This window comes from Periplaneta americana, chromosome 2 (assembly GCF_040183065.1).
Source record: "Periplaneta americana isolate PAMFEO1 chromosome 2, P.americana_PAMFEO1_priV1, whole genome shotgun sequence".
In the NCBI taxonomy this organism is placed as follows: Eukaryota; Metazoa; Arthropoda; class Insecta; order Blattodea; family Blattidae; genus Periplaneta; species Periplaneta americana.
This window is the reverse complement of record NC_091118.1, coordinates 2,528,961-2,601,049: the sequence shown is the minus strand read 5'-3', so window position 1 is coordinate 2,601,049 and position 72,089 is coordinate 2,528,961.

Here is a 72,089-nt window from a genome sequence, read left to right as displayed (position 1 = left end):
TTCACCCAAATTGCAATGTTAATTATTGTTTTTAAATATTTGCAAAAATTAAGTAAACTCTACAACTCCACTAAAGTTACTGCATTCGTGATGCAAGTAACATTAAGGAAGCCGTGAAAAAATCAACAATATTCCAGACTCATCATAGACTGGGGGGGGGAAAAACAGACGTATATCACGGCCTGCTGGAGTACAGTAAACACAGAAAACATTTTAAAGCAACAATGTTGAAGATAGATATTTTTCTTTTCCAAATTTGCCGTCATTGAACAGAAACCAAGATGAGAAGAGACTATTGGCAGGCCGGGAACAGGATTTTATTTTGAAACATCTTTCTTCGAGAACAAAGTGATCGTTAATAAATACACTACGCCAATCAAAATACTTCACTTCTGTATACGAATGAAATTCTTAATTTTAAATTACATTTGTACATGTGCATTATTCTTTTCTTAAAACACTTTAGATATCTGAAAAGAATTATTTATGTAAACTGGTGTATGGTATCCAAAACGTATGTAAAACATCCTTTTAACTAACGCATCTTAATGTTTAAGAGTGTATTTTAACTTGCAAGGATCTCTTTCGCCTCAGGTGTTCACAAAATAGTTCTATGCATCTTGGCGAAAGGTTGCTATGGTGATAGAGTTTGCAGTGTTTCAAGTTCCCGTCACTTATTCCTTCAGGGGGCCATGGATTCCGCACCTGAGTCTAAATAGCTTTATAGACCCTGTGATGCAGGCTAGACTATAAGGTCGTAATACATGCGTTAACACATCTTTGTTCAGCTGACGTATAGGCCTACTCTGTGTCACTGTATTCATTACATTGATGCTTTTTATATTTATAAAAAGTCATAAAGCAGCTATTTCTTCGTTATATTATTCCTTATACAATGACGGTGGATGAAACAACAACAACAACAAGCAAACAATGCTTAATTTTTATCATGCTTGATGTTCTTGAAACATAAATAGAACTTGGTTTTGTGAAAATCATTTTATTTCCTGCCCTTACGGTTAAAATAATCAATGCTATGAAATAAACACACTGAATTAATACAAAACCCAAGCAATTGTCATCCGTTACCCTAGCAACAATAAATTCTTGAATACAGATGCAATCGAGTTTCATCGATAATTTTTTGTGGTCTTACGAGTATGGTCTTTGACAAACTGTCAAAAAGAACAAATGCTTATCAAATCTTACTTTAGCGACAATTATTGGAAACAAATGACGAATCATAACATGACGTACAGCAAAACTGAAGCAAGGGAACGCCAGCGCTCGTCGACTGTAACCCCGGGCAACAATTCTTTGAAATAAATCGAACATAGTTTACACGAAATCTCCGTTATTCTTTTAGCTTATCAGCACTACAATACCTACTTACCTACGGATTTTAGAGAGCCCGCAAGTTCATTGCCGCCCTCACATAAGCCCGCCATTGGTTCCTATCCTGAGCAAGATTAATCCAGTCCCTATCATCATATCCCACCTCCCTCAAATACATTTTAATATTATTTTCCCATCTACGTCTCGGCCTCCCTAAAGGTATTTTTCCCTCCGGCCTCCTAACTAACACTCTATATGCATTTCTGGATTCGCCCATACGTGCTACATGCCCTGCCCATCTCAAACGTCTGGATTTAATGTTCCTAATTATGTCAGGTGAAGAATACAATGCGTGCAGTTCTGCGTTGTGTAACTTTCTCCATTCTCCTGTAACTTCATCCCTCTTAGCCCCAAATATTTTCCTAAGCACCTTATTCTCAAACACCCTTAACATATGTTCCTCTCTCAAAGTGAGAGTCCAAGTTTCACAACCATACAGAACAACCGGTAATATAACTGTTTTATAAATTCTAACTTTCAGATTTTTTGACAGCAGACTGGATGATAAAAGCTTCTCAACCGAATAATAACAGGCATTTCCCATATTTATTCTGTGTTTAATTTCCTCCCGAGTGTTATTTATATTTGTTACTGTTGCTCCAAGATATTTGAATTTTTCCATCTCTTCGAAGGATAAATCTCCAACTTTTATATTTCCATTTCGTACAATATTCTGGTCACGAGACATAATCATATACTTTGTATTTTCGGGATTTACTTCCAAACCTATCGCTTTACTTGCTTCCAGTAAAATTCCCGTGTTTTCCCTAATCGTTTGTGGATTTTCTCCTAACATATTCACGTCATCCGCATAGACAAGCAGCTGATGTAACCCGTTCAATTCCAAACCCTCTCTGTTATCCTGGACTTTCCTAATGGCATACTCTAGAGCAAAGTTAAAAAGTAAAGGTGATAGTGCATCTCCTTGCTTTAGCCCGCAGTGAATTGGAAACGCATCTGACAGAAACTGACCTATACGGACTCTGCTGTACGTTTCACTGAGACACATTTTAATTAATCGAACTAGTTTCTTGGGAATACCAAATTCAATAAGAATATCATATAAAACTTCTCTCTTAACCGAGTCATATGCCTTTTTTAAATCTATAAATAACTTTCGAATAGAAAAAATCTGATCAATAGTCGATCTATTACGGCTAAAATCACACTGATTTCAGGGCTAACAACCCATCGCCGTAAAAAAGAGCTTGTTACGAAACCCCAACATGACACTACAATAAAGAATTTAAACTAAATGAAAGTGTTTCGCAATTGTTTCATGACTACTACACAGAGCTCTGCGTCTTTGTTTCCAAAGCCCCCTGCCGTTAAATAAAAACGACACGACGCGCTGGCTGTGAAGGATCAGGTATTTACTGGGACGTTTGAAGTGTTTGGCGTTTGCATGAAGCCGATCGTCAGCTGTTAAACTGGTCCTGCGCATGAGTGACGTCCGTTGACCGTGAAACCGATTATTCTCGCGCCGGGATTTGCCCCGTCTGAGTGGATTTTCTACTCAATTTCCAAACTTAATGTTCACTACATAATCTCCTGCAGTCATCTATCTATAAACCCTTCAATTGTTTCCGACTTTACTGTAACAAAACAATCGACAAGCGGCAGAATTTTATGCATATGATGCTTGTAGCTAGAGGACGCTTAACCCAGGCATGGTGTAAAGGTAATCCAGCCAGTTCCTGCCGAAGGAGCGTGTGTTCTATTCCAAGAGAGTAACCTAGCGACTGCAATAATGTAACACATGTGTACTAGGTGATGTAATTATATACAGTCTTAGACTAAAAGAATGACCGGCCCTAAACATTAAGTTAAAAATTTGTCTTTCCTTCTTGCCACTTGCAAGGTTTGTTATGCGTAATATGAAAACAGCTGTATCTGCACATCCACTGAAAACTGGGCACATGCTTATATGAACTTTTATACCAAGAATAGTCCATACTACCACCTTATTTACTTAAAAATGGCTTTTAAGGAACCCGGAGGTTCATTGCCGCCCTCACATAAGCCCGCCATCGGTCCCTATCCTGTGCAAGATTAATCCAGTCTCTACCATCATATCCCACCTCCCTCAAATCCATTTTAATATTATCCTCCCATCTACGTCTCGGCCTCCCCAAAGGTTTTTTCCCCTCTGGTCTTCCAACTAACACTCTATATGCATTTCTGGATTCGCCCATACGTGCTACATGCCGTGCCCATCTCAAACGTCTGGATTTAATGTTCCTAATTATGTCAGGTGAAGAATACAATGCGTGCAGTTCTGTGTTGTGTAACTTTCTCCATTCTCCTGTAACTTCATCCCTCTTAGCCCCAAATATTTTCCTAAGCACCTTATTCTCAAACACCCTGAACCTATGTTCCTCTCTCAGAGTGAGAGTCCAAGTTTCACAACCATACAGAACAACCGGTAATGTAACTGTTTTATAAATTCTAACTTTCAGATTTTTTGACAGCAGACTGGATGATAAAAGAATCTGGGAGATACGTTGTTCATAAATGTTAGCCGTACAATGTTTTATAACATTTTTATGACTGAGTTATGTATAAATTACCAGCTTTAACATAATAATTGTTCACACTTTTGGAGTAATGGTTAGCGCGTCTGACCCCGAAACCAAATGGCCCGGGTTGCAACCCCGGTGGGAGCAAGTTATATGGTTTAGGTTTTTCTGGGGATTTCCCTCAACCCAACATGACCAAATGCTGGGTAGCTATCGGTGCTGGACCCCGGACTCATTTCACTGGCATTATCACCTTCATTTCAATCAGAACGCTAAATAATCTAAAGCGTCGTAAAATAACCTACTAAAAATAATAATTTAGCCACTGGCGTAGCTCAGTCCGCTAACGCGCTTGCCTTCCGATCCGGAGTTGCGCTTGGGCATGGGTTCGATTCCCGCGTGGGATGATTAGGTCTATCTGGTTGGGTTTTTTCCGAGGTTTCACCAACCGTAAGGCAAATGTCAGGTAATCTATGTCGAATCCTCGGTCTCATCTCGCAAAATATCATATCGCTATCACCTATCCCAACTCGACTGTAAATAACCTAGTAGTTCACACAGCGTCGTTAAATAAACACGTAAAAAAGGACATAATTTAATTATGTAATGATATACAGGGTGATTCACGAGTAGTTACTGCCACTTACGGAGCTTATTTCTGAAGACATTTTGAGCAAAAAATTAATATAAACATGGGTCCTAGTCCGAATATTTTCAGAGTTACGTTAATTTGAAGTTGTTAAAAATTATATTTTTCTTTAGTTTTAAGGGTAAAAGAATATTACAAATAGAGAATGACGTATTCAGAAGTATACTTTCTTTAATTGGCTAGTATTCTGAAGCTAAAAATGTGTTGTGAATTCTTTAGTTGCTTTGCAGACATTTTTTTTTCAATTTTTTTTATAGAAATTAGGCTACATTATTGTTACCCTTTTATTTATTTATTTATACATTTATTTATTTATTTATTTGCTTATTTACTTATTTATTTATTTAATTATTCATTTATTTACTTATTTAGTTACTTACTTATTTAATTATTTATTTATTTATTTACTTACTTATTTACTCATTTATTTATTTATTTACTTATTTATTTATTTATTTACTTACTTATTTACTCATTTATTTATTTATTTACTTATTTACTTATTTATTTATTTACTTATTTATTTATTTATTTATTTATTTACTTATTTATTAACTTACTTATTTATTTATTTACTCACTTATTTACTTATTTATTTACTTATTTATTTATTTATTTACTTACTTACTTATTTACTCATTTATTTATTTATTTACTTATTTACTCATTTATTTATTTACTTATTTACTCATTTATTTATTTATTTACTCATTTATTTATTTATTTACTCATTTATTTATTTATTTACTTATTTATTTACTTATTTATTTATTTATTTACTTACTTATTTACTCATTTATTTATTTATTTACTTATTTAGTCATTTATTTATTTATTTATTTACTCAATAATTTATTTATTTATTTATTTACTCATTTATTTATTTACTTATTTACTCATTTATTTATTTACTTATTTATTTACTCATTTATTTATTTATTTACTTATTTATTTATTTACTTACTTATTTACTCATTTATTTATTTATTTATTTACTTATTTACTCATTTATTTATTTACTCATTTATTTATTTATTTATTTACGTATTTACTCATTTATTTATTTATTTATTTACTCATTTATTTATTTATTTATTTATTTATTTACTTACTTATTTACTCATTTATTTATTTATTTACGTATTTACTCATTTATTTATTTATTTACTTATTTACTCATTTATTTATTTATTTATTTACTTATTTACTCATTTATTTACTTATTTACTTACTTATTTAATCATTTATTTATTTATTTACGTATTTACTCATTTATTTATTTATTTACTTACTTATTTATTTATTTACTTATTTATTTACTTACTTATTTATTTATTTACTTATTTATTTACTTATTTATTTATTTATTTACTTATTTATTTATTTACTTATTTACTCATTTATTTATTTATTTATTTATTTATTTAATCTGGTGTAGTTAAGGCCATCAGGCCTTCTCTTCCACAACACCACTATCACAAAAATTGTTACAAATCATACAACTTCTAGCAGCTTCATTCTTTACAGTTTAATTATGCATCCTAATGTACAGTCTTGAAGAATTTACAAGAGTGGCTGATTGTAACAAATGCTATGACAAGTGCGCAAGAATAGTGTAATTTTGCAGTTAAAATTGAAAAAAAAATTGCAAAGCAATTCACAGCACATTTTTAGCTTCGGAATACTAGGTAATTAAAGAAGGTATGCTTCTGAATACTTCATTCTTTATATGAAATATTTTACCCTTAAAACTAAAGAAAAAAGGTACTTTTTAACAATTTGAAGTTAGTGTAACTTTGAAAATATTGAGAATAGGACCCATGTTTGTGCGGCAGGTTTTGCTCAAAATGTCTTCGAGAATATGCTCCGTAACTCGTCGTGAATCACCCTGTATAGTAAATAATTTCAATAAATAGACATATAGTCAGGAATTTCTAAAAAATTGTATGTTTCTGAAGAAGTGGATGTGATGAAGGGAACTAAATGTGAGCTTTGTGGTTATTCATAGCGGGTGACTGAAAAGTTGCTGCTTGGTTACTAGTGTAGTCTATCACACATGGAAATTTATACTTTCATAAAAAGCAATCACTGCTTGATGTGCCTCAATTTAAAGCGCCAGATCACAGGGTAAGAACTGGAGTTTGGAATCAGTTGTTGGAGCAAGCATTTCAGTTCTAAGTGATTTACTGCAATATTTGTTTCTCTAATTGTTAAAAGTATTGCTACAGGAAAGTATAGGGATCATGCTGTTGAGGCAAATGTGAAGGGCTCCATCCATCAACATCAGGAACAAAGATTCCTTGTTGTGGAAGTTTTCAGCTACGATAGACCTCACAGCTGATTGCTACAACGGGGGACGAACCAGCAGTTGGCAGGCGTGAAATACTAACAGAGCACACGAAATTTATGTTCAGACGTAAGACCAATGGAATGGCGTTTTCCAGTTACGTGTGACTTTTATTGTTTTCTAATTTTGTTTGCATTTCTCATAAAGAACGAAATGTAACGAAATTATAGATTTCAAACCTCAACCTATCGATACTATTAGTAAAGTACTGCACAGAAATGAATCTGTAGAAGATCCGGTCATCAGAACAAACCACCCGATAAGCACGGGACTATCCAGAAACTTCCATCAGCAGAGGATCAGATATCCCTCGTGTTGTGTGATATGCATTACATTGTGAGGTTCAATAAACTGAATTAGTACAAATGTATACACAAAGTATCAGCTGCTCGTCTGTGCGGATGACGTGAATATGTTAGGAGAAAATCCACAAACGATTAGGGAAAACACGGGAATTTTACTGGAAGCAAGTAAAGAGATAGGTTTGGAAGTAATTCCCGAAAAGACTAAGTATATGATTATGTCTCGTGACCAGAATATTGTACGGAATGGAAATATAAAAATTGGAAATTTATCTTTTGAAGAGGTGGAGAAGTTCAAATATCTTGGAGCAACAGTAACAAATATAAATGATACTCGGGAGGAAATTAAACACAGAATAAATATGGGAAATGCCTGTTATTATTCGGTTGAGAAGCTTTTATCATCCAGTCTGCTGTCAAAAAATCTGAAAGTTAGAATTTATAAAACAGTTATATTACCGGTTGTTCTTTATGGTTGTGAAACTTGGACTCTCACTCTAAGAGAGGAACATAGGTTAAGGGTGTTTGAGAATAAGGTGCTTAGGAAAATATTTGGGGCTAAGAGGGATGAAGTTACAGGAGAATGGAGAAAGTTACACAACACAGAACTGCAAGCATTGTATTCTTCACCTGACATAATTAGGAACATTAAATCCAGACGTTTGAGATGGGCAGGGCATGTAGCACGTATGGGCGAATCCAGAAATGCATATAGAGTGTTAGTTGGGAGGCCAGAGGGAAAAAGACCTTTAGGGAGGCCGAGACGTAGATGGGAAGATAATATTAAAATGTATTTGAGAGAGGTGGGATATGATGATAGAGACTGGATTAATCTTGCTCAGGATAGGGACCGATGGGGGGCTTATGTGAGGGCGGCAATGAACCTGCGGGTTCCTTAAAAGCCAGCAAGTCAGTGTATATATAAAGTAGCTATTTATACAGGGTTTTCAAAAATAACAGCTGACTTGAATTGCCCATATATCAGCTATTTTCTACACAAACAAAAAATTCTCACACTGTCTTACGAGACAAGATATGGGATTGCCATAGCAACCGTATAATAACTGAACCACAATCGATACAAGAAGGCAGATTGCAGACAACAGACACAACTTTGTTTAATATTATGGCATTATTGTATGGTGTGTAAAACGCATCAGCAAACAACTGTCACATTATACGCAAAGAAACAAAACACGATTGAATAATTGCTTGGAAAAGAACCAGTTTCGTCAACTGACAATGGCTACCCTACGGACAGTGATAATACTGCATTATGGGTATTCTGTGATTTCCCCCACAACCTGGCTTCAGGATATACTTCAGCTGACGCCTTGGGGACTACACGGATCTTATTATGTGGAGGGGGAGGCAAGCAGGTCAATAGTTTATCAGCAACGCCTGCCAGCACGCAGAAAGTGCGTGACAATCACAGCGCGGTCAACACCATGGCGTGCGTGAAAGAGAAGAGAAGAGAAAAGAGAAGAAAAGAGAAGAGAAGAATTCAATTATAAAATCTGGAGAACTCAATGAGCTATAAAAATGTACTTGATAAAGATAAAATTCTCCTGGAAATGTTATCACCAGTTATAAATCACACCCACCAAGACTACACTTCTCAGTCACCCTGTGGTTGATCGCCACGTTCCGTGTTCAGATGGTTATAAAGTCCGTTACCGCACGAAACAAACAAGATGCACAGATTTAAATGTCTAACATTTGATGCGAAAATAACTGGCAGTGCCAAAGACTTGGTTGTCAAGTGTTCGGCGTTACCTTGGAAACGAATATTGTACAGATACGGAAATAAAATTTTTGCACGATCGTGTTTTTTTTTCCTTGTATTTACAGCTACTGCTGTCAGGCCTTGAAAGTTAGGATTCCCATACAGAAACTTGTTGCTATGGAAACCATTCTTCATAATATCAAACTATACTGAAATAGACCCATTACAGTGCACTTATTGTTACTTAGTTACCATTACAGTGCAGTTTTGCGAAGGCTTTGGAATAATATTGCTTTAAATTTTCAATGAAAAATATACTTTATTTGTAATTCTAAAAATATGATCGTGCAAAAAATGATGTACTGTTTACTTTTATTATTTGGCCTACATGTAAGCAATTCATCATGTTTTGTTTGTTGCCTATCGTCCACCTTGTGGTTCCGTTCATCATACAGGGTGATTCAGACTACCCTAACAGTCATTTATTTCGGAAACTAGTGCATTAAAATTTTCGAGACAAAAATATTTATTACTAAAGCACATGTGAACTTTCACTTGAGCTTGGTTTCATCAATCAATCTTAACAGGAAGTAGGGTCAGTGGCGTATCACTTTAAAATTTCAAATGGGAGTCCGGTCAAATTTGGTACTATTTGATAGAGCTCTTCAAAACAAACAACTTTCATAGGAAACGTTTTTTTTTATCAATTCCTACTCTTTCAATGAGAAAACGTACGAAAAGACAATGCCATCAATATTGAGAAATGTTGCAATACGAAAATGTAAACAATACGATTAATGTTGACAGATGTTACTGAAAACTGGACAATGTCATTAATTTTGACAAATTTTCAAACTGTCTGAATCACCCTGTATTTACATTGTCACATTACAAAACATATCAGACCCTTCCATACCATTCCAAGAGTTGACACAGCACGTGGAGTAGTGCCATCTTAATCATACTTCGCAGATCCTAAGTCCCCTAACTCGAAATATTAGGTACAGTCTCAGAAAAAAGTTTTGTCGCACATATACTTTACAAGTCCCAGAAAGCATGATCAGAGGACGAGAGGCCTGGTTCACAAGAGAAGGACTAGTTGAGATAATAAAATTAGTTTTGTTTTGTTGTATGTCTGATCATGTCTGAGGTTTTCACCAAGCAAAAGGCAAATGTCGGGTAATCTTTTGGCGAATCCTCGGACCTCACCTCATCTCACTACATCTCCCCAAAATATTGTAAAAAATTGTAAAAATAAATGCAGAAAATTACAAAATTGTAAAACTGTAAAAAATTGCAAAATAATTGTAAAAACTGTAAAAATGTGTAAAAATTGTAATTGTAATATTGTAAAATTTTGACCTGTTCCACATCTTAAAGCTTCATTTCTCATGTAAGATCTGTGGAATATAATAAATGAAATGAAAATGAAATGTCTCCTTTCTAGGACTTATAAAGTATCTGTGCGACCAAACTTTTTTCAAAGACTGTACGGCATCCCATATTTCCTGTTTAATTTTTGTTCGCTTTTACTGAATCACTCTGTATACCTTAACAGTGAGTTGACTCGTCTTTCTTACCAGTAAGCTGAGATTACATGCCACATTCCCCAAAGTTCATTCTTTTCTCTGTCGACCAGTAAGGTTTTCCAAACACTTCACGCCAAATAACAACTTATTATACTAGAATGTATTTTCCTGTTTCTGATTATGTATTCAGTCTCTTTTTTTCATTATATACATATATATATTTATTTATTATTGTTATTTTAAAGTTAATACTGATTGTGTATATGTATTCAATCTCTCTTTTTTACTTTATTATGTTTATTATTATTATTATTATTTATTATTAATATTTGTAACCGGTATGTATTTTTCTGTATGTGATTTGATCCTGGTTGAGTGGAAGAGAAGGCCTGATGGCCTTAACTCTGCCAGGGAAAATAAAACTATTATTATTATTATTATTATTATTATTATTATTATTATTATTATTATTCTTGAAAAAGGCCGCTTTTTTCACGATCATCAGATTTAACACAACATTCAATATTACCAACAACTTCACCACTACCCTAATCAACAATACTTCAGTCACGTGACAGGATGATTCCTCTTAGAGAAGGTAATATCATTGTTAACGTTTCTCGATGTTCAATTCCTCGATTTTCCAATTCCCACACCCTTGTCAGGTTGGCTACACGTCTAGTGACTTTCTTTTGCCCCAGTTTCTCAAATATTTTGCGTCAAATTCAGCATCGTGATCCCTCAATCCATACAGCATTCATGCAACCACATACCTACATCTTCTTTAATATCTGAAAACAGTTTAAAATTAAAAATCCCCACACAAGTGTGCATTTCACCGTTTCCAAAGCAAACCGCGCATTTTTACTGGCACAAGTGCGTGATATTAAATTTTAATGCCGATTATAACATGTAAACTGTAATCCATACAAGTTTAATGCTTGTTTGGCCATTTCACAGCTAATTTAGACCTGTAGAATGCACGCAATAAGTTGAAAATATTTTATTTTGAAGCCGTCATCAGGTAAACATATCAGGTTGAACGTTCAATACTGTTTTTCATACTATACAATATTTTGTGTCTCATATCGTTTCTAATAGACAATTTCAAGGTCTTGTTGCTATGGATACGACATCAATACCACAAATGTAGCCATTACCAAGGTACCACGGCAACCGACAAACGTTAAAAAATAATTGAAGATGTTACGAGACGACAATGTGATAATTTTAATTGTGCTTCTTTATTTAACATTGATTTTCAACTACACAGGATATTCATAGAGTATTAGGTAATGGTAATTGTAATTCTTTATCAGACAGATAGGACACTCTTGCTCTCAGTCCTGCACGGTGAAGATTCTCAAAAGTTATTACTGTAGCAATTCTGTAAATTACACTCAGTGAGGCAATTAGCAAATGCCGAACCTCAAGGGCGTTCAGAAGGCGCTTCTTTAAACGAGATTTAAGTGGGACGCGGTAACCCTCCGTTACCATAGAAACCGCGGAAACAGTTGAACAAGTTTAAACATTTTACTGAATGTGTGTAAACATGCTGAAAAAATTGACATTTATGGAAGTCCAGACTTGCGTACGGAATGAAGAAGAAATCTGCGAATAAGATAACAGGAAATGAGATTAGAAATAGGGGAGGAGGTAGGGGAGAGAGCTTAAGAGAAATAAATAAATATTTTTATGAGTAGAACAGAGCCTTGTAGAAGGAGAGGAAAATTAAAATGATAAGGGAAAGAAAGCTGGAGAACGAATATGTGGCAAGAAGTAGGATAGGATAAGGAAATGAGAGAGAACAAAGCACACAACAAAGAGACGTAAAACGATGTGGAGATCAACGAATAGAAAAGCAGAAGACAAAGATAAGAATAGGAAGTGAAATAAGACGATTAAAGGGAATAAAAAGATAGAAATGAACAGTGACGGATAAAACTATGTAAGAGAGAAAAGTGACAGACAGATGCAAACTGAAAGGAAGAAACACCAGAAATACAAGCGGAAAACAGGAATGAATATGTGAGATCATTACAGAAAAACAGGTGAAAGATAACAGAGAACTGAAGAATAGGAAACACACGCTGGGGCCCTGGGATCTTTTAAGATGCGAAAGAGAGAGTGGTGTGCGGAAAGAAACGGGAAGCTACTGCATTTATCTTTACCAAGAAAAATTGCAAACATGGCATGATGAGTCTTTCCACGGCGAAAGATTTCCAGACGTACTGTGAACTGTTCCCTCATTCGGGTATCCGAGGGGGGGGGGTGATGTTGGGGAAGAACACATGATGACGCATGCTAGCTTCAAATACTTGGGGTGTACTATAAGTAGTAACATGAGCTGCTGCCAGGAAGTCAAAAGGAGGATAGCGATGGCCAAGGAAGCTTTTAATACAAAAAGGAGCATCTTCTGCGGACCTCTGGAGAAATAACTAAGGAAGAGACTAGTGAAGTGCTTTGTGTGGAGTGTGGCACTGTATGGGCCAGAAACATGGACATTACGACGAAGTGAAGAGAAGCGAATAGAAGCATTTGAAATGTGGATATGGAGAAGAATGGAGTGTGTGAAATGGACAGACAGAATAAGAAATGAAGCTGTGTTGGAAAGAGTGGGTGAAGAAAGAATGATGCTGAAACTGATCAGGAAGAGGAAAAGGAATTGGCTGGGTCACTGGCTGAGAAGAAACTGCCTACTGAAGGATGCACTGGAAGGAATGGTGAACGGGAGAAGAGTTCGGGCAGAAGAAGATATCAGATGATAGACGACATTGAGATATGTGGATCATATGAGGAGACTAAGAGGAAGGCAGAAAATAGGAAAGACTGGAGAATGCTGGGTTTGCAGTGAAAGACCTGCCCTTAAGCAGAAAACTATAAATGCATGAATATATAACACTGTACATATGATGATTCTGTAAGTCAAAGTTGGCTTGGATGGAATTCGTGAATCCTACTCTGACAGGTGGGTCATCCTGCCTCAACCCCTGACAGCCAGGTGTTCACACTTGTGGAGTAACGGCTAGCGCGTCTATCTGCGAAACTAGGTGGCCCGGGTTCGATTCCCGGTCGGGGCAAGTTACCTGGTTGAGGTTTTTTCCGGGGTTTTCCCTCAACCCAATACGAGCAAATGCTGGGTAACTTTCGGTGCTGGACCCCGGACTCATTTCACCGGCATTATCACCTTCATCTCATTCAGGCGCTAAGTAACCTAAGATGTTGATAAAGTGTCGTAAAATAATCTGCTAAAATAAAAAAAAAAGACAGTTAGGTCCCCCGAGAAAAACCCTCTGTGAAATCTGTCACTACAAATTCCTTTACCATCTGGTAGGGAATCGAACTCAGGCCAACTGGCTGGCAGATCGGCGAGCTATCACTTCAGCCACAGTCGCGGTCTATTTCAAATATTTTTGCAGACTTTGAAGAGGTTCTATTCCGGACGCATCATCTACCTATCTGGCGATATTCCATGGCCTACGCGTTCACCAGATTTGATAGCTCCCTGTCTATGCTTCATCGAGCGATCGAAAGAAATATTTCTTCTTTCCACGCTTAATGACTTCTTTTCGTTTTCTTCTTCCTTCCGCCAGTCCTTTGTTTCATTTTCTCTCTTCCTCCTTATGATCCCTTCCATTCTTTATTCTTCCGTTCTTTCTCTCCTGTAGTTTATCTGTGTCTCTTTCTCAATCACATGTTCCCTTCCTACGTTACACTGTTTTCTCCTTCCTATGCTCGTTGCGGCAAAGGTAATAACAAACCTGTTGAGCAAACCGCGCCGACAAAGCGAAATTTCATAGCCACTCAAGATCTTAATCACGGGGTGGCGGGGGGCTTTGACATGTGGCATCCAAGTGGCCGTGTGATGTTGGCATGGTTACCACGGCCTCCTGATTTCTTTTGATCTCGCCACGGAATTCAATCTCTCGCAGACACACCTGGCGGATCTTGTTTGACATTTTGAAACTCCATTAAGTTGCGATGCTCTTCTGTCCTCCTGCGAAGTGCGGAGGACTGACACATGGTCACGCTCTGCAGTGAAATAAAGCATCGCTACAGGGTGGTTACAAACTGCTCTGCCATCGCCTCCAGGCTAAATTCCACACGAAGCAGTTAATCTCCTAACAAAACCAATTCCTTCTTCTTCCTTCTTCTTGTCCTCTTTGTTACCATTTTTCTTCTCGTTTTCCTAGTCCTTCCCCTTTCTTCTTTTCTCCCTTTAAACTTGTTGTTGGTCTATTTCTTATGTTTAACCACTATCTTTCCTTCTTCCACTCGAAATTTTTCGTGTCTCCATATTCCTTTACATGCCTTCGTTTATATTGTCTCATTTCTTTCGTCTTTCACACTTTTGTTCTCCTCACTTCAAATATTTTGATGTGTCACGTCTATGTTTGGCCCATACTAACAGAAAAGAATGAAATAATTATGTTAAACGGAAAGTATACTTCGGTTGCAATGGAAATATGTACGAGTCCTTTCCTATACAAAAATGGAGTACGCATATACAGAGTGTCTCAGAAATAACTTATTTCAAATAAATGCAGAATTTTTACATTTATATACACAAATGGAGTCCGCATATACAGAGTGTCTCAGAAATAACTTATTTCAAATAAATGAACTATTTTTCCATTCTAATACACAAATGGAGTCCGCATATACAGAGTGTCTCAGAAATAACTTATTTCAAATAAATGAACTATTTTTCCATTCCTATACACAAATGGAGTACGCATATACAGAGTGTCTCAGAAATAACTTATTTCAAATAAATGAACTATTTTTCCATTCTAATACACAAATGGAGTCCGCATATACAGAGTGTCTCAGAAATAACGTATTTCAAATAAATGAACTATTTTTCCATTCCTATACACAAATGGAGTCCGCATATACAGAGTGTCTCAGAAATAACTTATTTCAAATAAATGAACTATTTTTCCATTCCAATACACAAATGGAGTCCGCATATACAGAGTGTCTCAGAAATAACTTATTTAAAATAAATGCACTATTTTTCCATTCCTAAACACAAATGGAATACGCATATACAGGGTGTCTCAGAAATAACTTATTTCAAATAAATGCACTATTTTTCCATTCCTATACACAAATGGAGTCCGCATATACAGAGTGTCTCAGAAATAACGTATTTCAAATAAATGCACTATTTCTCCATTCCTATACACAAATGGAGTCCGCATATACAGAGTGTCTCAGAAATAACTTATTTAAAATAAATTAACTATTTTTCCATTCCTATACACAAATGGAGTCCGCATATACAGAGTGTCTCAGAAATAACTTATTTCAAATAAATGAACTATATTTCCATTCCTATACACAAATGGAGTCCGCATATACAGAGTGTCTCAGAAATAACTTATTGCAAATAAATGCACTATTTTTCTATTCCTATACACAAATGGAGTCCGCATATACAGAGTGTCTCAGAAATAACTTATTTAAAATAAATGCAGAATTTTTCCATTTGTATACACAAATGGTGTACGCATATACAGAGTGTCTCAGAAATAACTTATTTAAAATAAATGCAGAATTTTTCCATTTGTATACACAAATGGTGTACGCATATACAGAGTGTCTCAGAAATAACTTATTTCAAATAAATGCACTATTTTTCCATTCCTATACACAAATGGAGTACGCATATACAGAGTGTCTCAGAAATAACTTATTTCAAATAAATGCACTATTTTTCCACTCATATACACAAATGGAGTCCGCATATACAGAGTGTCTCAGAAATAACTTATTGCAAATAAATGCACTGTTTTTCCATTCCTATACACAAATGGAGTCCGCATATACAGAGTGTCTCAGAAATAACTTATTTAAAGTAAATGCAGATTTTGTGTTTTGATCATAGGTTGAGACTAGTCGATCATTTTAAGGACAGGAACATAGTGTCCCCGATGAATCATTTTGGTCGCACATGACTCAAGGATACACAGCCGCTGGTACGTGGCCTGGGATGTAGGAGGGAACACTGTAGGAATGATTGTAAAAATAATTATTGTAGTGAGGTGAAGTCTGAAGTAGAGCATGTCTAGACGGTAGGGTTGGATCATCAGTCTGTGTTCATATTTACTGGACAGTATCTCACAATAGGCCGTGTTCTAGTGTCTGTCAATGCCTTGGTCACACAACTCAATATGTCGGGCCACGAACCTTTGGACATTGAAGTGTTCCTGAATATTTCCGCGGTTCTGTTAGACAAGACACTGCATGAAACCTGTCTGTGACCTAAATGCTGGCACATTGGTCTTCCATCCAGGCGACCTGAGTTCGATCTATGACTAGGTCTTGATAGAATTTGTGGCGGGCGAAGTATTATTATTATTATTATTATTATTATTATTATTATTATTATTATTATTATTATTGTCCTCAGGTTGCGGATAGAGGAGACGGCCTCCAGATATGGAGGGTAGCTGCGAATATAGTGAATAAGCAGTCGTGGACAGCCGATGAGGGGTGTCCTACAGCTTGGAGGTTGGGCGAAGGGCTAACAACCCATCACCGTAAAATCAGCTTGTTACGAATCCATACAATAAGCCTCGGAATGGGACTGATTCTCTGACACGACCACAGCAAAGGAATAAGGTTATGAGATTTGTTTTTATTGCCAGTTGTTCTGTATGGTTGTGAAACTTGGACTCTCACTTTGAGAGAGGAACACAGATTAAGGGTGTTTGAGAATAAGAGGGATGAAGTTACAGGAGAATGGAGAAAGTTACACAACGCAGAACTGCACGCATTGTATTCTTCACCTGACATAATTAGGAACATTAAATCCAGACGTTTGAGATGGGCAGGGCATGTAGCACGTATGGGCGAATCCAGAAATGCATATAGAGTTTTAGTTGGGAGGCCGGAGGGAAAAATACTTTTGGGGAGGCCGAGACGTAGATGAGAGGATGATATAAAAATGGTTTTGAGAAAGGTAGAGACTGGATTAATCTTGCTCAGGATAGGGACCGATGGCGGGCTTATGTGAGGGCGGTAATGAACCTGCGGGTTCTCTAAAAGCCATTTGTAAGTAAATAGAAATTTCATTACTATAATTCCTGTATAGACGTTGATACAAGCAATCTTAAGGATTTCCTCAAATCTATGATTTTCTTCCTTTGTTATCATCATCATCATCGTCGTCGTCGTCGTCGTCATCGTCATCATCAGATGCATCTGCCGGACTTGTAACTCTGGACTTCGACTTGGATAGCTGAATATCGAATAATCTTTGCATCATTTCTTCTCCTACTCAACACTACCTTATTTCTCTATCATTTATCCATCTTCTTCCATCCTACCATTTCTTCATCTCTGTGCATTTCCATCACTTCCATTAGCTGCCCTATTCCTTCCTAATTTTTCTCCATTTTTCGTTTCGTTGGTATTTTCTTTCCGCTCCCTTTTCTTCTTAATTTCTGTCTTTACTTGTTCTTCATCTTTCCTCTTCGTTCTTGTATTGCTCGCCCTTCCCCTTTCCCTTTCCCTTTCCTCCAACTGCAGCCCTGTTCACCCCCTTGCTACCCGTTACAGCAGGTGAGCTCCGTTTAATAACCCACACGTGTGCCGGGCAGCTAACAGCTTTTTTTTATCCATTTCTCCGATCAGCGCCCGATCTTTTCTATTTCCTTCCATTATATTTTCACTCCATTTGCTCTCTCTTTTCTGCTTTCCTTCTTGTCTCTGAGCTTTGTCTTAACTTCGTCTAATTCGCATCTACTCTGTTCCCTTCCTCACAATATTTTTATTTTTATTCTTCCTTCACAGATATTCCTTTTAATGTATATCTATCTTTCTTAATCTAATATGCAATGTTTACCTTTTTTCTTTCCCACCTTTTCTTTGTTACTCTTTTCTCCAGGCATTTTTACTTCTTACATTTTCCTTTTTAAATAATTAATTCATTTGTTTTAATTAATTAATTAATTAATTAATTTATTTATTTATTTATTCATTCATTTATCTGTACGTTTGTTTATTTATTTATTCACCTATTTGCTTATTTACTTAATTTACTTATTATTTACTTATTTATTTGTTTATTTATTTATTTACACATTTATTTTATTTATTTTTTATTTATTTGTTCATCTATATATTTATTTATTCATTTATTTATTTACTTATTTACTCGTATTTGTTCATTTATTTATGTATTTACTTGTTATTCATTTTTTATTTTATTATTTATTTATCTATTATGTATTTATTTATCTGTCCGTTTGTTTATTTATTTATTTATTCACTTATTTGCTTACTTAATTTACTTATTTATTTGTTTATTTATTTGTTCATTTATATATTTATTTATTCATTCATTTGTTCATTTATATATTCATTTATTTATTTACTTAGTTATTTGTTCATTTATTTAGGCATTTATTATTTGTTATTTATTCATTTACTTATTTATTTATTTGTTTATTTATTTATATATTTATGTATTTATTTATTTGTTATTTATTTATTTTTATTACTTGTTTATTTGTTTATTTACTTATTTATTTATTTACTTACTTGCTTATTTATTTATTTGTTTATTTATTTATTTTATTATTTATTTTATTTATTTATTTTATTATTTATTTATTTTATTATTTATTTTATTTATTTATTTTATTTATTTATTTTATTATTTATTTTATTTATTTATTTTATTATTTATTTTATTATTTATTTTTTTATTTATTTATTTTATTATTTATTTATTTATTTATTTATTCATTCATTCTTTTATTCATGCATTCACTCATTTCGTTTTCCTCAATTTCCGTATGTTTCTTCAGTATTTTTTACATTTTTAAGGGGGGGGGGGAAACGGGCCAAATTTCGGGTCTTTCTGATTAAATGTCACTTTTCAATTTCTGTCAAAAATATATCCACAGACTCTAACCTATGCGTCACTAAAGTTTCAGGAACCTGCCACACTTAGAGCTGTCAGTAATGAAATCAAATACTTCGTTGTACACTGTAAAAATTATTTTTCGACACCCATTTCTAGAACGTTCACACAATATATTGAAGATGTTAACAGTTATAGGCCTACAATTTTATTTTAAAACTGTCAAGCTGAATTATTTATGGTTAACTGAATACTTATCAGATTTTTTACATTTATACCTACAATTTCTTAAATAAAAACAAAACAAAAACGTAGTAAATTATGTTTTCAATAAGAAAATAATTACATCGCTTATTTTTTCTCATGTCACAATCTAAAAGTGTGGTACTCCTTGGTCTTCTAAATACTGAACATTATACTTACTGCACGTGACATATTTGTGCTAGCAGATAGATTTTCAAAATATTCATCATTTTCGGAAAAAAAAAAAAAAAAAGTATAACGCCAAAACTACTTATGTACGTGACACATGAAAGTGATGACGATATTTTGTACACATGTTCCAACAGGAATAATTTTCGATATCCGACGTTAGTTGCCTAGCAACGTCAATGAGTTACGTAACACAATAATTCTGCCGTCACTTGTTTATCAAAGGACCATTCAGATGAAACACAGTAATTCCATTACGAATATATAATATATATATAGATTAATTCAATGAAGAAATAAAGGAGAAATAATGATCAACAATAAAACATAAATAGTTACGTGAATTTATTTCACTAGAAAATTGGATAGAACCAGTTCCCTAAAAATCGAAATATCACAGTAACAGCCAAGCTAGAGTCAACAACTACAGGGATCCTATCAATCCTTTTTTCATTTTCTTTAATTTATTCTCTCGACATTGGCAATCTTCCTTTATCCGTATACTGTGCTTATTTTATTCTCTCTTTGTCTTTTAGTTTACTTCGTTTCTATTTCTCCCCACCCATATTTTCTTCCATTCTTCTTTATTATTTCCTTTCTTACCTCTCCCAAGTTTAATTTATTCTTCCTTGCATATTCATCATTTTCACTCTCTCTTTTCCTTCATTCCACCTTCTATCTCTCCTTATTCCTCGTCACAACTTTCCCTCCTATATCACTTTCGTAATGTCTTTTATGCTCGACCATGCCGAAATGCAGTAATTATACACCTGGTAGTAGTCCTTTAATGCACCTCATTAAAGTACACCTATTCATTAAAGTTCAGTTGTTCACCCAATGAGAAATCACCATTGTCCCATTATGAAACCGCAAGTAGGCCTGTCGATTATTCTCGGATATGCAATCGAAAGACAATTAGCGAAACGTCAAGGAGGCTGGAAATCCAATACTGTCGCAGAAGGTTATGTTCTGTTACTATAATAATTAGCGTTAATTGTAAATAATATTCAAATAAATTCGATTTGTCATCTCGTTCTTCAATGTCTAAATCAATTTCCAGGTTATATCAAGATTAATGTTCATGTTATTCTCTAGATTATATCAAGGTCAATGATATTTGTTCCTCGGAAAAAAATCAATACCTTCGCGTCTGCGCACATCTCACAATTCAGGTCAGTTTCGCTCCTCACTTACATAACATAACATGAATACTTATGAATAATTTCAAGTTAGAAATATGGTCAAGCATAAAAAGTCGTATGAAACTTGACTATAATGGTAATTAAGACGCTCGTATGAAAATTATGAAACTCGCTTGCGCTCGTTTCATAAACATACTCGCGTCTTAATTACTACCATTGTAGGCTCGTTGCATAATGTACTATTAACCTACCATCGCATCCCCTCCGGATCTTTGCTTCCCCATAACAGCCAATCTCACCCGACATTGAAGCCCGGTACTTCGGCTTCCTAACTCACAGCCCATGTCCCACCAAGTCTTAATAATTGATTAACATCGGTCTTCAAAGATAATATTTATCGCTCTTGACCATGGACATTTCTCAAATAGAAGTGATAAACAAAATTTCCTTCAGGTCAAGTCCTGTTTAAAAATTTGGACAAAATTCAACGAGGGTGAAGTGATACATCTTTGCTATAGAAATGCTTTGAAAGTTAAAAAGAAATATTAAAATGGGGTCTAATGATACACACTTAAAACAACACTATAAAAATTATTTGCAGATGACACAAGTATAGTAATTACAGCCAATAACTCCAACACATTCCAATCTTCGACAGAGGAAATTCTCTTTAAAATATGTGACTGGTTCTCAGTCAATAAATTGGTATTAAATTGTAACAAAACTAACATAATTCAATTTAAATCCTGTCCAAATTCAACCTCGCAAATTTCTAGCGCAATAATTAACAATAGATCCCTATTAGAAACAACAACAACCAAATTTCTTGGCTTAAAAATCGATAATGTGTTAAATTGGAAAAATCATATTAAAGAAATTACCCCCAAACTAAATTCAGCTTGTTTTGCTATTAGATCTATGCAAAAGATAGTAAATATCAATACCTTAAAAACAATATACTTTGCATACTTCCACTCGGTAATGAGTTTTGGAATAATATTCTGGGAAATTCCACAGATAGTAACGGTACATTTCTGTTACAAAAAAGAGTAATTAGAATAATAGTAGGTGCCAAATCTAGGGAATCGTGTAGGACTATTTTCAAAAAACTACAAATAATGCCCATGGCTTGTCAGTATATCTTTTCATTAATAATCTTCCTCGTATGTAATCGTGAAAACTTTGTAACTAATTCAACAGTTCATAGCATAAATACACGTAAAAAAATGACTTTCATACTCCATCGGCAAGTCTATCGTGCTATCAAAAAGGAGTGCGTTATATGGCAGTAAAAATGTTAGTAGCCTCCCTATCGATATAAAAAATGAAACCCAAAACATAAGATTATTTAGGGCCAAATTAAAGAAGTACCTAATTTCTCACGCCTTCTATTCTGTAGGTGAATTCATGACATTCAATAACACTTCATGAAATTGATACTAAAACTTTGTGTTGTGCTAGTAGACTATATTGTAAACCTCGTCTGTATATATTTCATCTAGACTGTGACTATAAATTAAGACTTTATAATAGTGTTAAGTTTTTTGACTTGTTCCATATTCTAGCTGTAAGCAATATACGAATACCATGGAATGTTAATAAATACAATACAATACAATACAATACAAGCTGCTGTTTTAAACGAATTTAGGAACAGAATTAATTGTTGATGATTAGTCAATTCTCGGAAGACAGGTCTGAAGTGACACAATAAGGCATTACTGATGACGTAACTAAGGCAGGAGATAATGGGGTAGGGTGGCCAGTTTATTTCCCCCTTCATTGTACACATCGCCGACTAGCTACATATTACAGACGTGGACAAATTATTAGCAAAATTGAAGATTTTTACAATATATTTTTACAAAATATGATTCTTCAATTTAGACTACAGTTGACATTTTTGCGTATTTCCAAATTATTAGCAAAATTGAAGATTTGTATTTTATATTTTTAGAAAATTTAACTCTTCAATTTGGACTACATTGGATATATTTACAAATTATTAGCAAAACTGAAGGTTTTTATTATATATTTTTACAAAATTCGATTCTTCAATTTGGAACACAGTTGACATTTTGGATATTTTCAAATTATTAGCAAAACTGAAGATTTTTATTTTATAGTTTTACAAAATTTGACTCTTCAATTTAGACTGTAGTTGACATTTTTGCTAATTTATAAATTATTAGCAAAATTGAAGATTTTTATTATATATTTTTACAAAATTTAACTCTTCAATTTAAACTAAAGTTGACATTTTTGCACATTTCTGTCTATTGTAATGATAGAAATATGCAAAATTGTCAACCGTAATCTAAATTGAAAAGTCAAATTTTGTGAACAGAATTATCATAAAAGTCGTCAATTTTGTTAATAATTTGTCCACGTCTGTACACTAGTCAGACTTCAGATGCATACAAACAATTGTTCTTCCTCTGACACATATCGTCAAGTGAGATGTACTGCCTGATAATAGATGTACATCTCAGCCAGAAACAGAATTCATTATAATAAGTAATATCAGAAGACAACTATTCAAAGATATACTGGCATGGACGTAGTTCCGGTGGTTTTGGAAGTGAAAATCGTTGACTTTATAAGGGATCTTTTGTGGACAATATAGTCCGGATCACCTTATTTCAAACCCTAAGGGTGAAACCTAACCACTTTCCCCCATTACTACATATGCTAGTGGATTGTGGTGATTTTCTAGTTCGCAGGTTGAATTTTCTTTTGCCAACTTCGTTTCGAATTTCGACAGTGACATATACTACAAACGGTAGTGATTTTGTAAATAGTATGTTGGCAACTGAGACAAATATCGACAATATCTGTCCGTACTAGAGTTCCATGAAATAAAAATTGTACTAGATTTCTAAGCCTATTACTGGAAGCTAGTGAAATTTGAACATACTAATAACTAATTAATATCAGTATTAATATTAATGCATAATAGTTATTTTATGTGTAGAGTTGTGGTTATAATTCAAGACTATAGTTAGGTAAGTTTTCGGAGTTAGTACTATTAATTTCATGTGATCAAATAAAATACAGGTAAAACGAGCGTTGAGTGACTTCCGGCGATTTCGGAATAGACACCGACGCACTTAGGTCAGGTTAGGTTAGGCTTTTATTATCCCGTCAAGATGAAGGTGAAAGTGATTGAGTGTGATTTTTTGTTTTCTATGTTGGCAGTCCAAGTACGTTGGTGTCTATTGCAAAATCGGCGGAAGTCCCTCAACGCTCGTTTCAGCAAAATACATTTTTAGGTTAGGTCTCGTGAGTCAATTGTTTAGTCAAACTAACGACAGACAAAATACTTGACATGTTGATCCCTTTTCCGTATAGTTTGCCTATGAAAATATGTTACAAATTATTGAATTACTTAGAATAACCTTCCAACATAAAGTATGGTAAGTAAATAAGTAATTTAGAACATAGGATCGTGCGATATCTGGTAACAGTTGGCAACACTGACAAGACGACAATATTTGCTGTTTAGGAACTTTTCTTATGTGACCCTCACTATAGATGTACATATCAGACAGAATCTGAACCAGAGGAATAGAATTCATTATAATAAGTAACAACTATTCAAAGAGAAAGTAGCATTGAGGTAGTTCCGGTGGTTTTGGAAGTGAAAATCGTTGAATTTATAAGGGATCTTTTGTGGAGATGCAGTTGATCGTGTATGCATGGCATAACAGAAGCCTAGAGTATCCAAACCTAACCTGTTAACAGATTAGTATATGCAAAGTGTATACGAAGGGAACTACCTCAGCGCTAGTTTAGCCGAGATGAGAACTAGCGTGATATTTGAATAAGAATATTGCTGGGACATTATAATAATTAATAACAAGTCTTGGCCTCCTGCAATATGAAATTCACGGTAAACATTTGACAATAGCTGTGGAAATTATGATTAGTTAAACACCGAAAGTAAACAAATATTTGAGGTTATGACATTTTATTTTGATCCAGATGCTTTCATTTAGTGAATTATCGACAAGATGTGACATCAGAATAAAACTATTTCGTGAATATTAATAAATAATTTATAACATATAGCAACAGATTATAACGTAAATTAAGATATTTAATACTCGTACTTACATTTGCCTGCACGCAATATCACGGCCCACTGTATTACTAAGGAAGCACTGAACGTATTTAACATCTGAGCATCAAGCGCGACTAGATATTAAACAAATGCGCATCAGGTACGATAAGAACGTATCGACAAGATTTCGTTTGATGGTTTCTGTTGAGAAGCGTTTATCATCCAGTCTGCTTTCAAAAACTTGGAAGTTGGAGTTTATAAGGAGAAAATCCACAAACGATTAGGGAAAACGCGGGAATTCTGCTTGAAGCAGGTAAAGAGCTAGGTTTGGAGGTAAATCCCGAAAAGACAAAGTATATGATTATGTCTCGTGACCAGAATATTGTACGAAATGGAAATATAAAAATTGGAGATTTATCTTTTGAAGAGGTGGAGAAGTTCAAATATCTTGGAGCAACAGTAACAAATATAAATGATACTCGGGAGGAAATTAAACACAGAATAAATATGGGAAATGCCTGTTATTATTCGGTTGAGAAGATTTTGTCATCCGGTCTGCTGTCAAAAAATCTGAAAGTTAGAATTTATAAAACGGTTATATTACCGGTTGTTCTGTATGGTTGTGAAACTTCGACTCTCACTCTGAGAGAGGAACAGAGTTAAGGGTGTTTGAGAATAAGGTTCTTAGGAAAATATTTGGGGCTAAGAGGGATGAAGTTACAGGAGAATGGAGAAAGTTACACAACACAGAACTGCACGCATTGTATTCTTCACCTGACATAATTAGGAACATTAAATCCAGACGTTTGAGATGGGCAGGGCATGTAGCACGTATGGGCGAATCCAGAAATGCATATAGAGTGTTAGTTGGAAGGCTGGATTGAAAAATACCTATGGGTAGGCCGAGACGTAGATGGGAGGATAATATTAAAATGGATCTGAGAGAGGTGGGATATGATGGTAGAGACTGGATTAATCTTGCTCAGGATAGGGACCGATGGAGGGCTTATGTGAGGGCGGCAATGAACCTCCGGGTCCCTTAAAAGCCTTTTGTAAGTTGACTTTGATTGTGAGAAGGACGTATGTCCAAAATTTCCATTGTGAGATATAGTGAGATGAATTTTCGAACTTTGCGCACATCTTTAAGACTTACTTTCTATCAACTTCGAAAAAATATAAGCAACTGTCTATTTCTGTAATTCGGAGTACCAACATCAAAACAAGAATAAAATCCATATTTTTGCTTTCTGACGCAAGTTGGCTGAAGTTCGATACATTTTTAAACTCCATTGGTTCAGAAGCGAAACAGTGTACTTTAACCACACAATGTGTAAATTACGTAAAATTTCTTAATTTAAAAAGTACAGAGAATGACTTTTGCAATCATTCCGGATATCAGAAGTGGATCTTTTTGGGTTTATACCGAATAATTTTATGCTCATATATTACAAGAGTTCGAGGAACTGAAATATAAACGGTAGGAGAACACGTTCATAACAAAATATTTTATTGTTGATGGAACAACTCTGAATTTATCAAGGCGTTAACGGCAGTCAATTTGGCGTCAGTAAAAAAACTGCGACGTGCTTTGACGCCCAGCGCGTGCGGAACGTTCACGGAAGTGTCAGATGGAAATACTCTCAGCGGGAATTGAGCAAATCTGCGCTGTTCACATGATAGCAGACGTCAAACGCAGACCTGACCAATACAGAAGTCTACAACAATAAGTACATGCCACTGGAAAATGGAAATTCATGGCGCTCCATGGAAAAAAATGCTACAGTCAGGAAACAAGGAATTCCTAAAACTCTCTCCTTACGAAGGTGAAAACGCCCTATGTGCCCTCTCGAAATTTTCTTTTAAATTTTTCATTCTCACTTATTTTATCTTTGCCTTTTTCCTTTCGCTTTTCTCATGTCACTTTTTTTATTTTTCCTTTCAACATTTCTGTCACTTTCCCTCTTGCTTTTTCCTATCTTCTCCTCTTCTATGTTCTTTGCATTTCATCAATGTCTCTTTTCTCCTTAACTAAATTCCTTTTCGTTTTTTTTTTTTAAGTGAAACATCTAAAATCGATCTAAAAGGAGAGAGAATTATAAATATTTTACAAGAAAGTTTTACTATAACCGCAGTCTAGTATATACGTAGTAAATATGCAAACATTAGATAGTTGCTCACCACTAGGATCGCTAATATCGCCTCATTACAGGCAATGCAAAATAGTACCGTCACAGTCTATTGTTTCTAGCACCCTCAAAACTCAAGCTTCGTGACTGTATATAGTAGACAGTGCTGTAACATCACTCGTGTTTCTATGGAAACAGATTACTATAATAAGAACTTTCTGTCTTTTGGTTTTCGACGCGGTCCGTATCATTTCATACTCTAATGTGCAATCCAAATATTTCATACTTTTTGGTTACTGTTACTAAATCTACGTATTACTCTGTGAAGAGATTTATTAAATCTACATACTTGGACTTCAACAAACAAAATTTTATAACACAATCTGAAGGGAAAAAATGGAACTCTCTGCATCATAATCCACAGTTAATTCCCGATTTACCACGAAAATCGTCTGTAGCTGCATTTAGATTGGCAACAGACCATTATTGTTGTGCCAAACACCTGCGTAGAATTGGAATATATCAGTCCCCTAACTGCCCATTGTGCAACTCAAACCAAGAAATGGATTCGGAACACCTCTAAATCTGTGCTTCAGCGGCTGGCCATGATAATATCTTTGAAAAATATTGGAGTGCAAGAGGTCAAATGACTTTATTGTCAAACGCCTGGCATTAGAAAACAACAACAACAACAATTTTTTTTTTTTTTTAATTTTCCATTCTTCATTCGTTTTCGTGTCTTCTTTTTCTTTCTTTCTTGTTTTTTCTTTAATTTTTCCCCTTCCTTCAGTTCTTATGCATATTCTTTAGGTTTTTTTTCATTTATTCTTTGCTCCTTTAAATTCATCCGCCGAATCGAATAAAAAATCTAATTCAATCTTTCGGGGTAAGGCGAGCATTTAGTGTCATTGGAATGTTTCATTAGTGATATATTTAGCGTGTTAACTCAGTCAGGTTGCCGGCCCTGGAGTATTACTGGATAACTTCTTGCTGGTCAGTATGAACCACCCTCAACAATGTCCCGTAAGCCACGCTGCACACGTTCACAGACTGATTGCTAACTCGGTTTGCGGAATGCGAGGGGGTCGTTCTCCATCACGTCCGTCCCCGACAATTAAGCACAAGGCCAAATGAAGCAGCGGCGATATTATTTCTTAGTCAGCAACTTTTTTATTTTTATTTACAGTTAGTTATTTGAATACAATTAATATTCCTGCACTTCTTCGACTCCACTCACTTCTTGAATAACTTACTTACCTACATTTTTATCCAATTATTGGTCTACGTCAAGATTCACTTCATTACGTATTCATTTATTTTTGCTCGACTGTTTCATTTCTCAGTTCTAAACATTTTAACATAACATTATTGTCTATAGCATTGCTTATAGTTATTTCTACATGTAAACCGCACGTATGGTGCGTGACAACAACACTGTGTACGGGCATGAGTTCAGACAGACCGAGGAAAAGATGGCAGGAGTCCGCTCGATGTGGATCATAGGACAACTATTTACCGGAAGAAGAGATGAAGAAAAAGTATTTTGTTGATAACGAATTCACATTTAGTAAGTCTGCCTTTTTCTTCTACGATTTTTATTTATTCAAATGTCTTTTTCTCCATTTCCGAGGCTTATTATAGGGATACGTAACAAGCTGTTTTTCACCTGACATAATTAGGAACATTAAATCCAGACGTTTGAGATGGGCAGGGCATGTAGCACGTATGGGCGAATCCAGAAATGCATATAGAGTGTTAGTTGGGAGACCGGAGGGAAAAAGACCTTTAGGGAGGCCGAGACGTAGATGGGAGGATAATATTAAAATGGATTTGAGGGAGGTGGGATATGATGATAGAGACTGGATTAATCTTGCACAGGATAGGGACCGCTGGCGAGCTTATGTGAGGGCGGCAATGAACCTTCGGGTTCCTTAAAAGCCATTTGTAAGTAAGTAAGTAAGTAAGTCTTTTTCTCCATTTCACCCCAAGCCTGAGTACTGCAGCCAACTATACTTGCAGCCATCCACACATTATGCAGCCGACTGTACATCCATTAACTATACACCCAGCTATTCATACTTCCAACTATACTTACATTAATCCATACATCCACCCAATTATACGTCCATCCAGATATACATCCATCCATCCACCCAGCTGTACATCCATCTAACTATACATCCAACTAACTATGCATCCAGCCAGTTATATATCCATCCACACACGCATCCATCTATTCATTCATCCAGCTAAACATCCATCTAACTATACATCCATGAAACTATACACCTATTCATACATACATTTAACTATACATCCATCTAAAAATACATCCACCCAGTTATATATCAATCCATCCATACATCCATACAACTATTCATTCATCCACCTATACATCCATCCAACTATACATCCATCCAGCTATACATTCATCCAACTATACATCCATCCAGCTATACATCCATCTAACTATACATCCATTCAGCTATACATTTTTCTAACTATACATCCATCCAGCTATACATACATCTAACTATACATCTATCCAGCTATACATCCAACTATACATCCCGCCAGCTATACATCCATCCAGAATACATCCATCATCCAACTTTACATCCCTCCAGCTATACATCCATCTAACTATACATCCATCCAGTATACATCCACCATCCAACTTTACATCCATCCAGAATGCATCCATCATCCAACTTTACATCCATCCAGCTATACATCCATCCAACTATACATCCATCCAGTATACATCCACCATCCAACTATACATCCATCCAGAATACATCCATCTAACTACTATACATCCATCTAACTACTATACATCCATCCAGCTATACAGCCATCTAACTATACATCCATCCAGCTATACATCCATCCAGCTATACATCCATCTAACCATATATCCATCCAGCTATACATCCATCCAACTATACATCCACCATCCAACTTTACATCCCTCCAGCTATACATCTATCTAACTATACATCCATCCAGCTATACATCTACCTAACTACTATACATCCACACAACTATACATCCATCTAACTACTATACATCCATCCAGCTATACATCCATCCAACTATTCATTCATCCAGGTGTACATCCATCTAACTATACATCCAACCAGCTATGCTCCTCCTAACTATACATCCATCTGTAAACCTATTTATACATCCGTCCACCCACCTGACTATAAATCAATACATCATTCCATCCAAAGAACTATCCACCCCTCTGACTAACTATCCAGTTGTACATCCATGCCTCCATGTTTCTGCCTCCACTCTGCCCTACTTCTACGCTCAGCGTTGCTCCGACTCTCTGAATGTATTGTGACGTCATCTGTTCGTCACAGGTTGTGTCTGTTTTTGTGACATTTTATTGTTGTACTTTACGTTTGTCTCCGTGGCTGATCAAAGGCTGTCTTAGACTGACAAATGGTCTTAGCGACAGACAAAAGGCTGATGGATAGATTTCACCGTGAAATATTGTACGAAGCGAGAGCGAACACAACACGCTGTAAATTAATACCTGTGGATGGCAGCACTAACAATGGCCTGGTGTATGACGAACACTTGCAGCATCTGACATTCCGTTCATGTCAACATATTTACAACCAATATGTTATAATATAACTGAGGAATTCTGCGTAAGGATCGGCATTAGATCAGTTGCAACGATTGTCAACTGCTAATGTATCAGAGGAAAACGCTGAAACAAGAATGATAGTAATACAAAATAACAATAGTAAGATGTAGTTTTATAGTGCAAGAATGTTTTATCTGATATGTGAATTGATAATTTGATTAATGGAACAAAAAATGAAAGCACAACGCTGAAGGATGTCATGGGATCCAAATAAACCGCTTCTAGAAATCTTTGGTGACGTTATATGCATCTCAGCCGTTTAAAAAAACCTTCAGGTATCTATATATATTTTATTTAAAATATTTTTCATGTGTATGAATAACGTAAAATTAATTTTAATATTCTTTACTTCTTGTTTTTGTATTCCAGCATTATAAACAGACTTTATCGCTAGTGAAAATCTTTCATAATACGCCACATTATTGTACCAGAGCCGTAAAATATCACCATGGCAACTAAAACGTCATGACTTCTATTATACGGCATAACTTGTGCCATAAAGTTAACATTATGAAACGATTTGCCGATGCTATAATATTTAATACATCATTGTTGCCATAGCAACCTCTTTCTTCCTATACCATGATATCAAACTACCCATCATTACAAATCTGATGTTATTGCTTTTTTATAGTCGCGACGCTATTATTCCCGGCGTGGCTCCTCCTCTTTGCTTACGTCTTAGGAAGTGAAGGCTCTATAAAGTCTAGGTAGGTAGTATCGTTCGCCATTTTTGTTCTTTCGTTGCCGAGCTACCATACGAGGGATCTATTTGCCACACCGTTAAACATTATCATGTCGTAGCTCCTATGATAATAAATCAAACGCAATGTAATTCAGCAAATAATTGAGCGGCAAATAACGTCTTCGTGTGCTTTCTGCGAAAGCCAATGAAAGAGCCAAAATGGCGGGCGATTATATTAAGTATTTATCGAGCCTTAAGAAATGAATAACGTCTTTGTCAGCGAATCACAAGACGCACGCGTTTAAATGTAGCCGACCTGCAACGGGATTGGCTGCCGAAAATTAGAGCGACAGGACTATAATTGTTTTACAATGCTCTGGTACAAGAAAAAACGTTTGAAACACGTTTATAATGCTATACAGTTATTGCAGACGACAAAATTAGGAAACTCGCTTCACTCGTTCCCTAAACATTGAATCATGCTATAAAGTATAACATTGTAAACTTTATATTTCAGTAACTCTACATTATACTTATACTATATACAGGGTGTATCAGAATAAATGTTACTAATTTTCAGATGTGACAGGGAACACGGACAACGAAAAAGTTTTTTATAATATAGAATTGTCCCGAAATGCTTCCTTAACATAGATATAACGGTACGGTATGAAAAAAGTGAAGATTTTAAAGAACCACGAAGTGAAAAGTGATTGTTTATTTAATACTGATAGCCTGTTATACAGTAAATTATTCAAATATGAAAATATATTGAAATATGTGTGCTGCAAAGAGTGGGTGAAGAAAGAATGATGCTGAAACTGATCAGGAAGAGGAAAAGGAATTGGCTGGGTCACTGGCTGAGAAGAAACTGCCTGCTGAAGGATGCACTGGAAGGAATGGTGAACGGGAGAAGAGTTCGGGGCAGAAGAAGATATCGGATGATAGACGACATTAAGATATATGGATCATATGAGGAGACTAAGAGGAAGGCAGAAAATAGGAAAGACTGGAGAATGCTGGGTTTGCAGTGAAAGACCTGCCCTTGGGCAGAACACTATATATGTATGCATATATTTTATCTTTTATTAAATGATCATTTTATTTTAAAAAAAATGCCAACATAACTTTATAAACTATACTTCAAAGAAGTGGGCAAGGAAGAAGTATGGGAAAATGGGTTTAGAAGTTTCCACGTATTTTAAACTTAAGGAGCACAGCATTTTAGAGATGGCGTAATTAAGGACACACCCGCTGCAGGGTTTAAAACTTCGATAAAATGTAAAGTAAGCATCTTAACTTCATCTTCTACCAAAACAATAGCAAATAATGTTATTTTTAACCAAAAGTTAAAAAATTTTCACCCGTCCTCTCCATCGAAAGGAGAATAGAGCGGGACGGACAGCGTGAAAAACTATCGCTTCTGTTTCCATGGTATCAGAGATGAAACATGAGCTTTTCCAATTTGGACTAACGTATCCGAACTTGGTTACTGGCGGCATAGAACATGTCCTGGGAGTGACTTGTAAAGCGACAAACATCTACAGTATTGCCTGATCGAGGCTCAGGATAAGAACTCAACCCCAGCCCATCTAATACACGAAACACCCCAACATCCTGTCTGATGGTGAAATACAACCCAGGCTCTCACAGACAACAATACTTCACCCTTCCCAAAATAATAATATCCCCAGTATCCATCGGGTCATATTTTATTAGAGTCATCTCACAGAAAACTGCCTAGTCTCCTTAAATTGAGACAACTCATCCTGCCTGTCGTATAGATAAGGGGAGCCTGAACACCGAATTTTGACAAAAAAATAAAATGTTGGTTTTTATCGTTTTTCAGTAGTTTAATATGCGTAAAATGATAGTATGATTTTATTTCTTCTAATTGTCAGCTTTTAGCGATATCCTCAGCAAAAATAAAAATATAATTTGTAGTAATTGTTAACCCTCCTGCTACGAAGAGGGGTAATGCTAAACTGAACGAGCATTGTTGCAGGTGTTCACGTTTCATTGGTACAGTCTGTCTCAAAATAAAATGTGTCATAACTAAGACTTCATCTATACTGATAATAAATATGTAGCCGAAATTTTTCTGGTAATTTTCGATTTTCCAAAAATAATTGGTCCTAACATATATAATTAATCTCCCTGAAACCGAAAATCGCTTTTTTGACATTTTTGTTTGTATCTCTGTCTGTCTGTCTGTATGTTTGTTACCTTTTCACGCGATAATGGCTGAACGGATTTCGATGAAAATTAGAATATAAATTAAGTTCGTTGTAACTTAGATTTTAGGCTATATGGCATTCAAAATACATTATTTAGAAGGGGGGTTATAAGGGGCCTGAATTAAATAAATCGAAATATCTCGCTTATTATTGATTTTTGTGAAAAATGTTACATAACAAAAGTATATTTAACAATAATTTCCGATAAGTTTTATTCCTTGAAAAATTTTGATAGGACTGATATTTAATGAGATAAATGAGTTTTAAAATTAAAATAACTGCCATCTAAGGCCGTGTAATGAATTAAAAAACAAATGACTTCGTCTATAAGGGGCCTTGGACAGCAACAATCGAAAGCTATGAAAGATAGCCTACAGATAATGTTTCTGTGTTTCTATGAAGTAATATCGGAAGCTAAATTAACCGATTTGTATAATCAATTATTATTTCACCATTGGAAAGTGTAGTTTCTCTAGATGGACATAATGCTATAATGTTATTACAGTAACTTCTGAGTGAATCGAGGACAGGTAAGATTAAAATAGCTTCTCATGCACAGAAAACTTGATAGGCTATTCTGTACATTCGTTTCCTGTATTTCCTAAACTAATTTTTATGACCAAATGAGTGTCTCTGGACCAAAATGATCGCATTTTAATTTTTTAATTCAACTTAAATTAAGGAACATAATAAACGATTTATCCTTCTATCAAACACGAATGTTCCCTGGATCAAACGTCCTATTTTAATTATGTAATTACTTTATATTTATTTCTAACGGGTGCAGCGGAGCGCACGGGTACGGCTAGTTGCAAATAAAAATGTGTTGTAAAGGGACTTTCTGGATCGCATAAAATTTATTTTTAAATATCAAAATTTCGCGACACAACACACTGGTTGGGAATCCCTGCATACACCAACATAATTTTCTCTTAAATCCAATGCACGGGTCTTTTGGCCGTACGTGCTCTGTAAAACAAGTCCTACTGTGTAGGTATCGCCCCCCTCAACTATGATTAGTCCACACCTGTGCAGTAACGGTCAGCGCTTCTGGCTGCGAAACCAGGTGGCCCGGGTTCGAATCCCGGTCGGGGAAAGTTACTTGGTTGAGGTTTTCTCCGGGGTTTTCCCTCAACCCAATACGAGCAAATGCTGGGTAACTTTAGGTGCTGGACCTCGGACTCATTTCACCGGCATTATCACGTTCATTTCATTCAGACGTTAAATAACCTAGGTGTTGATACAGCGTCGTAAAGTAACCCAATAAAATTTAAAAAAAATCAACTATGATTAGATACAATCACCCTCCAAAACAACACAGATTAATATGAAAATGACGCAAACAAAACACATTATATAAGTTAATATATTTTAACCTAACATACAAACAGGCACAAAAATGTATAACTGAATAGCTTGTTAATTGGCATCATAAACTTCAACAACCGAATTCTAGTCTGTGTCGCTTTCAGGAGCAACAATCCAGTCTTTTGTTCGCATTCTCCATTCCCCAGGAGGTCAAGACATGCAAGCGAACCCTTAAAGAATTTACAAGAAGGCGTGATTTGTAATAATTGTTGTGATAAATGCGTAAGAATGTGTAATTTTGTAGTTCAAAATAAAAAAAAACAATTCTGTATGAAACAACTATGGAATTCACAACACATTTTTAGCTTCAGAATGCTATCTGATCAAAGAAATGACACTCCTGTATAGTTCATTATCTGTAATATTATTTTACCCTTAAAACTAAATAATAATGCTATTTTACTAACAACTTCATATTAGTGTAATTCTGAAAATATTGAGATTAGGACAAATGGAAATGGAAATATAAAAATTGGAAATTTATCTTTTCAAGAGGTGGAGAAGTTCAAATATCTTGGAGCAACAGTAACAAATATAAATGACACTCGGGAGGAAATTAAACACAGAATAAATATGGGAAATGCCTGTTATTATTCGGTTGAGAAGCTTTTATCATCCAGTCTGCTGTCAAAAAATCTGAAAGTTAGAATTTATAAAACAGTTATATTACCGGTTGTTCTTTATGGCTGTGAAACTTGGACTCTCACTGTGAGAGAGGAACATAGGTTAAGGGTGTTTGAGAATAAGGTTCTCAGGAAAATATTTGGGGCTAAGAGGGATGAAGTTACAGGAGAATGGAGAAAGTTACACAACACAGAACTGCACGCATTGTATTCTTCACCTGACATAATTAGGAACATTAAATCCAGACTTTTGAGATGGACAGGGCATGTAGCACGTATGGGCGAATCCAGAAATGCATATAGAGTGTTAGTTGGGAGGCCGGAGGGAAAAAGACCTTTAGGGAGGCCGAGACGTAGATGGGAAGATAATATTAAAATATATTTGAAGGAGGTGGGATATGATGATAGAGACTGGATTAATCTTACTCAGGATAGGGACCGATGGCGGGCTTATGTGAGGGCGGCAATGAACCTCCGGGTTCCTTAAAAGCCAGTAAGTAAGTAAGGACATATGTTGATATGACATTTTTGATCAGAATGTCTTCGGAAATAAGCTACGTAAGGGACGGTAAATCCTCGTGAATCACCCTGTAGAATGAGTAGTGAAATACGCCCTCGAAAGTTGTATATGAAACACCCTGTACAGTTATGTTAACATATCACATCTGAAATGACTTCCCAGATCACTTGTGTCGCTTTGCCACTGGAAGTCTTGACCGTGGATATGCAGAGGCTTCCAAGTGGGTGCGAACCACATCTCTGAACACAGTCTGCCGTGGACCGCAGAAGCCTTCCGATTTACATACAGCGGCCAGGACTTGCACGATGTTTGATCGGCATCTCCAGAGACATCTGCAGTTTGCAATGTAAACTATTTCCAGCGAAATGGGAATCAATACTTTTAAATAGTTACGCTGCACTTTTGATCAACAGGGGAAAATAATCGATGTCAAAGGAAGACACAACTTTCCCATTAAAAGGTTAATTTAATTCCTGTGCCGTGTCCCCACAGACATCACTATTTACTGTGTAATTCCTAGAAAGAAATTCAATTAAATAATCTACTGTGTAGCGTAAAAGCAAACAAGCTATTCTTGGATTTACTAAAAGGGCTCCATTCGTACATTACAGCCCTCAAGTAGATGTGACCAGAGTGATGGGGGTATAGCTGCAAATATTTCGGAGTTAATCGGATTTACATACAGAGTGATCCATAAGTAATGTCATTAATAGGGCTAGGATTCTTAGGTAAATAAATATGTTATTTGTAATAGATCAACTATTGACCAGATATTTTGTATTCGACAGATAATGGAGAAAAAATGGAAGTATAAGGGTACAGTGCATCAGTTATTCATAGATTTCAAAAAGGCATATGACTCGGTTAAGACAGAAGTTTTATGTGATATTGTTATTGAATTTGGTATTCCCAAGAAACTAGTTCGATTAATTAAAATGTGTCTCAGTGAAACGTACAGCAGAGTCCGTATAGGTCAGTTTCTGTCAGATGCGTTTCCAATTCACTGTGGGCTAAAGCAAGGAGATGCACTATCACCTTTACTTTTTAACTTTGCTCTAGAGTATGCCATTAGGAAAGTCCAGGATAACAGAGAGGGTTTGGAATTGAACGGGTTATATCAGCTGCTTGTCTATGCGGATGACGTGAATATGTTAGGAGAAAATCCACAAACGATTAGGGAAAACACGGGAATTTTACTGGAAGCAAGTAAAGAGATAGGTTTGGAAGTAAATCCCGTAAAAGACAAAGTATGTGATTATGTCTCATGACGGGAATATTGTACGAAATGGAAATATAAAAATTGGAAATTTATCTTTTGAAGAGGTGGAGAAGTTCAAATACCTGGGAGCAACAGTAACAAATATAAATGACACTCGGGAGGAAATTAAACGCAGAATAAATATGGGAAATGCCTGTTATTATTCGGTGGAGAAGCTTTTGTCATCCAGTCTACTGTCAAAAAATCTGAAAGTTAGAATTTATAAAACGGTTATATTACCGGTTGTTCTGTATGGTTGTGAAACTTGGACTCTCACTTTGAGAGAGGAACAGAGATTAAGAGTGTTTGAGAATAAGGTGCTTAGGAAAATATTTGTGGCTAAGAGGGATGAAGTTACAGGAGAATGGAGAAAGTTACACAACGCAGAACTGCACGCATTGTATTCTTCACCTGACATAATTAGGAACATTAAATCCAGACGTTTGAGATGGGCAGGGCATGTAGCACGTGTGGGCAAATCCAGAAATGCATATAGAGTGTTAGTTGGGAGGCCGGAGGGGAAAAAGACCTTTGAGGAGGCCGAGACGTAGATGGGAGGATAGTATTAAAATGTATTTGAGGGAGGTGGGATATGATGATAGGGACTGGAGACAATGAATCTCCGGGTTGCTTAAAAGCCGGTAAGTAAGTAAGTAAGTAAGTATTTGCACCTTAATAGAAACTCGTAATTGTGTTTATAGTTTCGGACAAGACCACCTGAGCATATATTTTTAATTTATTTCACATAAAAACACATATTTTAAATATAGTGCCATAGTTTTATTGAAATTTTTGACTATCTCGTAGATAATAATTATGTCGAAAATCTAATAGTTTAGAGGATATCGCCGTATACAGGCAGACAGTGTACTAAAAACTGCGTTTTCAATATTACAAATCTTGAAATTACTTCTGTCAAAATCTGGAGACTGTAACAGAAATCGTAGAAAAGATATTAATAACTAGACCTATTCCTGATGTACAAATTTTAGCTGCATGTAAGTTCATCGTTTTTCAAATGTTTTACTCTGTAAGTCATGGCCCCCTGCACATCAGAATACAGTCAAACACACTTTCCACGTATGAAATTTTATTATAAAGGAACTGGACCAGAAGGAATAAAGCAGGCGAAGTGTGGCCTCCACAAAATCCAGGGTCCTGGACCGCTTTCAGAAGAGCTGAGCTATTTCTCAGCTGGCCCAGCGATTACAGGAGCCAGCGCAAATCCAAAGCCCACTACTATATCTGCGGAGCGAATTTTGTAGATGAGTGGACACGCATTCACGTACACATCTGCCTGAATTGATTTCGCTGGATGATATACAAAGAGAGGGATTCCTCCATTTTGAGAGCGCCACAAATATGCTCCAATATTGCGTTTCAAGTACCCGGATTTGTAAACGCTGTCCATTTTGCGAGTATCTTCATTAATGTGCTATAATTGCTGGCCATTGCAATCCGCTGTGATGTAGTGCAAAGAATAATTTCATTTCAGCAGTAAATCTTATTCGAACCCCAGAACGGATTTTCAGGGTTGTTTGAATTGGCCTCAAAACTATACAAATTAAACACCCAAATATTTCGTAAGTTTGTATGGATCTGCACTGATTGCTTTTTAAATTTTTAATGTGAAAAATATTATGAAAACAATTCATCTCACAACTGCCCCTTTTTCTCAGAAACTATCAAAGGTTGAGGATCAAAATTTTGCGGGCACTTTCTTCCATTCTAGTGGTAAATTTTTGTTTATTAACTTTAACAGTTTTAATAAAAGAGTGACATGAGATTTAAGGAAATTTCTAAGATTGCTTAATACGTTAACCAGAATTAGGATAAATAGATACAATTTGATGTAAAATTTAAATGTTGCTAATGAATGGACTGGAATAACAGTTAATTATACAATAATAATAATAATAATAATAATAATAATAATAATAATAACAATAATAATAGTAATAACAATAATAATAATAATAATGATAATAATAATAATGATAATAATAATAATAACAATGATAATAATAATAACAATGATAATAATAATTATAATAATGATAATACGAGTAATAACAATAATAATAATAATGATGATAATAATAATAATGATAATAATGAGAATAATAACAATGATCATAATTATAATAATAATACGAGTAATAACAATGATAATAATAATAATTATAATAACAATAAAAATGGTAATAACAATGATGATGATAATAATAATAATAATAATAATAATAATAATAATAATAATAATAATAATAATGATAATAATAATGATAATAACAATGATAATAATAATGATGATAATAACAATGATAATAATAATGATGATAATAATGATAATAATAATGATAATAATAATAAAGATAATAATAATAATAACAATGATAATAATAATGATAATAATAATAACAATGATAATAATAATTATAATAATGATAATACGAGTAATAACAATAATAATAATAATAATGATGATAATAATAATAATGATAATAATGAGAATAATAACAATGATCATAATTATAATAATAATACGAGTAATAACAATGATAATAATAATAATTATAATAACAATAAAATGGTAATAATAACAATGATGATGATAATAATAATAATAATAATAATAATAATAATAATACTTACAAATGGCTTTTAGAGAACCAGCAGGTTCATTGCCGCCCTCACATAAGCCCGCCATCGGTCCCTATCCTGTGCAAGATTAATCCAGTCTCTACCATCATATCCCACCTCCCTCAAATACATTTTAATATTATCCTCCCATCTACGTCTCGGCCTCCCTAAAGGTCTTTTTCCCTTTGGCCTCGCAACTAACACTATATGCATTTCTGGATTCGCCTATACGTGCTACATGCCCTGCCCATCTCAAACGTCTGGATTTAATGTTCCTAATTATGTCAGGTGAAGAATACAATGCGTGCAGTTCTGTGTTGTGTAACTTTCTCCATTCTCCTGTAACGTCATCCCTCTTAGCCCCAAATATTTTCCTAAGAACCTTATTCTCAAACAATCTTAACCTCTGTTCCTCTCTCAAAGTGAGAGTCCAAGTTTCACAACCATACAGAACAACCGGTAATATAACTGCTTTATAAATTCTAACTTTCAGATTTTTTGACAGCAGACTGGATGATAAAAGCTTCTCAACCGAATAATAACAGGCATTTCCCATATTTATTCTGTGTTCAATTTCCTCCCGAGTATCATTTATATTTGTTACTGTTGCTCCCAGGTATTTGAACTTCTCCACCTCTTCAAAAGATAAATTTCCAATTTTTATATTTCCATTTCGTACAATATTCTGGTCACGAGACATAATCATATACTTTGTCTTCTCTGGATTTACTTCCAACCCTATCTCTTTACTTGCTTCAAGTAAAATTCCCGAGCTTTGCCTAATAGTTTGTGGATTTTCTCCTAACATATTCACGTCACTCGCAATAATAATAATAATAATAATAATAATAATAATAATAATAATAATAATAATAATAATAATAATAATAATAATAGAAAGTACTGTTAAGAGAACAAGTAAGTAACTGTGTTTCAACCACAGACAATGAACAATTAACTGTATATAATCACATCAGGATATCCCCTATATATTATAACTGTTATTTACCATCTGTATCCCAGCTTGTACTAACTTACTACAGTTACGCATGTATTGTGTACGCGTCTGTTTCGTGTCTATGACAAAGCACATCTGAATAACATCACTTTTAAAAATATGTATATTTCAATCACACCCCCATGAATTATAATAAACTCTTCCAATTAGGTTATATTTATATGCGGTCTCAACTTTAGCAGAGCAATGAATTCGTTCACATTGTTGTGTTTAACAGATATGATGTAAACATTTCCATGGCGAGCAAATTCGAATGACGTCAGTGTAATTTATGTTCTACATAATCGTTTGTAACGCGATCCTAATGGAAGAAAAGTTTCTGGCTTCCTCTCCCTGACCCTAACATGTTCACTTATAGTTCAGGCTACAGAAGAGGCTGAAGGACGTGTTGTGAAACTCGTAGAGGTCTGTGGCGGTTGAGACAGAGAACAAAATAGAAAGTGTGGAATGTAATATGTCGCAGTGTTGGTCACTAACAGGGTAAAAAAATTATATTCTTATCTGTTTATATTAAAGGACGTTCTTTTCTGAACAGTTTTATGTGTAATAACTTATCGAGAGTATTTTTGTATTCAATAAATATCTTATTCAAACATGGCTCCATAATGGCCAATAACATTTCACATTAAATGCTGTTTTCCGAAAGCCACATTTTCCAAGATATTTGTACTGTTCGTACAGAAAAATAATATTTGATCTAGACTTGTGACATTTTCACGCTATCTTGAAAATGTTAGAGTATAATACCTAATGTTAGCCTATCAGATCTATTCAAATACACTGAAATTATTCTGACCTACATATCATTTTAAGAGAGGAGAAACAAATTTTAGAATAATTATTAAAAAATTCAAACATGCCCCAAGACTATAATATTTGAAGGAACCCTATTGTCTCTGGTATTCATTCATAGAGTTCTGCCCAAAGGTAGGTCTTTCACTACAAATCCAGCATATTCTAATTTTTCCTATTTTCTGCCTTCCTCTTAGTCTCCTCATGTGATCCATATATCTTAATGTCGTCTATCATCTGATATCTTCTTCTGCCCCGAACTCTTCTCCCGTTCACCATTCCTTCCAGTGCATCCTTCAGTAGGCAGTTTCTTCTCAGCCAGTGACCCAGCCAATCCCTTTTCCTCTTCCTGATCAGTTTCAGCATCATTCTTTCTTCACACACTCCAACCTTCTCCACATTTCAAATACTTCTAGTTGCTTCTCTTCACTTCGTCGTAATGTCCATGTTTCTTCACCATAAAATGTCACACTCCACACAAAGCACTTCACTAGTCTCTTCCTTAGAAATCAATGTCATTACCCTTCACTCTGTATTCAACACTGGGTGATATTAGGTACAGTATACGATTTTGGTTAAGGTTTTTACTACCTCTACGTGGCAGGTAAACATATCTGATGTTGACGTCACTGCCACTCCTGGAAATGCCTCTTTTACAACATGACAATCAGATGAACAAATGACAATCTTAAATCTCTGTTTTCCTGATTGGCGTCCACATGACACACTAAACTAATGGAGAAATGTTGTACACGCATGAAAGGCGGGACATCTTTGCGTGGGGAGGATTGTATTCATAATAAGTGAGTGTTTGTGGGGAGGAGGCCTCTGGTATGAAACTGGTATTATGGCGGGACTCTTCTAGAGCCCCAAGGATGTGCAGTTTTTGGACTGCAATGCTATCGCGTCACACAGGGCTTTCATTTCAAAACTTCCCAGTCTAAATAACTAATTATGTAAACTGAATTCAATTTAAACAAAAAACACGTCGATTTGGATATTGAGGGGGAAGTCTTAAACCAGGCTTAATTGCATTTTAGATTTCACCCCCCACCCCCAGCCTCCCCCACTTTGAAATTTCAAATGGCACCCTTATATTTGTATACTTAACTATGAAACACTATTCAATTGTTTATACACATCATTAATTTGTTTTCGCATCTTTTGTTTTCTATCGTCGCCTGGCAACCTGAATTGTTGTTATTGTTGATTAGAGCTGAAGAGAATAAATCTACAAAAACTTATCGAGCATTTTATGTAATAGCTGTGTTTGTGCATTAAATTATTTTAAAATGGTGTATACCCTTCAAGAGAGAACAGAAATCATCCTTATTGATTAAATTTAGGAAAGTATACAAAATAAACTGTGTTTCATTCTACAATCAACTGATAATAACAAAAATACAGGTTGCCAGGCAACCATAGAAAACAAAAGATGTGAAAACGAACGAATGACGTGTATAAACAATTGAATAGTCTTCCATTGTTAAGCATAGAAATATAGAGGTGCCATTTCAAATTTCGAATTAAGAGAGGCTGGCGGTAGGGAGTGAAATCTCAAATGCAATTAAGTCTGTTTCAGACTTGCCCCTCAATATCTAAATCGACGTGTTTTTTGTTTAAATTGAATTCAATTTAAATAATTAGTTTTTGGACTGGGAAATATTGAAATGAAAGCCCTGTATCTATACTAATAATAAATCTGTAGCCAAAATTTTTCTGTAATTTTCGATTTTCCAAAAATAATTGGTGTTAACATGTATAATTAACCATCCTGAAACGGAAAATCGCTTTTTTGAAATTTTTGTTTGTATGTCTGTCTGGATGTTTGTTACCTTTTCACGCGGTAATGACTGAACCGATTTATATGAAAATTGGAATATAAATTAAGTTCATTGCAACATACATTTTAGGCTATATGGCATTCAAAATACTTTATTTAAAAGGGGGGTTATAAGGGAGCTTGAATTAAATAAACCAAAATATCTCGCTTATTATTAATTTTCATGAAAAATGTTACATGACAAATGTTTCTTTAAACATAATTTCCGATAAGTTTTATTCTATACAAAATTTTGATGGCACTGATATTTAATGAGATAAATGAGTTTTAAAATTACAATAACAACGCCATCTGTACTGAAAGAAAAACAAATGACTTCGTCTGTAAGGGGCATTGGACAACAACAATCGAAAGCTATTAAACATTGCCTACAGAAAATGTTTCTATGTTTGTATGAAGTAATATCGGAAGCTAATTAATTGTTTAATTATTGGAAAGTGTAGTTTCTCTAGATGGACATAATTCTACAATGTTATTACAGTAACTTCTGAAACATATAGCAAGTAATATAAAGTATACACATTGAAACTAAATGATATGTCAATCTTCATTAAACTATGGTTGCATGTAATAAAGATTAAGAAACATGTTAAAGGAATTGTCATTGCACCAAATGAGTGTCTCTGGACCAAAATGATCGCATTTTAATTATTTAAATGCAATTTAAATTAAGTAACATATTAAACGATTTATCCTTCTATCAAACACGAATGTTCCCTGGATCAAACGTCCTATTTTAATTATGTAATTACTTTATATTTATTTCTAACGTGTGCAGCGGAGCGCACGGGTACGGCTAGTTTTATAATAAACATAAAAATGATGTCGTTGCATTATAACCTCAGCTATGTCAGAATGTTACATTCCCACAACTTTCAATGGCTTACGAACCAACCGCTCTTATCACGGCCAACGCTGACAATGAAGTCGTTGCTCAACTGTTGTCAGCTTCATTGTTATCAATTTATGCACCTTGCTTTACGACGTCATTGCACATATGGGTGTGCGACCAACCACACTATAAATCCGCACTACTAGAGGTCTATTAGTAATGGCGGGATCTTGAACAGGACGTAAATCTACTGAATGGGACCAACGGCTTTATATTTCATTACTAGGCTAAACCGCATGTGGCATGTTTCCTGCCTACAAATGCATCACCATTGGTCGAGAACGAAAACTCATAGCCTACCATGGATACGAACTCAAGCACCGTACCTTCAACGTCACCGGGTGAGTTTCTAAATTACGAGTGGGTTCGAATTTACTACACAGAGGTGCCAACCTTTGAAGTGGGTTATCTGCAATACCAACTTACTCACCCCCCTTTTCGAAGAAGTCAGATGTGAACCATATTATACAGAGTGGACCGTAAATGATGTCATTAATTCCAGGGGGTTATTCTTTGAGATATTTTAAAGAAAATAGTTTAATAAAATTTTGCTTCTTTTTCGAGATAAAAATTGTTTTATATGAAATATTTCATTGCGTGTTTTGGTAAGCCATTGATTTAATTCCCAATATGCTCAGTCAATTTAAGAGAGCAAAGTATTAGACTATGATAATAAATGACTGAAAGAATTTTAGTTTTGTCCTTTAAATGTGCAGAAATTTGATCCGAACAAATGTAACTTTGTATATACAGGTTGAGAACTTAACAGGCTTCTTTTCAGAAAACCAATAACTGTAAATTAAAATACAGGGAATAACAATCACTTACAGTGTAATATGTAACAGATAAAAGCCGAACAAAGAATGCCTAATTCATTCGTCTTATTCCCAAAGTACGTCACACGCCGACGAAATAACACCAGAGATTAGCAACAGGAGGGTTGCAACTCAGTAATACAATAACAAAAAGTTGTAAAGCCACCAGAATTTAAAAAAGTAACCAAAAAGCAACTCAACTTTCATTAAAAAGTAAATGACAAAATGCATTTAAAAATTTTTATTAATGGCCTCCACATCACCCCTTATAGCCATCCGATCCACCCACTTAATATTTTTTATTATTATTATTTGAACAATTTGCGAAAGCTTGAAAACAAACCACATTAAGTGTATATTTATTGCAAATATATGAACAGTAAAACTACCGTAAATAAATATGAAAAACAGAATTAAATTTACTTTAAAAAATGGTAATAAGATATTGTTTTTCTTATCTAAATTATTTTGTATTTGTTCTGCTCTTTCACACATTATCTTCTCTTCTTTCATGACTCCCATTCTTTGTAGAATTACATTCGAGCAACCTTTGCTTCTTCAGGATCATTTCTGTTCAAAACCTTTTCTAACTCAGACTGACCTGCTACAAAAAGCTTGTCACTTGTTTCCAATTGATTCCACGTTAAGAAAAAGCATTGAGCATACGGGGCTATTCCATCAAATGACCAGTTTCCATAGAAACGCCTACCTACCACATAGCAATGACATTGTATTAGGCAAGGCCATAAAACTAATCCTATTTTGTTAACGTGGAATGCTCTATACCTCTTTTGAAGCCTATTTCTAGCTCTTCTATCCTTTTCCCTTTATATTTCTTACTTTCTTCTTCCATCTTTTTGCTTATTTCTTCTTCTTCTTCCTGTTCCTCCAGCTGTAATTGTTGCACCTTGTCTTTTCTAGGTATGCAATCTAAGAAGGGAATGCATACCTTGCCAAAGACAGGAACTCTTGTGTGATTGGGAATAACACCGGTCGATTTTCGACTGTGTATTCTCTTTTCCAAAAACATTAGACTAACAGATACACATCTTTTTTCTGGCAAAACCATGACACCTACAGCCAAACAACATTTGCTTTTTTCGTCAGTTATTTATGGTCTACCAACTGTACATTTTTTCTTGCAGTTTACACCCTGTATATGTATCATCCATTTTGTAAACCAGAAAACAATAAGAAAAATAATTTACCTCAATAGTGAATAGTGTCAGAAGTATTTCCCCAATCCCAGCGAAAAGTAACAAAGTTACTAGAATTTGAAAGAGTAACCAAATAATAACTTGAAAAAAGTAACAAATAGTTGAAAGAGCGACCATGTTGCAGCGAACGAAATGAGGATTTCACTCACACTGCTGCCAAATATTGCGCACAAAACTATAAGCAAGTATTTATAGTTATATACAATAAAAGTGATTTGATACAGTTATATGAACACTTTTTAATGATTGAATAAAATTAATAAAATCCGTTAAAAACGATACATGTTTCGGAGGAATGCTCTTCCATCTTCAGTGGTAGTACCACGACGCTGGTGTGGATGTACGACCGCGTAACGTAGCTTAAGGAAGACTGACCAGCGTCGTGGTACTACCACTGAAGATGGACGAGCATTCCTCCGAAACATGTATGGTTTTTAACCGATTTTATTAATTTTATTCAATCATTAAAAAGTGTTCATACAACTGTATCAAATTACTTTTATTGTATATAACCATTCTACTCATGAACACTGTTGCATCTGACCTAACTTATGTAATTTAATATAAGCAAGTATTGTTGACATATTTTCTCTCGTTTTCTATCTGCGGAATAGATTAAATTTTATATTTTCCAGGTAATATTCACTTCATTGCTAATTAATTTTCCTTTTTCCGCAATAACGGGAGGAAATCCGTGAAAGCTGGCACCTCTATGTAAGTACATTCGGACAAAAGAATCCATGGCGGAAGGAAAATAGCTCAAACAACAGATTCATTTGAAGCGATCTGTTAGTATGCGTTTTATTACAAACCTACCGGGATTCGAAAGTAAGATCCATTTGATAAACATCCTTCAGTTGAACCAGTTTTGATCGGGCTGGCAAGCAGTGAAAATTGAGATACGGACCGTCTGAATACACGCAAAGCCTGCCCTCTTTCTCGCAGCGAAAGGTCAGAGGTCGAACACAGAACCCAGCTGTGGAGTACAACTACCACGTCACATCAATATGAGGTCGAAACCGGTCCATTCATGAACGAGACGCCAAGTAAGGAGGGCTAACTAGAGTAGGGAACTGCAAGAACTGCTAGAGGCACGGGTTTGAGTAAAGCTGAAATCAACGCGTTCACTAACTGCTTTGAAATGTTCATAGTGAATTCCACAAGGGTCAATATTCATTCATTCACAAGTATTCTGTACAAGTGAAGGTTTCTCACTGCAAACCCAGCATTCTCCAGTCTTTCCTATTATCTGCCTTCCTCTTAGTCTCCGCATACGAGCCACATATCTTAATGTCGTCTATCATCTGATATCTTCTTCTGCCCCGAACTCTTCTCCCGTTCACCATTCCTTCCAGTGCATCCTTCAGTAGGCAGTTTCTTCTCAGCCAGTGACCCAGCCAATTCCTTTTCCTCTTCCTGATCAGTTTCAGCATCATTCTTTCTTCACCCACTCTTTCCAACACAGCTTCATTTCTTATTCTGTCTGTCCATTTCACACGCTCCATTCTTCTCCATATCCACATTTCAAATGCTTCTAGTCGCTTCTCTTCACTTCGTCGTAATGTCCATGTTTCTGCCCCATACAATGCCACACTCCACACAAAGCACTTCACTAGTCTCTTCCTTAGTTCTTTTTCCAGAGGTCCGCAGAAGATGCTCCTTTTTCTATTAAAAGCTTCCTTGGCCATTGCTATCCTCCTTTTGACTTCCTGGCAGCAGCTCATGTTACTGCTTATAGTACACCCCAAGTATTTGAAGCTGTCCACTTGCTCTACTGCCTCATTTAGTATTCGCACGTTTACCTTCTTTATTTTTCTTCCTATAACCATGGTCTTCGTCTTGTTTGCATTTATCTTCATCCCATACTGCTCACAGCTGTCATTTAGCTCCAGTAGCATATCCCTTAGTATCGTCTCCTCTTCTGCTAACAACGCCATATCATCAGCAAATCTTATGCACTTTATTCTTCTTCCTCCTACTATCACTCCTCCCATGTCCTGAAAATAGTTCTTCACTAAATCCTCCAAGTACAAGATGTTGAACAGGGTAGGTGATAAAGGGCATCCTTGTCGAACTTCTCTCCCTATTTCACTTTGTTTTGGCATGTCTTCCGCTATCTTACCTGATAATTTTAAGTAAAACTGATGTAGGCATTTCCCTAGCAACGCCTGTCCATTTTTGAGTTCTCTATTACTTTGTATTTTGTTGTTGGCATCTGTTTAAAATGTGCTTGTAGTGTCTGAATATCCAAAATCAATCACGATTGGACAATTTGTATATTGGACTAAATTTTTGTGGGTTAAAATTTACTCTTGGACTAAAATGCTATGGACTTATTCCACTGGACTTAAATGTGTTGGTCAAAGAAATCTGGATGAAATATTGTATTGGACGAAAAAATGTTTGGACAAACATTCCTGAAAGCATATAGGAGACATAGCTGGCAAGTTGGTCTAGCGCTGGCCTTCTATGCCCAAGGTTGCGGGTTCGATCCCGAGCCACGTCGATGGCATTTAAGTGTGCTTAAATGCGACAGGCTCATGTCAGTAGATTTACTGGCATGTAAAAGAACTCCTGCGGGACAAAATTCCGGCACATCCGGCGACGCTGATATAACCTCTGCAGTTGCGAGCGTCGTTAAATAAAACATAACATTTAACATTTGACACGGCTTCCTTTTAGATTTGCTAATGCAGGGATACCATAATTACAGATAATTTTGCCACATTTAAATATAAAAAATAAATAAATATCCTTAAAATTTATGACTGGCTAACAGTCAATAAACTGGCACTAAACATTAATAAAACTAATATAATTGAATTTAAAACCAGCTAAAATTTAATCTTCGAAACAATAGACACACTTATCAGTAATATCCCACACCACTACTGGGAATACGTGTTGGTTTGCATATTAATAACAGATTGAATTGGAAAAATTATATTAAACAAATAAACCCACATTCAACTCAGCTTGCCTCGTGTTACAACTAGTAAACGGCACTATCTTACGGACAAAATATATTTTGTTTATTTTCATTCCATTATGTCCTACGAAATAATATTGAGGAAATTCTACAGATAGTAAAAGTACATTATTATTACAAAAAGAGCAATAATTAGAATAATAGTTAAAACAAAGCTTAAAGAATCGTTAGACTATTTTCACAAAATTGTAAATAAAATTCTGACCTTGACTATACTCTTTAGTAAACTTTCTTTTATGTAATAAAGAAAAAATCCAACTAATTCAGCAATGCATAGTATAAAAACCCTCAGAAAGAATGATGCAATACGTTACCTGGCAATAAAAATATACAAGTCTTCGTGAGGACATTACAAATCATAACCAAAGCCGTGCATTGTTTAAGGCAGGCAATTTCCGAGGAACGTTAAATGAAGAATTAAAGTAATTGTATAATTTTGACGTGTGCAATAACTGTATAACATTATAAACGTGTTTCATACGTTATTCGTTTGTGCGACAGCATTATAAAACAATTATTAATAAACAAATGACATAATATTTGTAATGATGGGTAGTTTGATATCGTGGTATAGGAAGAAAGAGGTTGCTATGGCAACAATGATATATTAAACATTATAGCATCGGCAAATCGTTTCATAATGTTAACTTTATGGCATAAGTTATTCCGTCATAATAGAAGTCATGACGTTTTAGTTGCCATGGTAATATTTTACAACACTTGTGCAATAATGTGGCGTAGTACACACGATTTTTACTAACGATAAAGACTGTTTGGAATGCTGGAATACAAAAAAAAACTGGTCTTCTAAATATTATTCTTGTTTTTATTGCACCAAGTATGATATCCATGATTTGGCAGCATCGTATTCAACTGTTATATTGTCAGTAGAAATGGAAAAATTACGGGAGATTTTAACAAATCCACAACCTTGTAAACAACCGTTAGAAAATAGAAATTAATATTATATTTCTTATTTCTGTTGTCCTTTCTCATCTTAATTCTTACGCCCTTTTTCTTTTGTTAAACATTCCAATTAATATATTCTATTTTTAATTTCCACTCCATATCGTTCTATCATTTTCTTGCTACATATCTTCCAATGTTTTTCGTTTCCTTATTAATGTTCTTCTTTCATTTCACACATTATTAATAATTGCCTTATTTTCCCTCCTTCTTTTATTATCTTATTCCTATTTTCGTCTTCCTACAATCCTCGCACCTCAATTTCCTTCTTATGATTTGCTCTCTTGTAAATCAGTATTTCACTCCGTTATGTTGACAGCACTGTACTGCATATCATTGTTGTTTGGTAGCAAATAGCTCAACTTTAATCCACGGAGTTAGCCCGTTGGATAACATCATAAATATTTTTAGATAACAAAACAAAAACTATTAATAATCCAATACATACAAAACAGTAGAAGCGCGAGCTGCGACTGGCGCGCTATCTGTGCTCATAATTCAGAGGTGCTGCTTGTCATCCATATCGGCTTGAAATATGCGGCCAGCTAGATGACTTCTTTCCCCTGGTCCTCTTCGTCCTTCATGTTTACTCCACTTCTTTCGTCTTTCTTCTTCCTATTTCCACTCTCCTTAGAGTCTCTCCTTCCTTCCCCGCCTTACTTTCATCCATTCTCTTCATTTCCATCTTCTTCCTTATTCTTCCACGTTTATAATTATCTATCGCTTCTGTTCCTTTCCATTATTTATTCTCCTTTTTATCTATTCTTTACCTTCATTCTTTTCTCTTTGTTATTTTCTTCGATATTCTTTTTCTATCCTTCATCTTCTCTTCCTCTCCACATGTCACTTCCCTCTTTTTATCCTCCTCGCCTTATTCGCGTTCCCACTTGCCTCATTATTTTTTACTTTATTATTTAACGACGCTGTATCAACTACTGGATTATTTAGAGTCGATGTGTTTGGTGGTAGGGAGATGGTATTTGGCGGGATGAGGCTGAGGATTCGCCATAGATTATCTGACATTCGCCTTACGCTTGGGGAAAACATCGGGAAAAACTCAACCACGTAATCAACCCAAGTGGGAATCGAAGCCGCGCCCGAACGCAACTTTGAGTCAGCAGGTAACGTCCGAGCTACACCGGTGGCCTTATTCCCTTCTAATTCTTGTCCCTTTATTTTCTCATTTTTATTCTCTTGCCTTCTTTCATCATGTTGATTTTCCACTCATTTTGTTTATTTTCTTCGCCTATGTTTTATTTACTTACTTACTTACAAATGGCTTTTAAGGAACCCGAAGGTTCATTGCCGCCCTCACATAAGCCCGCCATCGGTCCCTATCCTGAGCAAGATTAATCCAGTCCCTACCATCATATCCCACCTCCCTGAAATCCATTTTAATATTATCCTCCCATCTACGTCTCGGCCTCCCCAAAGGTCTTTTTCCCTCCGGCCTCCCAACTAACACTCTATATGCCCATACGTGCTACATGCCCTGCCCATCTCAAACGTCTGGATTTAATGTTCCTAATTATGTCAGGTGAAGAATACAATGCGTGCAGTTCTGTGTTGTGTAACTTTCTCCATTCTCCTGTAACTTCATCCCTCTTAGCCCCAAATATTTTCCTAAGCACCTTATTCTCAAACACTCTTAACCTCTGTTCCTCTCTCAAAGTGAGAGTCCAAGTTTCACAACCATACAGAACAACCGGTAATATAACTGTTTTATAAATTCTAACTTTCAGATTTTTTGACAGCAGACTGGATGATAAAAGCTTCTCAACCGAATAATAACAGGCATTTCCCATATTTATTCTGCGTTTAATTTCCTCCCGAGTGTCATTTATATTTGTTACTGTTGCTCCAAGATATTTGAATTTCTCCACCTCTTCAAAGGATAAATCTCCAATTTTTATATTTCCATTTCGTACAATATTCTGGTCACGAGACATAATCATATACTTTGTCTTTTCGGGATTTACTTCCAAACCTATCTCTTTACTTGCTTCCAGTAAAATTCCCGTGTTTTCCCTAATCGTTTGTGGATTTTCTCCTAACATATTCACGTCATCCGCATAGACAACCAGCTGATGATAAATAAAAGCCTATCTCTCTACCAATCACCATATTAATCCAATCCGCTGCTAAGGAAATGACGTCAGATGTTGAAACTTCCGTTAACATTTTATCCATTTGAGCCTCTAGCACAAAGGTTGAATAAAAAGGAAATATAAGGAAAACAAATAAAAATAAAGAAGAGAAATGTGAAAAAGAAGTAAATACTTAGAAATAAAGTCAGAGAAAAGAGGAAGTTAGGAATAAAAATGTATAAAAGAAATAAACGTATAGACAGATGAAGGCAAAGACGAAAGTAGACAGCAAAAGAAAAAAGGAATGAAAGAGTTAAAGAAGGGAATAATAAATAATTAATCAACAGTGAAAAAGATAGAAAAACAAATGACAAACAGATGAATAAAAAACATGAAGAATGGAATTAAAAAGAGAAATAAGTAAAAAAGAATACAATGGTAAATAAAGAATAAAATAGGCTAAAACATAAAAGCAGTGAAAATAAATAAAGACTGACGAAACAGGACAAAAACAGAAACTAACTTTATGCAAGCAGGAATAAAGAGAAAAAGAAAGAACCAGAGAATGAAACAAAAATAACGGAATTGAAAATTAAATACGAGAGGAATATACTGAAAGAAATAAATGCTAAAATATGTAACAAAGACAGAGAGGATAAAAATAGGGAAATGTTAAGAGCAAAATTAACTTTTAAATTTAGTTTCGAAGAGCGCATAACAGTCATTAAGATCGCTGGATATGCCCCTGGTATGCATGCACGCGCTACACAGCTGTTCGACAAATAACCTAATTAACGAAACAAAGCCGTTGGAAGCTGCAACATCTCTGCCGCCCTACACTTCGAACCTCATATGAGGCTGCAGACACAGTTACTTGCTGTCCGGGCGTCAGGCCTCTTCAAGGGAAGATCAGCGTGTAGAATTCCTTAACTCTTTATACAGGGTAACCGTAAGTAATGCCATTAATTCTAGGGGGTTATTCCTTGAGATATTTCAAACAAAAAAGTTTAATACAAATTTGTTCGTCTTTGCTTCCTTTTCTAGATAAAAATTGTTTTATATGAAATATTTCATTGCGTGTTTTGGTAAGCCATTGATTTAATTCCCAATAAGCTCAGTCAATTTAAGAGAGCAGAGTATTATGATAATAAATGATTGAAAGAATTTTAGTTTTGTGCTTTAAATGTGCAGAAATTTGATCTAAAGAAATGCAACTTTTCGTTCTGCAAAGGAATTTTACAAAGTTACATTTCTCCGGATCAAATTTCTGCACATTTAAAGGACAAAACTAAAATTTTTTCAATCATTTATTATCATAATACGCTGCTCTCTTAAGTTGACTGAGCATATCGGGAATTAAATCAATGGCTTTCCCAAAACACACTGTGAAATGTTTCATATAAAAGAATTTTCATCTCGGAAAAAAAGCAAAAACGAGCAAAATTGCATTAAACTTTTTTGTTTGAAATATTTAAAAAAATAACCCAATGATATCAATGGAATTATTTACGATTCACCCTGTATAATTTTAATATAGTGCATATATTTGAGAACATATGAAAATGTACGACAACCTTCAAGAAAATTGATAAAGTATTTTGGATAAGAGTGACTTAAAGAATTTTAATAATTTTCATTTTATTTTAGTACCATTTTTTTTCAAAAGCCATTGAAGGTAACTGAATTAAATTCTATCCACTCTTATTTTGTAGGAGTAAAGTAGTTGCTTGCAACATTTAGGTCAGCTTATATGATTCTTTAAACAATAAAATTTTCCTTAAATACATTTTTCTTTGCAACAATAACGTTTTTACTAATTGAAAAATGTACCAGCTATTAAGAGTTTTCTGGCATCGAAATAAAGCACATTATATGAATTTAAGCAAGTGTGTAAAATCTCAGCAAAGTGCATCAATTAGTTTCTGAGTTATGGACACATTTATGTATCGGTAACTTTTGGAAGATGAAGAGTCAGGTGGCACGTCAACATGGCATTTAATATTTATTTTCGACCATTTCGTAATGGAATTTCGTAATAAAATTCTGGCAACCTAAACTTAAAACTATCGGTAAAAAAATTAAAAGTTGAATTTTTTTATCACTTTCATTGAAAAATCTCCTTAAACATCCAGAATCCCGTTTCCTAGATAATTCCCACCAATAAAGAATTGTCATCACGCTTTCTACAGCCCAGGAGAACGTGGTCAGAATTTTCGCCAGCAAATAGCTTCGGCTTCACATATCCAACACCGACAACAATGACTGGTTCAAAAGTAAAGACGACAAAACTATTTTAGGAATGTTCTATATGTTATGTTCTCTACTGGTTAAGACCTCACAAATCCAACAATGGAAAGACAAGAACATGACGTCACTTAAAGAAACAAATTCTTTCGAGCATCCATTATAAATGAAAGCAAAACCTGCTGAAAATATATTTAAAATATTCATTTTTCCACCCCTACCAATTTTATAAATAGCATCATGTCCATGCATATCATCATTTGAAAGAGAAGATTTCAGAATTCAAGAACAACAAAAATCATTTCAAGATACAATCTAATTTTCAACACCAAATATCACTCTTTTGTAAAGGCACATTAAAGTTGACATACTTCTCAGTTGTGGCTATATCGCATAATGTGTGGTGCAGTTCATACATTAGAATCGAAGATAAAGTATAGGGAAACTTTAGCCGACCATAACAAAGGGAGCGTTTAGCTCTACTAAGATGGCTGCTTCTGATATTACCCTACTGTGCTTGTATCAAACCCAAGAGAAATAAAATTCAATGTTTTCCATTGGGTATAATCGTTGTCCATGTATAAATTCTATGCAATAAAAATCGCCTGTTCTAAAACATCTATACTAATAATAAATCTGTAGCCGAAATTTTTCTGGTAATTTTCGATTTTCCAAAAATAATTGCTCCTAACATATATAATTAATCACCCTGAAACCGAAAATCGCATTTTTGAAATTTTTGTTTCTATGTCTGTCTGTATGTTTGTTACCTTTTCACGCGATAATGGCTGAACCGACTTATATGAAAATTGGAATATAAATAAGTTCGTTGTAACTTAGATTTTAGGCTATATGACATTCAAAATACATTATTTAAAAGGGGGGTTATAAGGAGGCCTCAATTAAATAAATCGAAATATCTCGCTTAATATTGATTTTTTTTAATGTTACATAACAAAAGTTTCTTTAAAAATGATTTCCGATAAGTTTTATTCTTTACAAAATTTTGATAGGACTGATATTTAATGAGATAAATGAGTTTTAAAATTAAAATAACGCCATCTAAGACGGTGCAATGAATTAAGAACAAATGACTTCGTCTATAAGGGGCCTTGGACAACAACAATCGAAACAGGGGCCTTGGACAACAACAATCGAAAGCTATTAAACATAGCCTACAGAGAATGTTTCTGCGTTTCTATGAAGTAATATCAGAAGCTAAATTAACCGATTTGTATAATTAATTATTATTTCACCATTGGAAAGTGTGGTTTCTCTAGATGGACATAATGCTATAATGTTATTACAGTAACTTCTGAGTGAATCGAGGACAGGTAAGATTAAAATAGCTTCTCATGCACAGAAAACTTGACAGGCTATTCTGTGTATTCATTTTCTGTGTTTCTTATAATAATGTTTATGAACCTATTCATGTTTATCTCAGAGAATTAACGAACAACGAGAGTGTATTGATTTAGTATGCAGTAATGGTACGTTAGCTTAGCAATCCATTATTTTATAATTCAAATTTTAACTATGCTCAATTGAATCGTGTTAAAATACATAAAATATATATGTAATAAATGCAATGCAAAAAAAATTGGGTAATGAGCGAAGCAGATTATCTTGCGCTGTTGTAAAAGTTGTTCCCTGGATCAAACGTCCTATTTTAATTATGTAATTATTTTATATTTATTTCTAACAGGTGCAGCGGAGCGCACGGATACGGCTAATTACATTATAAAGCTGTAATAATCAGTTTATATGTTTATTTCTGCACTCACTTATACCATGGAAAGAAGGCACGTCAAAGTCGGCGCTGCTATGGAAACCGAAGACAAGTGACGAGCGGTTCCTTCAGCCATCAGCAGTCTTGAAACATTAATCAGGATCTGCAGAGCTTCCAGCAAACAGCTTGGCTGGAAAGTTACAGACATTATGAGTAAGGCTGCAGAGAGCTGATGTTAGTGATTGCTGTTATGTAACCAAAATGGTTAATACAAGGATAAGAGTTGGAATACAGTGAGCATAGATAACAGATTAATTTCTTATTTTTCCTACATGAAATTATGTAAATGTAAAACTCATTCGTTCCTAAAATTTCATTTCTTTTATAAAAAAATAATTGTGAGGTGTGCATGCAGCATTGTTGGTTATCTATATACTATTGTTTTAGGTTTATTTTTCCATTGTTGACTTCAAACTATAACAACAAACGTTTTCTAATCCCTAGCTATGAGATGATCTTCAAATGTTTCCTTTTTGTACTTTAACATTCAGATGTGAACAAAGTTTATCACAATGCAACTCCCACCACTACTATAATGTTTTTGCTTATAGTTTACACCCTGTATATAATGTTATAATCTAAGCGAATTTATTTACATGGAAGTTATGAACAAAATGAAACTAGGTTCAAAATACTTTCCATAGTTTTAACATTATATTTAAATGTGCAGAGGGAAGAGAAATCATTTGCACTTTCAAAACTTTTGTGATTGGACAGAACTGTAGTTACAGTTGCCAAGATCAGAAAGATATTTACCGTACGTTATAATACAGCTGAAAATAGACATTCCTGAAATTTTATTTTTACCTTTTAGATGGTGAAATATGTATTTTTTATTTCGTCCCTAGAAACAAATGTTTCTTACACATTTCAACGAACACACTGTATTACTGACAAACAAACAAATACCTGGACTGTTTAAAATCTTGAGGTTAGAGTGTCTGCTGGTTTTGTGACCTCAAAATAGAGGTGCTGCCATCTGGCGGATGAAGATAACAACACACACGTCACTGAAACTCATTCCTCATAGATTCACAATTATTTCGTCGACAATTGAATTGGTTATCAATTTTACTGGGAAAATTTGTACCACATCACCTTCATACTTAAAATTACATGAGTAATTGTACATGAACATTAAGAGCCATTTTGTGTCATCTAATGACTTGCCTGCAATGCTACTTAATATCTATGAGAAAGACGGAATTTCAAAACTTACTGTCAAATTGGTAATTTTGTCTAAAATATTGTAATTTATTAAATGTATATAATTGAACATATGTCTCACCTCTTTCTTGTTCCTTGCAGAAGCTGCCAGATGTTCAGACCCGTTGGATGCAGCAGTTGAAGATTCCCAGTTAACCCCGCAAGTCTCCAGTCTGCAGAAAATACAACCTGGCAACACAGTCGGCCAGCAATAATAAATTTGTTTCGTGACTTGCAACATACAGATCTGCTCTAAACTTCCTACTGAAGACGTTTTGTTCACCACATATGAATTCACTATAAATGACATAATATTTGATTACATATCATCCCTCAACAATACTGCTATCATAAATCTAATCCAGCTCAAATATGATCACACTGATAATACAGGATGTGAATGAAAAGTATATAAAAGAGAAAGCGAACTTCCTCACTGATCAAGACTGTTGCTGTGTAATTTATACAGATCCTGAAAGACTGGTGTAATGATGCTGAAATTATAAAACACCCTGTACTCACAAATGCAAAAAATGCAGAAAGGATATTTTTCCTTATCAGTAGAAAGAGATGGAAGATACAGGATAACATACAAACCGTCAAGGACCTGTTGATGGTTCAAGGTAATAATTGAAATTCCAGCAGTACTTATCTTCCGATGTCTTGAAATAAATATCTACAACAGACGTAACAAACATTAAATACATATTGGCTAATTCATATTAGCGGTGTAATATTCAATGAGGTGGGCGAGACCCCATACATATGAATATGTGATGTATTAACTGTTAGCAGTTGTCATAAACTGATGTTGAATATGGCCACAAAGTCATTTAAATATGCGCCCCTTGCTGTATGACTTGTATCGTCTCAAATGCAGGTAGTAAGGCCGTAAAAGCATTACGAGAGGGGTTCGGCCGGCGCCGTGGATCGCCTCCGGCATAGCTCAGTTGGAAAGAGCGCTCAGCGCGCAAAGCTCAATGGTCCTGGGTTCGATTCCCGGTGCCAGTACGAATTTTTCTCGTATTAAATAGTAATAAAGCAAAAATCATTTTAAAATACAATCTAATTTTCAACACCAAATATCACTCTTTTGTAAAGGTACATTAAAGTTTACACACTTCTCAGTTGTGGCTATATCGCATAATGTGTGGTGTAGTTGATAAATTAGAATCTAAGATAAAGTATAGGGAAACTTCAGCCGACCCTGACAAAGGGAGCGTTTAGGACTACTAAGATGGCTACTTCTGATATTACCCTGCTACGTTTGTATCAAATCCAAGAGAAATAAAATTCAATTGTTTTCCATTGCGTACAATTGTTGTCCATGTATAAATTCTATGCAATAAAAAATTGACTGTTGTAAATCTGCATTCATCTGTTTGTTCGTATGGCTAAATAGCTGTGTTTACTTCTGCTCCCACCTGAACGCACGTCAAAGTCAGCGCTGCTGCTATGGAAACCGAAGACAAGTGACGGGCGGTTTCTTGAGCCATCACCAGTCTTGAAACGTTAATCTGGATCTGCAAACAGCTTGCCTGGAAAATTACAGACATCATGAGTAAGGCTGCAGAGAGCTGATGTTAGCGATTGCTATTACGTAACCAAAATGATTAATACAAGGATAAGAGTTGGAATATAGTGAGCATAGATAACACATCAATGTAATGGGTAATTTATTAATCTTCTGATAATCAAATCCAAACTTTTGTTAAATGAATTACCCTCTAAATGCGTAAGGAAAACACCAAAACTACATTAATATATTTTTATTATTTTTCCTACATGCAGTTACGTAAATGAAAAACTCATTCCTTCCTAAAATTTCATTTCTTTTATATAAAAAATAATTGTGAGGTGTACATGCAGCATTGTTGCTTATCTATATACTATTTTTTAGATTTATTTTTCCAATGTTGGCTTCAAACTATAACAACAAACATTTTCTAATCCCTAGCTATGAGATGATCTTCAAATGTTTCCTTTTTGTACTTTAACATTGAGATGTTAACAAAGTTTATCAGAATGTAACTCCTACCACTACTATAATGTTTGTGCTTATAGTTTACACCCTGTATATCATGCTATCATCTAAGCGAATTTCTTTACGTGGAGGTATTGGACAAAATGAAACTAGGATCAAAATACTTTCCATTATATTTAAATGTGCAGAGGGAAGAGAAATCTGAGCCTCGAACCAAAGAACAGGGAAAACAATTCGACCTGTATATGTGAAATGTGTATTTTTTATTTCGTCCCTAGAAACAAATATTTGTTACATATTTCAACGAACACACTGTATCACTGACAAACAAACAAGTACCTGGACTGTTTAAAATCTTGAGGTTAGAATGTCTGCTAGTTTTGTGACCTCAAAATAGAGGCGCTGCCATCTGGCGGATGAAGATAACAACAACACACGTCACTGAAACTCATTCCTCATAGATCCACAATTATTTCCTCGACAATTGAATTAGTTATCAATTTTACGGGGAAAATTTGTACCACATCATCTTCACACTTAGAAATTACATTCATGATTTTGAGTAATTGTACTTGAACATTAGGAGCCATTTTGTGTCATCAAATGACTTGCCTGCAATGCTACTTAATATCTATTAGAAAGAAAGAATTTCAAAACTTACTGTCAAATTGGTAATTTTGTCTAAAATATTCGAATTTATTAAATGTATATTATTGAACATATTTCTCACCTCTTTCTTGTTCCTTGCTGAAGCTGCAAGATGTTCAAACGCGTTGGATACAGCAGCTGAAGATCCGTAGTTAACCCCGAAAGTCTGCTCTCACGAGAAAATACAACCTGGCAACACAGTCGTCCAACAACAATAAATTTGTTTCGTGACTTGCAACATACAGATTTGCTCTGAAAATCCTGCTGAAGGCTTTCTGTTCACTACAGAAGAATTCACTATAAATGACATATTTGATTACATATCATCCGTCAACAATACTGCCATCATAAATCTAATTCAGCTCATATATGATGACACTGATAATACAGGATGTGAATGAAAAGTATATAAAACAGAAAGCGAACTTCCTCATTCATTAAGACTGTTATAAGATTTATTTATACAAATTCTGAAAGACTGGTGTAATGATGCTGAAATTATAAAACACCCTGTACTCACAAATGCAAAAAATGCAGAAAGGATATTTTTCCTTATCAGTAGAAAGAGATGGAAGATACAGGATAACATACAAACCGTCCTGGACCTGTTGATGGTTCAAGGTAATAATTGAAATTCCAGCAGTACTTATCTTCCGATGTCTTGAAATAAATATCTGCAACAGACGTAACAAACATTAAATAGTAATAATACATATTGGCTAATTCATATTAGCCGTGTAATATTCAATGAGGTGGGCGAGACCTCATACAAATGAATATGTGTGTATTAACTGTTAGCAGTTGTCACGAACTGATGTTGAATATGGCCACAAAGTCATTTAAAAATGCGTTTTTGCATTTATGACTTGTATCGTCTCAAATGCAGGTAGAAAGGCCGTAAAAAGCATTACGAGAGGAGTTCGGCCGGCCCCGTGGATCGCCTCCGGCATAGCTCAGTTGGAAAGAGCGTTCAGGGCGCAGAGCTCAGAGGTCCTGTGTTCGATTCCCGGTGCCGGTACGAATTTTTCTCGTATTAAATAGTACTAAAGCAAAAATCATTTTAAAATACAAACTAATTTTCAACACCAAATATCACTCTTCTGTAAAGGCACATTAAAGTTTACATACTTCTCAGTTCTGGCTATATCACATAATGTGTGGTGCAGTTGATAAATTAGAATCTAAGATAAAGTATAGCGAAACTTTAGCCGACCCTAACAAAGGGAGCGTTTAGGTCTAATAAGATGGCTGATTCTGATATTACCCTACTACGATTGTATCAAATCCAAGAGAAATAAAATAAAATTATTTTCCATTGGGTATAATCGTTGTCCATGTATAAATTCTATGCAACAAAAAATCGCCTATCGTAAAACATTACATTCTAAAGCTGCATTCATCTGTTTGTTTGTATGGCTAAATAATTGTGTTTATTTCTGCTCTCACCTATACGATGGGAAGAAGACACGTCAAAGTCGGCGCTGCTGCTATGGAAACCGAAGACAAGTGACGGGCGGTTTCTTCAGCCATCAGCAGTCTTGAAACATTAATCTGGATATGCAGAGCTTGCCTGGAAAATTACAGACATTATGAGTAAGGCTGCAGTGAGCTGATGTTAGTGATTGCTATTATGTAACCAAAATGGTTAATACAAGGATAAGAGTTGGAATATAGTGAGCATAGCTAACAGATTAATTTCCTATTTTTCCTACATGAAATTATGTAAATGAAAAACTCATTCGTTCCTAAAATTTCATTTCTTTTATAAAAAAAAAATAATTGTGAAGTGTGCAAGCAGCATTGTTGGTTATCTATATACTACTTTTTAGGTTTATTTTTCCATTCTTGACTTCAAACTATAACAACAAACATTTTCTAATCCCTAGCTCTGAGATGATCTTCAAATGTTTCCTTTTTGTACTTTAACTTTCAGATGTTAACAAAGTTTATCACAATGTAACTCCCACCACTACTATAATGTTTGTGCTTATACAGTTGACACCCTGTATATAATGTTATCATCTAAGCGAATTTCTTTACATGGAAGTTATGAACAAAATGAAACTAGGTTAAAAATACTGTCCATTATATTTAAATGTGCAGAGGGAAGAGAAATCTGAGCCTCGAACCAAAGGTCAGGGAAAACAATTCGACCAGTATACCATGTTTCTATCATACGGACATTTGCACTTGTAAAACTTTTGTGATTGAACAGAACTGTAGTTACAGTTGCCAAGATCAGAAAGAGATTTACCGAACGTCATAATACAGCTGAAAATAGACATTGCCGATATTTATTTTTACCTTTCAGATGGTGAAATATGTATTTTTTTATTTCGTTCCTAGAAACAAATGTTTGTTACAGATTCCAACGAACACACTGTGTTACTGACAAACAAACAAGTACCTGGACTGTTTAAAATCTTGAGGTTAGAGTGTCTGCTGGTTTTGTGACCTCAAAATAGAGGTGCTGCCATCTGGCGGATGAAGATAACAACAACACACGTCACTGAAACTCATTCCTCATAGATCCACAATTATTTGGTCGACAATTGAATTGGTTATCAATTTTACTGGGAAAATTTCTACCACATCACCTTCATACTTAGAAATTACATGAGTAATTGTACATGAACATTAGGAGCCATTTTGTGTCATCAAATGACTTGTCTGCAATGCTACTTAATATCTATGAGAAAGACGGAATTTCAAAACTTACTGTCAAATTGGTAATTTTGTCTAAAATATTGTATTTTCTTAAATGTATATCATTGAACATATTTCTAACCTCTTTCTTGTTCCTTGCTGAAGCTGCAAGATGTTCAGACCCGTTGGATGGAGCGGCTGAAGATTCGCAGTTAACCCCAAAAGTCTGCAGCCAGTCACGAGAAAATACAACCTGGCAACACAGTCGTCCAGCAACAATAAATTTGTTTCGTGACTTGCAACAAACAGATGTGCTCAATATTCCTACTGAAGACTTTTTTTTCACTACAGAGGAATTCACTATAAATGATTACATATCATCCCTCAACAATACTGCCATCATAAATCTAATTCAGCTCAAATATGATCACACTGATAATACAGGATGTGAATGAAAAGTATATAAAAGAGAAAGCGAACTTCCTTACTGATTAAGTCTGTTGCTGTCTAATTCATACAGACCCTTAAAGACTTGTGTAATGATGCTGAAATTAGAAAACACCCTGTACTCACAAATGCAAAAATGGAGAAAGGATATTTTCCCTTACTAGTACAAAGTGATGGAAGATACAGGATAACATACAAACCGTCAAGGACTGGTGATGGCTGAAGGTAATAATTGAAAATGCAGCAGTACTTATCTTCCGAACTGATGCAGCAGACTTTGTGTCTTGAAATGAATAACTGCAACAAACATAACAAACGTAACTGTAATTAAGTTCAGTTTTATTTACTTTTTTGCCCCCATTGTGGGTAGAACATAGATAGAAAAAAAATTGTTATTTTTACTCAAATTTTTATTTTATTTTATAAGTACAGGTATGTGCATCTGGTGACCGTTATAATGGAACTTATGTTATGCCAAGGGGAGTCAGAGGTGAAATTTTCGAACAAAACTGAAGAAAAAATGAAAATTTGGTTTTTTCCATTTTTATTATCTTTATTTTCATATTCCGATACTAGTTTTTGATTTTGTGCCCTTAAAAGCATGAAATTAAAACCAAGATAACTGTATTACTATATTATTCCCATAATAAACTAATACTTATCATTATTTATATACCTTCTCTGAACATATAAATAAAAAGAAATATTGAACATTTCTTACAATATGGTGCATGGAGCATTTTATATCAAACGATATAAAGTTTTATAAAATGATTAATATATACAGAACTATTGCACTTAGAAAGTTGAAACTTGGTATGTCCATTACTAATAACATACTTAGTATCCTGCTGTTGTCGTAGCCAGTGCATTTTTGTCATCCATTATTTGACTATCGTTTCTGCCGTTCATTGGTGTGATTCCAAAAATTGGTTCCTGTCCCCAAAGCGAGTCTACAGAGCCAATTTTCGGTAGCTTTCCCTTATGTCCCAGAACTCTTACAAGCTGGACCGAGAGTGTTGTGGGAATGGAGTTCAGAACTCTCCGACACCCTAAAACTGGTTCAGATGTCGTCTTTACCGCGCTAAGGGCTTTTACAGCTCCCTGACTGTCTGAACAGACACAAAGGTTTCTGCCTGACTTCGACAGTCTTCTTTCTCGTTTACACAGGCCAGTATTGCAAACACTTCAGCCTGGAAAACGGTAGTAAGTGTACCCAAAGAGTGAAAGGGTTTCATTTCAGAGGCCCTTCCATAGATGCCTGCTCAGCCCCATCTGCCCTTCCAGAAACAATCTTTGCACCAAATGTGGTCGTTGATTGCAGGTGGAAATATAACTTGAAACCTCTTTTGAGAGTTATATGTTGGCCTCATAACGTCATTCCTCATACTAAAGATGAGGTTAGACTCAGAAGCCTGGTTAGCCCTTTATGTATAAAGACCACACCTGTGGAGTAACGGTTAGCGCGTCTGGCCGCGAAGCCAGGTGGCCCGGGTTCGATTCCCGGTCGGGATAATTTACCTGGTTGAGGTTTTTTCCGTGGTTTTCCCTCAACCCAACATGAGCAAATGCTGGGTAATTTTCGGTGCTGGACCCTAGATTCACCTTCACCCCATTCAGACGCTAAATAACCTGAGATGTTGATAAAGCGTCGTAAAATAACCTACTAAAATATAAAAAATCCATAATCCCAAAGACCGCATGCGATATGCTACCATCTTTGCCAAGCCCTTCACCAGATCATTCCAGCAAGTGTTGAATGCAATCCTACATGAAATCTGAGTTATTTCTGCCATATATGTCGGGAATCAATTCAGATACGATTCAAACAAGTGCTGAAAATAAGAGTGTAAGATTAGTGACCAGTGACATTATTAATAAATGTAGAAAATTAGTTTCCTGTAAACATTTCTGTATAAAACTGCTCAAAAAGTTGTTTAAAAGTCCCTTACCTTGGGTTTGAAGTCTGGTTCAGATGCACAAATCCATCGCTACGGGGAATTGAACACTGCACCCTCAGGCCTATTGCTGCAATTCAGCCCAGAAGAACAATTTGACATGTCGCTAGAGTTGACAGTGCCTACCTAAACACAGTAAGAGTGCCTTTGAAATAAAAGAACATCTGCAATCTTTTATCAGATCGCCCACACTGGATCAATTGCGAACGCTGAACAAGACTGTCAGCGGGTAAAAATCACCCCAAGGTCTACAATACTTAATAAAATTCGGAAGACAAAGCCACCGCTCCTTAACAAAATATTGAGGCTTACAGCGCAATCAGACAGCTAACAAAACATAACTTAAAGTATGCCTTGATCCTCTTCTTCACGGCACTAAACTGAAAACAATAGCTGCACATAATCATGGAAATGCAAGTAATAATTAAATAGAAAAGGTTTCAGTATTCAAAAATGAACCAATAATAATGAATTTCAAACATGAAAACAATTTTTCAAGAACATATATCACACTCCTTGTAAAGGAAAATTTTCGTTAAAAAATTAATAGGCTACATCTCTTACAAACACATTTGTGGGGTATCACATTCATGTGCGGTTTTACACAGAAGATAAAAAAAAAATTGTAATGTTCCACAATATCAAAGACTGCAAATCAGAAGATAAAAGCATAAGGAAACGTCAACCACTTAAACTAATAAGACAACAATGCATCTAATTTACCCAACTCCGCTAGTACGGACGTTTAGTTTGTCCTTTTACCGAGGACAAATAAATTCTAAATACAATTAATTATTATTTTGTTTTACGTATAACGGTTTCTACGTAACTTAGCAACAGTAATATACAAATCCTGTAAAACAAAACATCGCCTGTTGTAAAACATTATAAATAAAGCTGTAATAATTTGTTTGTATGTTTACTTCTGTTCTCACCTATACGATGGAAAGAAGGCACGTCAAAGTCAGCGCTGCTATGGAAACCGAAGACAAGTGACGAGCGGTTCCTTCAGCCATCACCAGTCTTGAAACATTAATCAGGATCTGCAGAGCTTGCCTGGAAAATTACAGACATTATGAGTAAGGGTTTATGTTAGTGATTGCTATTACGTAACCAAAATGGATGAAACAATTAACATAAAATAATTAACATACTGTGTTATTGTTTCCAATGTGAATCTTTTATGCTCAGAGGTTAATTAAAGAAAAATTTACCACAATTTCAACAATATACGCCAGTTCCTTAGCAACACAATGAGTTACGTCAGATTGTTCCGACGTCAATTGCTTAGCAACGGATTCAAGTCTGCATTGATATGTGATACACTTACAATAGTGCAAGGATTATATTTATTTTTTGTGTTGTCTTAGGCCCATACTTACGCCTCTCCAAGAAACCGTTCAGATGGCTCTGAAACATTGCATTCTGTAAAATACTCAAAATTACACCAGGAAGAAGAATGTTGATGTTATGGAGAAGAAAATGCAATCACTTCACTGTTGCCATGGCTACGGCAGGTGTACAAAGCTGCTGAAACAGTGCTGTGCAATTATTGCAGGATTCATGTAGAATTCTTCAACTTGAAGACGTCCAATATTTCGACCAGTTCTGTAATTTCAAATAATTCTTAAATTACACATATAATAATTCTGAATTTAGCGAAACACCCTGTATCCACAAATAGGAAAGTACTTACATTAGGACATAATGAGAATACAGAAAGAATTTTTTTTCCTTATTGTAACAAAATAGAGGTAGATACCGGATGAGATACTAACCAACAAGAATGTGTTGATCCTACAATCTATATATATAATTTGAACTGGTAATGGAAATTACGGGAAAATGGCTGAATGAATTTTAATAAATGACCCCTCATTTTGAAGCTTGGAACCCAAAGTTTTTCAGAAAAATATTAGTTTTCAGTGATATGTCAATTTTTAAACATAATTTTCCTATTTTCCAATATCCATCTGTCGTCAGTTTTGAGAACAAGCTAATTGTATTTCAGAATAAAACAAAACACACACTACAGTAAACAATATTACACGAAGGCCATGATCTGCAAGAATGCTGACATATTTAAATCTCAAATTAAATTCGTTATTAAAAACTTAACTTAGTAAAAATAATTTACAGGTTCGATTCTGTGATGTGTAATTTTCTGGGTACAGCTGTGTATTGGATATTAAAAACTACAAAACTTGAGGTGGTTTGATGACATTATTACCATTAGAAATGAAATATTATTGTAGTTAATGCCATGATGTGACTATTGTCCATTAATTATACATATTAATGCTATATTGATGATATGAAAGTGAAACGTTTTGGGGTTATATAAGTAGATGTAGAGAATAACTTAAATTAGATTTTGATTTCTATATTTTACTGAATGGCGGCTATATAGTATATGTTACTGAAAACTATAAAACTTACGTAAGATAATATTATTAAAAATCAATTATTTTTTTAGTTATTAATCAAGTGGGGTTGGGTCTTTTTCATATATTTAATGGCGGTGTGGTGTAGATATTTATATGCGTGGTTCTCTTCAGTATTGGCTTGAGAGAGAGTATCTTTCATTATTATGGAAGCAAATAACTTTCAGAATGTCTGGTATTCTTCATTGAAAATAAATCTGAAAAATGTTTATTTGAACGTCTAATGAACTTAGTTTGCAACATTTGCTGTACAAGCCACTAGTAGCATATAATTCAAAGAAATTTCATCAGACTATTTTTAAGTATCTACCGGGCAAGTCCAAACTACTGCAGAAACTTCGAACCTCTAACAACTATCTGTAACAGATAGTAATATGTAAATACAATACATTTACCTAGAAAACAAAGAGAATGTATAGAAATTACTGTGCTTTTACTCAAGTATTTTCCTTCTTTTAAAATTATATCAATTCACATGTGAGCACCTGGTGACCCTTGTAATGGCACTTACTCTACAACTACCGGAAACACAGGTAAGGCGCTAAGGTGAAGCAGTCTTTGTGTCCCACATTTCTTCTAAATCAAGGCTCACTTATCTCGTCATGATGACAGGGCGGATCGGCATTTTTCCCCAGTTTCACAACCTTCAGTTCAGTTCCGTTTCCTTTCCGGTAATGGACTAACATCGCTCTATAAAATTAATAGTACAATATGAAGAACACATACTGTAAAAGGCAAACAATTGAATGTCAACATGCGTCTGTATAAAAGCATTATAGCTCTACAAGAAAGGAACAGTAATGACTCATCAGAGTATCGAACCCTGCCCATTCAATGCAGAATATATTTTTTTTCAGCATTTCATCACGTGCCGAATGCTAACGTACTAAAAACACAAATTATTTGTTGCAGTAAATACCAGCGTGGTAGCCATATTATTCATGTGGAAAATGAGTTTCTGTGGAAATTACCTTAAACAATTCTTTGGAAATGCCTTACCTCCCTGCAAGTTCTGGGTTCGATGCACAAATCCATTCCAGCAAAAGGTCTGGCTCCTGCAGAGAATTCAGTTCTGCAACTTGCTGCCACTCGTCTAGCGATTCAGCGGAGAATTATGGGTCTCCATGTCGCCGGCACCTACACCTGCCTCTGAAATATAGAGAACACCTGCAATAGCTTACCAAGCCAACACACCAAGGTAAACATCGAACATGGGCGCCACCAGGAGGAAAGCTGCCGAAAGCTGGTCACGAATGAAAGACCTGGAAATAAAATTAAAATTGATAAGGACGACATAGATGAAATATTTCAGAACCTCCAATTTGACGTTCTTTTCTTATATCTTCAGGACTTAATTTCTGTTCCACGTCTAATTCTTCCCATTCACCTCTTCATTTTTCTAAAAATTTTCTTCTATCCACTTCACATCCCCTGCCTCTGCTTAAGGTCTTTTTTCTTCACACCTTCTTCTTCCCTCTTCCACTCCTCCTTCATCACTGGTTCATTCTTCCTCCTTGTCTCTTCAACGTCTAATTCTTAATCACCTTGTTCTCTTCCATGTCTACAGTTTCTCCATCCTCTCCTATTCTAAGTCTTGTTCGTATGCACCTTCATCCCCTCTCCTTCTCCGTCTTCTCCTCCACATCTTCATCCGCTCCTTCATCCCCCCTCTTCTCCGTCTTCTTCTCCGCATCTTCATCCCCTCCTCTTCTCCGTCTTCTTCTCCGCATCTTCATCCCCTCCTCTTCTCCGTCTTCTTCACCACATTATCATCACCTCCTCTTCCCCGTCATCTTCTCTACATCTTCATCCACTCCTCTTCTCCATCCTCTTCTCTACATCTTCATCCCCTTCTCTTCTCCGTCATCTTCTCTACATCTTCATCCCCTCCTCTTCTCCGTCATATTCTCTACATCTTCATCCCCTCCCCTTCTCCGTCATCTTCTCTACATCTTCATCCCCTCCTCTTCTCCGTCATCTTCTATACATCTTCATCCCCTCCCCTTCTCCGTCATCTTCTCTACATCTTCATCCGCTCCATCTTCCAATCCTCTTCTCCGTCTTCTTCTCCGCATTTCATCCCCTCCTCTTCTCCGTCTTCTTCTCCGCATCTTCATCCCCTCCTCTTCTCCGTCTTCTACTCCACATCTTCATCCGCTCCATCATCCCCTCCTCTTCTCCGTCTTCTTCAACACATCTTCATCCGCTCCATCATCCCATCCTCATCACCGAATTCTTCTCCACATCTTCATCCGATCCATCTTCCCATCCTCTTCTCCGTCTTCTAATCCGCATCTTCATCCCCTCCTCTTCTCCGTCTTCTTCTCCGCATCTTCATCCCCTCCTCTTCTCCGTCTTCTTCTCCACATATTCATCCCCTCTTCTACTCCGTCATCATCTCTACATCTTCATCCCCTCCTCTTCTCCGTCATCTTCTCTACATCTTCATCCCCTCCTCTTCTCCGTCTTCTTATCCGCATCTTCATCCCCTCCTCTTCTCCGTCTTCTTCTCCACATATTCATCCCCTCTTCTACTCCGTCATCATCTCAACATCTTCATCCCCTCCTCTTCTCCGTCTTCTTCTCCACATCTTCATCCGCTCCATCATCCCATTCTGTTCTCCGTCTTCTTCTCCACATCAACATCCCCTCCTCTTCTCCGTCATCTTCTCTACATCTTCATCCCCTCCTCTTCTCCGTCTTCTTATCCGCATCTTCATCCCCTCCTCTTCTCCGTCCTCTTCTCCACATCTTCATCCGCTCCTTCAACTCCTCCTCTTCTCCGTCTTCTTCTCCACATCTTCATCCGCTCCTTCATCCCCTCCTCTTCTCCCGCCTTCTTCTCCACATCTTCACCCGCTCCTTCATCCCCTTCTCTTCTCCGTCTTCTTCTCCACATCTTCACCCGCTCCTTCATTCCCACTTTTTCTCCGTCTTCTTCTCCACATCTTCATCCGCTCCTTCATCCCCACCTCCTCTCCTTCTTCATCTCCACATCTTCATCCGCTCCTTCATACCCTAATCTTCTCCGTCTTCTTCTCCACATCTTCACCCGCTCCTTCATTCCCACTTCTTCTCCGTCTTCTTCTCCACATCTTCATGCGCTCCTTCATCCCCACCTCTTTTCCGTCTCCTTCTCCACATCTTCATCCCCTCCTCTTCTCCGTCCTCTTCTCCACATCTTCATCCGCTCCTTCATCCCCTCCTCATCTCCGTCTTCTTCTCCACATCTTCATCCGCTCCTTCATCCCCTCCTCTTCTCCGTCTTCTTCTCCACATCTTCATTCGCTCCTTCATCCCCTCCTCTTTTCCGTCTTCTTCTCCACATCTTCATCCGCTCCTTCATCCCCTCCTCTTCTCCGTCCTCTTCTCCACATCTTCATTCGCTCCTTCATCTCCTCCTTCATCCCCTCCTCTTCTCCGTCTTTTCATCCACATCTTCATCCGCTCCTTCATCCCCTCCTCTTCTCCGTCTTCTTCTCCACATCTTCATCCGTTCTTTCATCCCCTCCTTTTCTCCGTATTCTTCTCCAAATCTTCATCCGCTCCTTCATACCCTCCTCTTCTCCGTCCTCTTCTCCACATCTTCATCCGCTCCTTCATCCCCTCCTCATCTCCGTCTTCTTCTCCACATCTTCATCCGCTCCTTCATCCCCTCCTCTTCTCCGTCTTCTTCTCCACATCTTCATTCGCTCCTTCATCCCCTCCTCTTTTCCGTCTTCTTCTCCACATCTTCATCCGCTCCTTCATCCCCTCCTCTTCTCCGTCCTCTTCTCCACATCTTCATCCGCTCGTTCATCTCCTCCTTCATCCCCTCCTCTTCTCCGTCTTTTTATCCACATCTTCATCCGCTCCTTCATCCCCTCCTCTTCTCCGTCTTCTTCTCCACATCTTCATCCGTTCCTTCATCCCCTCCTTTTCTCCGTATTCTTCTCCACATCTTCATCCGCTCCTTCATCCCCACCTCTTCTCCGTCTTCTTCTAAACATCTTCATCCG